The sequence below is a fragment of the Hibiscus syriacus genome, unplaced genomic scaffold, assembly GCF_006381635.1.
Source record: "Hibiscus syriacus cultivar Baekdansim isolate YM2019G1 unplaced genomic scaffold, ASM638163v2 tig00110893_pilon, whole genome shotgun sequence".
NCBI lineage: Eukaryota > Viridiplantae > Streptophyta > Magnoliopsida > Malvales > Malvaceae > Hibiscus > Hibiscus syriacus.
The window spans coordinates 4,054,242-4,126,330 of NW_024062901.1; the positions used below are offsets into that span (position 1 = coordinate 4,054,242).

Consider the following 72,089-nt stretch of genomic DNA (forward strand, 5'->3'; position numbering starts at 1 on the left):
AATGCTTATATACTTAAGAAGACTAGCTTTGAACAATTAAATAGGATTTGGACTGATAGATTATTGTTTGATGGTACAAGAGACTCTCTGGATCGTCGACAGCTCGACCCAGCTCTTCTAGATCAGTTAAACCACGTGTGCCAGTATTCACCCGTTCGAAAATTGTAGCAGAGCGTGGTGAAACCAGCAATCAGTAAATTCTATTTGAACCTATTGTCGAGGTGTGTTCCCTGCTTATTATTACTCGAAATACCCCAAATTGATAGTCAAACTCGAAAAAATGCTTATATACTTAAGAAGACTAGCTTTGAACAATTAAATAGGATTTGGACTGATATTATTATTGTTTGATGGTACAAGAGACTCTCTGGATGTCGACAGCTCGACCCAGCTCTTCTAGATCAGTTAAACCACGTGTGCCAGTATTCACCCGTTCGAAAATTGTAGCAGAGCGTGGTGAAACCAGCAATCAGTAAATTTGCTATTTGAACCTATTGTCGAGGTGTGTTCCCTGCTTATTATTGAACTGTTTATTGGTTTTTATTGTTTTATGGATGCACCAATTTAATGTGACAATTTATGGAATATGGCTGCTATCTAATTTTTGTTTTGAAATGGTATATGATTACCAGTTTTTGGATTGATGGAATTTATGTCACGGTGCAATTGAATTTTGGAATTGAAATACGATGGAATAGCTCTGATCAAGCTAACTGGGCCTAATGTGACTCTTGAGGGCCCCAAGATGTTTCATTAGGTCGGCTTTCCTTTGCTGTGTGCTTAGGGTAAGCTATATGGACTCATTGACTTGGGCTTAAGGATACAAGCTTCAGAGCCTATCCTTAAGTCGGCTTTCTTTTTGCTATGTGCATAAAGTAAGCTATATGGAAAAATTTTTGGCAACTACTGATGGTGTACCAGAAAAGGGTTTAAACTATGATTTTCAAAAGTTAAACTCTTTTATGAATTTGTGATTACTGGACTATGATTTGTACCTATTGTGATTTTATGGAAATGTTGGGACACTGAGCCTAGCTCACCTTTTGAAAATGTTTCCCCTTTCAGATATTGTTGGTTAGATACCTTGGTACGAGCACTTGGAGGATCAACATATCTCTTGAAGTAAATCAAATTGTAATGTTGTTATCTGGCAAGTTGACTTTATTTTGGTGACATGGACCTTATTTTAAAATATCGGATTTTATAATGATAACTCTTTTGCTAATACTGCTCGGTTTATTGTGATATTGAATTTGAAGATGTGTTTTAAATTAAATTATTATTGGTACTATTTACGAGTTGGATTTTGATAGTATAATTTGTTTATAATTTCATGTTATTATAATGTGATTTTATATTGATGGAATAACGGTTCGAAAAATGTCTTTAATAATTAATGTGATCCACTAGACTTAGTCGAAACGCATAGGCTGGGTCTAGGGGGTTACATTTATTGGTATCAGCTTTTAGTTTTAACCCTCGGACTGTGTATGAGTCCACATTGAAATACAGTTTTAAAATATTTTACAAAACGAGTTACTAAGGCCATGTCACAAAGTTATTAAGATTTTAACTATGTTCGAGACTCCAAGTGCTTATCTAACCTTAAGTTTATCTTCTGTAGTAATCTCGAGATCTACCAAAATGAGTGCTAGACGTGGTCGTCGAACTAGTCGTGGACGAGGTCGAGTAACTAGATTGCAGATCCGATTGATGAGATACGAGTAGATCCCCCACCTCCAATAGGTGATCATGCCTACGACACCAACGAATATGCCACCTACCGATGGTATTGGCATGACTACACCGTCATAGGAGCGACCGATATTGAGTCAGAGTCTACTGGAGTGGCATTGGATGAGAATTTTAGTAGACAGTTTCTGCAGTTAATACAGGGAGCAGTTAGAGCTACTGGTGTTGTATCTGAGGTTCCTATTTCATAGACGTTGATTTCCAATGGAGTTAGAACTTTTGGGGGACAGATTGGTGGAGCTCCTACTGAAGCTGAGGATTGGCTCCAGGATACAGAGAGACGCATGGATCAGTTGGGTTTGGACTCAACTAAGAGATATCTGGGTGCTGTAGCAATGTTAGATGGTAATGCCTACACTTGGTGGGAGTCAGTGACCAGTAGTGTTCCTACCGATCGTTTGACCTGGAATTTCTTTAAGGATCGCTTTCGGAGTCGTTTTCTGGGAGAGCGCTACTTAGCTCAGAGACGACAACAGTTTCAAGACCTGGTTCAGGGAGACATGACTGTTTCTGAATATGAGATCGAGTTCCTGAAATTGCTGAAGTATGGATTCAGTATGGTACCTACGGAGAGATCGATGTCGTAAATTTGCCCTTGGACTCAGATACGAGCTGCGTAGGCAGTTGTAACCCATAGGATGAGATATTTGATGGCTGGTGGGCAGAGCCAAAGATGCGGAAGAGGTGGAAGTTTTAGCTTCTGGTAGAGAGCGTGTTGATCAAGATCGATCTAAGAAATTTTCAGGCCCGATGGAGTCATCAGCACAGTCCGGAAAGAGGACTCGTACTTCAGCCCCTCAGAGAAGCAATACACGTTTCAGGCCTGCAGCATCCTCACCTTTAGCTGTCAGTCGAGGCGGTTCCTCGTCGTATATGGGCCCCTTTGTGAGTATTTGGTAAACAGCACTCAGGAGAGTGTCGTAAGAAGATGGGTCTTTGCTATCAGTGTGGATCTAGTGATCATTATCGGAGGGATTGTCCTCAGTTAGTTTCGTTTGAGCAGACCACTACCCAAACTCCTATGCGTTCGCAGACTACAGTACAGACCCCAATTAGAGATCGTAGTCAAGGAAAGACTCGAGGATCAGCGTAGGACACAGTAGAGCCCGACCTCATCAAAATAGAGGGCCAACAGCTTCTGAGGCTAGACAACCAGCTTTGGTTTATGCAACTAGACGTCGTGATGACAGAGATGAGCCTGAGGTTTATTGCAGGTACATTTACTATTTATTCTACCATACTTTGCATTATTGGACAATGGTTCCACTCACTCCTATGTATCGAGCTCAGTATCTCGAAACCTTCAGATTCCGATCGAGAACACTGAAATACTGTTACAGTTACAAGTCCAGTAGGACAAGCGGTATTAGTGAATAAAGTATTCCGGCGTTGTCCTCTCGAGGTTCAGGAGAAATTTTCTCGCTGATCTTATGGAGCTTCCTTTAGAGGAGTTCGATTTAATTCTTGGAATGGATTGGTTGAATAAACACAAGGTAAAGCTGGATTGCGAATACAAGCGGGCTACTCTGAAGACTTCAGATGGTCGGACTGTGTGTTAATTGGTGAACGGCGTGGTTATCTCTCCAATATAGTTTCAGCGATGGAAATTGATCGTTGATCCGGAAGGGATATGAGACCTTCATTGCTTGTATTTTGAACACCAAGGGTGCATTGTCCACGATCGAGGAGATTTGTACAGTTAGCGAGTTTCCTGATGTTTTTCCGGAGGAGTTGCCTGGGTTACCTCCTGATAGAGAGGTAGAGTTCGAGATTGAGACTTATCCGGGATCGTCACCTATTTCTATGGCACCTTATCGTATGGCTCCAAGGGAATTTAAAGAGTTGAAAGTCCAATTGCAAGAATTATTCGATCGAGGATTTATCCGACATAGTACTTCACCATGGGGAGCTCCAGTTCTGTTCGTGAAAAAGAAGGATGGGTCGCTAAGATTATGTATTGACTATCGGAAATTGAACAAGATGACGGTCAAGAATAAATACCCACTACCCATGATTGATGATTTATTTGATCAATTGCGATGAGCTATTGTATTCTCTAAGATTGATCTTCGTTCGGGGTATTATCAATTGAAAGTTAAAGGATCAGATATTGCAAAAACGACTATTCGCACTAGATATGGTCATTATGAATTCTCAGTGATGCCTTTTGGTTTGACGAACGCTCCTGCAGCTTTCATGGATTTGATGAATCGGGTGTTCCGACCATATTTGGATCAATTTGTGGTGGTCTTCATTGACGATATTCTGATCTATTCTCGTACTGAGGCAGAGCATGACGAGCATTTGAAGATCGTTCTGCGGACTTTGAGAGAGCATCGTCTATATGCCAAACTAAGCAAGTGTGAATTTTGGCTTCAAGAAGTGTCGTTCTGGGGCATATTATTTCTGCGCGAGGTGTTCAGGTCGATCCCAGCAAGATAGAGGCTATTATGAATGGAAACGACCTAAGAACGTATCTGAGATCCGCAGTTTCTTGGGCTTGGCTGGTTATTATCGACGTTTTGTTGAGGGCTTCTCGATCATTGCTTCTCCTTTGACAAAGTTGTTAAGGAAGAATGTGCCGTTTGACTGGGGCGAGGCACAACAGGGAGCTTTGAGAAATTAAAGGCGGTTTTGACTCAAGCACGGTGTTGATTCAACCAGAGTCCGGGAAGGATTTTACAGTGTATAGTGATGCTTCACACTCAGGACTTGGCTGTGTTTTAATGCAGGAAGGTAAAGTGGTGGCTTATGCATCCCGTCAGCTGCGACCTCATGAGTGTAATTATCCTACTCACGATTTGGAGTTAGGAGCAGTGATTTTTGCCTTGAAGATTTGGAGACACTATCTTTATGGAGAGAAGTGTATATTTTCACGGATCATAAGCTTAAAGTATCTCCTGACCCAGAAGGAGCTTAATTTGAGACAACGGCGATGGCTAGAGCTTCTGAAGGATTATGATTGTGTGATTGATTATCACCCTGGTAAAGCTAACATTGTAGCGGATGCTTTGAGTCGAAAGACGGTATCGGAGTTGAAATCTTTAATGGCCAGGATGAATTTATATGATGATGGCACTTTGTTAGCAGAATTGCAAGTTAAGCCAACATTGGTTGATGAGATCAAGGCTAAGCAGCCCTTGATAGCTCCTTGCTTCCCATCTTTGAGCAAGTAGAGCAGGGGACAAGCTCAGATTACGCCCTTGACCGGGATGAAGTTCTATGCTTCAAAGGTCGGTATTGTGTGCCTGATGATGCTGAGTTGAGACAGACTATCCTTACTGAGGCTCATAGTAGTCCATATGCTATGCACCCTGGTGGAGATAAGATGTATCGGAATTTGAGATAGAGGTATCATTGGATCGGCATGAAGAAGGACATCTCAAATTTTGTAGCGAGGTGTTTGACTTGTCAACAAGTTAAGGCAGAACATCCATCAGGTTTGTTACAGCAGAAACATCAACATTAAGCCTATTCCTGAATGGAAATGGGAGCGTATTACTATGGATTTGTTACTAGCTTGCCTATGACTCCTTCGAAAAAAAATTCAGTTTGGGTGATTGTTGACAGACTTACAAAGTCAGCTCACTTCATTCCTGTGCGAGTAAATTATACTTTGGACAAGCTGGCAAGATTGTATATTTCAGAGATTGTTAGATTGCATGGTGTTCCATTGTCTATTATTTCTGATCGAGATCCGAGATTTACTTCGAGATTTTGGAAGGCGCTACATACGGCTTTGGGAACAAGATTGGATTATAGCACATCATTTCACCCACAAACTGATGGTCAATCTGAGAGAGTGATTCAGATACTTGAGGATATGTTGCGGGGTTCCGTAATCGATTTTCATGGTAGCTGGGAGAAATTTTTGCCTTTGGCTGAATTTGCTTACAATAACAGTTATCAGACCAGCATTCGTATGGCACCCTATGAAGCACTCTATGGGCGTAAATGTCGCACTCCGATCTGTTGGACTGAGTTGCGTGATAGGAAAACGTTGGGACCTGAGTTAGTGCGAGAGACGGAGGACACAGTCAGATTTATACGTGACCGTTTGAAAGAGGCATTTGATAGGCAGAAGTCTTATGCAGATCAGAGAAGGAAAGATATACAATTTGAGGTTGGTGATCAGGTCTTCTTAAAAGTTTCACCGTGGAAGAAAGTATTGAGATTCGGGCGTAAGGGTAAATTGAGTCCACGATTTATTGGGCCGTATCGTATTCTGAAGAAAGTTGGACCTGTTGCTTATCAGCTTGAGTTGCCTTCCCACCTCAGTCGTATTCATGATGTTTTTCATGTGTCTATGTTAAGGCGATACCGTCCAGATCCATGTCACATTATTCAGGTTGAAGAAGTAGAGCTGAGACCGGATTTGTCATATGAGGAGGAGCCCATTCAGATTTTAGAAAGAGATGAAAGAGTTCTTCGGAATAGGCGAATTCCAATGGTCAAAGTTCAGTGGAGTAATCGAGGCCCCTCAGAAGCTACTTGGGAGACATTGGAGTCAATGGAGGCTCAGTTTCCTCAACTATTCTCATAAGGTAAATTTCGAGGACGAAATTTCTTGTAGAGGGGGAGAATTGTAACAACCCGGAATAAAATTTAGAGAAAAAAAATTAATTAAGTAATTTGGCAAAATTGAGGATTAAATCGGAAGTTTTCAAAATTGTAGGCCATTTTAGAAGTTAAAGGAAATTCAGGGACCAAGCCCTGCATTACTCCTTTTAGTGTCGGCAGAAAATTTAATATAAACGTATGAATGGTTTTTTCTGTTTTCAAAACAGAAAACAATTGTGAAATTCCTCCTCCCGCACTCTACTTCAAAGCCGATTCCGACGCCGTTCGTCGTCCAATCGTAAAATTGAAACCACCGTTGTGTTCATCATCAAGCGAGGAACAAACCCTTCAAATTAATTGAAGTGAAACGCTGCCAAACGTCGGGAATTTTCAGTCAAAGCATCGTCGTTTTTTTAGCTCTATCGTCGGGAAAAACTTAAATTCACCGCCGATCGTTGTTCCGTTTACGACACCTCCTGCACCATCGTGTTCCTTGTGTCGTTGCGAGTCCGCCGGTGTCAACCTTGTTCGCCGTAGACGGCGGCGCGTGAGGAGGTGGAGCAGTCAAAGGTTCGGCCGAGTTGAAATACGAGCTCTCCGCCGTTCAAAAATTTGAACCGATCGTTGTAAGTATCTCGAAATCGCTCAAAATAATTTTTAGAAATTTTTCCGGGAATTTTCCGACACCGTGGCACTGTTCACGCACCGCACGCGCCGCCGCAGGGAGAGTGAGCTGCTGGAAAACCGGTTTTGACCAGTTTTGAACCGGTTTGACCGGTTCGAACCGGTTTGACCGGTCTGAACCGGTTTGACCGGTCTGAACCGGGTTGACCCGACCCGACTGTTGACCCGACCCGACTGTTGACCCGACCCGACCGTTGACCGTTGACCGTGACCGTTGACCGTTGACTTTCTTTGACTAAAATTTAAAATGGCTTTGACCGACCCTTAAACGACCGTAAATCTTTTCCGAGTATACCTATCCTGATAGTTTTCGACGTGCCAAATCTATTTCCGCAGTCCGTTTCGCCAAATTCAAACCCGAAGATCTCCAAATCTACGGTCAAAGTGGTTGACTTTGACTTTGACCAAGAATCTGAATTTCCGAAAAGTCATACTTTATATTTTTCGACGTCCTGATTCCGTTTCCGCAATCCGTTTGGCCAAATTCAGACTCGAAATACCCCAAATTGATAGTCAAACTCGAAAAATGCTTATATACTTAAGAAGACTAGCTTTGAACAATTAAATAGGATTTGGGACTGATAGATTATTATTGTTTGATGGTACAAGAGACTCTCTGGATCGTTCGACAGCTCGACCCAGCTCTTCTAGATCAGTTAAACCACGTGTGCCAGTATTCACCCGTTCGAAAATTGTAGCAGAGCGTGGTGAAACCAGCAATCAGTAAATTTGCTATTTGAACCTATTGTCGAGGTGTGTTCCCTGCTTATTATTGAACTGTTTTATTGGTTTTAATATGTGGTACACCGAATTCATTGGCTATTGTTTTATGGATGCACCAATTTAATGTGACAATTTATGGAATATGGCTGCTATCTAATTTTTGTTTTGAAATGGTATATGATTACCATGTTTTTGGATTGATGGAATTTATGTCACGGTGCAATTGAATTTTGGAATTGAAATACGATGGAATAGCTCTGATCAAGCTAACTGGGCCTAATGTGACTCTTGAGGGCCCCAAGATGTTTCATTAGGTCGGCTTTCCTTTGCTGTGTGCTTAGGGTAAGCTATATGGACTCATTGACTTGGGCTTAAGGATACAAGCTTCAGAGCCTATCCTTAAGTCGGCTTTCTTTTTGCTATGTGCATAAAGTAAGCTATATGGAAAATAATTTTGGCAACTACTGATGGTGTACCAGAAAAGGGTTTAAACTATGATTTTCAAAAAGTTAAACTCTTTTATGAATTTGTGAGATTACTGGACTATGATTTGTACCTATTGTGATTTTATGGAAATGTTGGGACACACTGAGCCTAGCTCACCTTTTGAAAATGTTTTCCCCTTTCAGATATTGTTGGTTAGATACCTTGGTACGAGCACTTGGAGGATCAACATATCTCTTGAAGTAAATCAAATTGTAATGTTGTTATCTGGCAAGTTGACTTTATTTTGGTGACATGGACCTTATTTTAAAATATCGGATTTTATAATGATAACTCTTTTGCTAATACTGCTCGGTTTATTGTGATATTGAATTTGAAGATGTGTTTTAAATTAAATTATTATTTATTGGTACTATATTTACGAGTTGGATTTTGATAGTATAATTTGTTTATAATTTCATGTTATTTATAATGTGATTTTATATTGATGGAATAACGGTTTCGAAAAATGTCTTTAATAATCATAATGTGATCCACTAGACTTAGTCGAAACGCATAGGCTGGGTCTAGGGGGTTACATTTATTGGTATCAGAGCTTTTAGTTTTTAACCCTCGGACTGTGTATGAGTCCACATTGAAAATACAGTTTTAAAATATTTTACAAAACGAGTTACTAAGGCCATGTCACAAAGTTATTAAGATTTTAACTATGTTCGAGACTCCAAGTGCTTATCTAACCTTAAGTTTATCTTCTGTAGTAATCTCGAGATCTACCAAAATGAGTGCTAGACGTGGTCGTCGAACTAGTCGTGGACGAGGTCGAGTAACTAGATTTGCAGATCCGATTGATGAGATACGAGTAGATCCCCCACCTCCAATAGGTGATCATGCTCCTACGACACCAACGAATATGCCACCTACCGATGGTATTGGCATGACTACACCGATCATAGGAGCGACCGATATTGAGTCAGAGTCTACTGGAGTGGCATTGGATGAGAATTTTAGTAGACAGTTTCTGCAGTTAATACAGGGAGCAGTTAGAGCTACTGGTGTTGTATCTGAGGTTCCTATTTCATAGACGTTGATTTCCAATGGAGTTAGAACTTTTGGGGGACAGATTGGTGGAGCTCCTACTGAAGCTGAGGATTGGCTCCAGGATACAGAGAGACGCATGGATCAGTTGGGTTTGGACTCAACTAAGAGATATCTGGGTGCTGTAGCAATGTTAGATGGTAATGCCTACACTTGGTGGGAGTCAGTGACCAGTAGTGTTCCTACCGATCGTTTGACCTGGAATTTCTTTAAGGATCGCTTTCGGAGTCGTTTTCTGGGAGAGCGCTACTTAGCTCAGAGACGACAACAGTTTCAAGACCTGGTTCAGGGAGACATGACTGTTTCTGAATATGAGATCGAGTTCCTGAAATTGCTGAAGTATGGATTCAGTATGGTACCTACGGAGAGAGATCGATGTCGTAAATTTGCCCTTGGACTCAGATACGAGCTGCGTAGGCAAGTTGTAACCCATCAGGATGAGATATTTGATGTGCTGGTGGGCAGAGCCAAAGATGCGGAAGAGGTGGAAGTTTTAGCTTCTGGTAGAGAGCGTGTTGATCAAGATCGATCTAAGAAATTTTCAGGCCCGATGGAGTCATCAGCACAGTCCGGAAAGAGGACTCGTACTTCAGCCCCTCAGAGAAGCAATACACGTTTCAGGCCTGCAGCATCCTCACCTTTAGCTGTCAGTCGAGGCGGTTCCTCGTCGTATTATAATGGGCCCCTTTGTGAGTATTGTGGTAAACAGCACTCAGGAGAGTGTCGTAAGAAGATGGGTCTTTGCTATCAGTGTGGATCTAGTGATCATTATCGGAGGGATTGTCCTCAGTTAGTTTCGTTTGAGCAGACCACTACCCAAACTCCTATGCGTTCGCAGACTACAGTACAGACCCCAATTAGAGATCGTAGTCAAGGAAAGACTCGAGGATCAGCGTCCAGGACAGACAGTAGAGCCCGACCTCATCAAAATAGAGGGCCAACAGCTTCTGAGGCTAGACAACCAGCTTTGGTTTATGCAACTAGACGTCGTGATGACAGAGATGAGCCTGAGGTTATTGCAGGTACATTTACTATTTATTCTACCCCATACTTTGCATTATTGGACAATGGTTCCACTCACTCCTATGTATCGAGCTCAGTATCTCGAAACCTTCAGATTCCGATCGAGAACACTGAAAATACTGTTACAGTTACAAGTCCAGTAGGACAAGCGGTATTAGTGAATAAAGTATTCCGGCGTTGTCCTCTCGAGGTTCAGGGAGAAATTTTTCTCGCTGATCTTATGGAGCTTCCTTTAGAGGAGTTCGATTTAATTCTTGGAATGGATTGGTTGAATAAACACAAGGTAAAGCTGGATTGCGAATACAAGCGGGCTACTCTGAAGACTTCAGATGGTCGGACTGTTGTGTTAATTGGTGAACGGCGTGGTTATCTCTCCAATATAGTTTCAGCGATGGAAATTGATCGTATGATCCGGAAGGGATATGAGACCTTCATTGCTTGTATTTTGAACACCAAGGGTGCATTGTCCACGATCGAGGAGATTTGTACAGTTAGCGAGTTTCCTGATGTTTTTCCGGAGGAGTTGCCTGGGTTACCTCCTGATAGAGAGGTAGAGTTCGAGATTGAGACTTATCCGGGATCGTCACCTATTTCTATGGCACCTTATCGTATGGCTCCAAGGGAATTTAAAGAGTTGAAAGTCCAATTGCAAGAATTATTCGATCGAGGATTTATCCGACATAGTACTTCACCATGGGGAGCTCCAGTTCTGTTCGTGAAAAAGAAGGATGGGTCGCTAAGATTATGTATTGACTATCGGAAATTGAACAAGATGACGGTCAAGAATAAATACCCACTACCCATGATTGATGATTTATTTGATCAATTGCGATGAGCTATTGTATTCTCTAAGATTGATCTTCGTTCGGGGTATTATCAATTGAAAGTTAAAGGATCAGATATTGCAAAAACGACTATTCGCACTAGATATGGTCATTATGAATTCTCAGTGATGCCTTTTGGTTTGACGAACGCTCCTGCAGCTTTCATGGATTTGATGAATCGGGTGTTCCGACCATATTTGGATCAATTTGTGGTGGTCTTCATTGACGATATTCTGATCTATTCTCGTACTGAGGCAGAGCATGACGAGCATTTGAAGATCGTTCTGCGGACTTTGAGAGAGCATCGTCTATATGCCAAACTAAGCAAGTGTGAATTTTGGCTTCAAGAAGTGTCGTTTCTGGGGCATATTATTTCTGCGCGAGGTGTTCAGGTCGATCCCAGCAAGATAGAGGCTATTATGAATTGGAAACGACCTAAGAACGTATCTGAGATCCGCAGTTTCTTGGGCTTGGCTGGTTATTATCGACGTTTTGTTGAGGGCTTCTCGATCATTGCTTCTCCTTTGACAAAGTTGTTAAGGAAGAATGTGCCGTTTGACTGGGGCGAGGCACAACAGGAGAGCTTTGAGAAATTAAAGGCGGTTTTGACTCAAGCACCGGTGTTGATTCAACCAGAGTCCGGGAAGGATTTTACAGTGTATAGTGATGCTTCACACTCAGGACTTGGCTGTGTTTTAATGCAGGAAGGTAAAGTGGTGGCTTATGCATCCCGTCAGCTGCGACCTCATGAGTGTAATTATCCTACTCACGATTTGGAGTTAGGAGCAGTGATTTTTGCCTTGAAGATTTGGAGACACTATCTTTATGGAGAGAAGTGTTATATTTTCACGGATCATAAGAGCTTAAAGTATCTCCTGACCCAGAAGGAGCTTAATTTGAGACAACGGCGATGGCTAGAGCTTCTGAAGGATTATGATTGTGTGATTGATTATCACCCTGGTAAAGCTAACATTGTAGCGGATGCTTTGAGTCGAAAGACGGTATCGGAGTTGAAATCTTTAATGGCCAGGATGAATTTATATGATGATGGCACTTTGTTAGCAGAATTGCAAGTTAAGCCAACATTGGTTGATGAGATCAAGGCTAAGCAGCCCTTTGATAGCTCCTTGCTTCCCATCTTTGAGCAAGTAGAGCAGGGGACAAGCTCAGATTACGCCCTTGACCGGGATGAAGTTCTATGCTTCAAAGGTCGGTATTGTGTGCCTGATGATGCTGAGTTGAGACAGACTATCCTTACTGAGGCTCATAGTAGTCCATATGCTATGCACCCTGGTGGAGATAAGATGTATCGGAATTTGAGATAGAGGTATCATTGGATCGGCATGAAGAAGGACATCTCAAATTTTGTAGCGAGGTGTTTGACTTGTCAACAAGTTAAGGCAGAACATCAACATCCATCAGGTTTGTTACAGCCTATTAAGATTCCTGAATGGAAATGGGAGCGTATTACTATGGATTTTGTTACTAGCTTGCCTATGACTCCTTCGAAAAAAAAATTCAGTTTGGGTGATTGTTGACAGACTTACAAAGTCAGCTCACTTCATTCCTGTGCGAGTAAATTATACTTTGGACAAGCTGGCAAGATTGTATATTTCAGAGATTGTTAGATTGCATGGTGTTCCATTGTCTATTATTTCTGATCGAGATCCGAGATTTACTTCGAGATTTTGGAAGGCGCTACATACGGCTTTGGGAACAAGATTGGATTATAGCACATCATTTCACCCACAAACTGATGGTCAATCTGAGAGAGTGATTCAGATACTTGAGGATATGTTGCGGGGTTCCGTAATCGATTTTCATGGTAGCTGGGAGAAATTTTTGCCTTTGGCTGAATTTGCTTACAATAACAGTTATCAGACCAGCATTCGTATGGCACCCTATGAAGCACTCTATGGGCGTAAATGTCGCACTCCGATCTGTTGGACTGAGTTGCGTGATAGGAAAACGTTGGGACCTGAGTTAGTGCGAGAGACGGAGGACACAGTCAGATTTATACGTGACCGTTTGAAAGAGGCATTTGATAGGCAGAAGTCTTATGCAGATCAGAGAAGGAAAGATATACAATTTGAGGTTGGTGATCAGGTCTTCTTAAAAGTTTCACCGTGGAAGAAAGTATTGAGATTCGGGCGTAAGGGTAAATTGAGTCCACGATTTATTGGGCCGTATCGTATTCTGAAGAAAGTTGGACCTGTTGCTTATCAGCTTGAGTTGCCTTCCCACCTCAGTCGTATTCATGATGTTTTTCATGTGTCTATGTTAAGGCGATACCGTCCAGATCCATGTCACATTATTCAGGTTGAAGAAGTAGAGCTGAGACCGGATTTGTCATATGAGGAGGAGCCCATTCAGATTTTAGAAAGAGATGAAAGAGTTCTTCGGAATAGGCGAATTCCAATGGTCAAAGTTCAGTGGAGTAATCGAGGCCCCTCAGAAGCTACTTGGGAGACATTGGAGTCAATGGAGGCTCAGTTTCCTCAACTATTCTCATAAGGTAAATTTCGAGGACGAAATTTCTTGTAGAGGGGGAGAATTGTAACAACCCGGAATAAAATTTAGAGAAAAAAAAATTAATTAAGTAATTTGGCAAAATTTGAGGATTAAATCGGAAGTTTTCAAAATTGTAGGCCATTTTAGAAGTTAAAGGAAATTCAGGGACCAAGCCCTGCATTACTCCTTTTAGTGTCGGCAGAAAATTTAATATAAACGTATGAATGGTTTTCTGTTTTCAAAACAGAAAACAATTGTGAAATTCCTCCTCCCGCACTCTACTTCAAAGCCGATTCCGACGCCGTTCGTCGTCCAATCGTAAAATTGAAACCACCGTTGTGTTCATCATCAAGCGAGGAACAAACCCTTCAAATTAATTGAAGTGAAACGCTGCCAAACGTCGGGAATTTTCAGTCAAAGCATCGTCGTTTTTTTAGCTCTATCGTCGGGAAAAACTTAAATTCACCGCCGATCGTTGTTCCGTTTACGACACCTCCTGCACCATCGTGTTCCTTGTGTCGTTGCGAGTCCGCCGGTGTCAACCTTGTTCGCCGTAGACGGCGGCGCGTGAGGAGGTGGAGCAGTCAAAGGTTCGGCCGAGTTGAAATACGAGCTCTCCGCCGTTCAAAAATTTGAACCGATCGTTGTAAGTATCTCGAAATCGCTCAAAATAATTTTTAGAAATTTTTCCGGGAATTTTCCGACACCGTGGCACTGTTCACGCACCGCACGCGCCGCCGCAGGGAGAGTGAGCTGCTGGAAAACCGGTTTTGACCAGTTTTGAACCGGTTTGACCGGTTCGAACCGGTTTGACCGGTCTGAACCGGTTTGACCGTCTGAACCGGGTTGACCCGACCCGACTGTTGACCCGACCCGACTGTTGACCCGACCGACCGTTGACCGTTGACCGTGACCGTGACCGTTGACTTTCTTTGACTAAAACTTAAAATGGCTTTGACCGACCCTTAAACGACCGTAAATCTTTTCCGAGTATACCTATCCTGATAGTTTTCGACGTGCCAAATCTATTTCCGCAGTCCGTTTCGCCAAATTCAAACCCGAAGATCTCCAAATCTACGGTCAAAGTGGTTGACTTTGACTTTGACCAAGAATCTGAATTTCCGAAAAGTCATACTTTATATTTTTCGACGTTCTGATTCCGTTTCCGCAATCCGTTTGGCCAAATTCAGACTCGAAATACCCCAAATTGATAGTCAAACTCGAAAAATGCTTATATACTTAAGAAGACTAGCTTTGAACAATTAAATAGGATTTGGGACTGATAGATTATTATTGTTTGATGGTACAAGAGACTCTCTGGATCGTTCGACAGCTCGACCCAGCTCTTCTAGATCAGTTAAACCACGTGTGCCAGTATTCACCCGTTCGAAAATTGTAGCAGAGCGTGGTGAAACCAGCAATCAGTAAATTTGCTATTTGAACCTATTGTCGAGGTGTGTTCCCTGCTTATTATTGAACTGTTTTATTGGTTTTAATATGTGGTACACCGAATTCATTGGCTATTGTTTTATGGATGCACCAATTTAATGTGACAATTTATGGAATATGGCTGCTATCTAATTTTTGTTTTGAAATGGTATATGATTACCATGTTTTTGGATTGATGGAATTTATGTCACGGTGCAATTGAATTTTGGAATTGAAATACGATGGAATAGCTCTGATCAAGCTAACTGGGCCTAATGTGACTCTTGAGGGCCCCAAGATGTTTCATTAGGTCGGCTTTCCTTTGCTGTGTGCTTAGGGTAAGCTATATGGACTCATTGACTTGGGCTTAAGGATACAAGCTTCAGAGCCTATCCTTAAGTCGGCTTTCTTTTTGCTATGTGCATAAAGTAAGCTATATGGAAAATAATTTTGGCAACTACTGATGGTGTACCAGAAAAGGGTTTAAACTATGATTTTCAAAAAGTTAAACTCTTTTATGAATTTGTGAGATTACTGGACTATGATTTGTACCTATTGTGATTTTATGGAAATGTTGGGACACACTGAGCCTAGCTCACCTTTTGAAAATGTTTTCCCCTTTCAGATATTGTTGGTTAGATACCTTGGTACGAGCACTTGGAGGATCAACATATCTCTTGAAGTAAATCAAATTGTAATGTTGTTATCTGGCAAGTTGACTTTATTTTGGTGACATGGACCTTATTTTAAAATATCGGATTTTATAATGATAACTCTTTTGCTAATACTGCTCGGTTTATTGTGATATTGAATTTGAAGATGTGTTTTAAATTAAATTATTATTTATTGGTACTATATTTACGAGTTGGATTTTGATAGTATAATTTGTTTATAATTTCATGTTATTTATAATGTGATTTTATATTGATGGAATAACGGTTTCGAAAAATGTCTTTAATAATCATAATGTGATCCACTAGACTTAGTCGAAACGCATAGGCTGGGTCTAGGGGGTTACATAGTCATTCGAGAAGGGTTAGCGATATGTCGTGTAACGGAACCGAGAGCCGGCGGCATAAACCGATGGCCAAAAGTTGGTGGGCAGAGGACATGGCTGAGTTGGGGATAGACCTTTATTGGAGAACCATGATTGCTATTAAATCCTGTGGGAAAGTACCCTCTAATCTCATAGGGGAGGCATTGCAAATGTATGCATCTCGATGGCTGCCGAATGTGTCTCGGAAAGTTAAGGCTAACCGAGGACAAACAACGGATTCAGACTCGGACGACGACGCTTCTTCGAAGCACGGGCTGCTGTTGAAAACGATTGTGAGTTTACTCCCATCGGAGAAAGGCGCTGTCTCTTGCAGTTTTCTACTTAAGCTCTTGAAAGCTGCCAATGTTCTTAATGCTTCATCGAATTCGAAGATGGAATTGGCTAGAAGAGTGGCACTTCAGTTGGAGGAAGCAAGAGTCACTGATCTGTTAATACCCTCTCTATCGGACTCAAGCTATACCGGTTCCGGTTACGATGTAGATATTGTCCTCACCATTTTGGAACAATTCATGTTACAAGGACAGAGTCCTCCTACTAGCCCTCCTAGATCGAAGCTCCGTCTCGAAAGGAGAAGAAGGTCACGTTCGGCCGAGAATATCAGTTTCGAGTTTCAAGAAAGTAGGAGGTCTTCTTCAGCATCACACAGTTCCAAACTCAAAGTAGCCAAACTCATGGATGGCTATCTTCAAGAAATTGCTAGAGATAGTAACTTACCACTATCGAAATTCATCGCAATCGCCGAGACAATCCCCGATTTCTCACGGCTCGACCACGATGATCATTACCGAGCTATTGACATTTATCTAAAGGTAACCAACTATTACATAATAGTGTTCTTTCATGTTCTCTACACACAAGTTCTTATTATAGGTGTCTTTGGTATACACAGGCACACCCGGATCTAACCAAGAGCGAAAGGAAAAAGCTGTGCCGCGTCCTCGACTGCAAAAAACTCTCGGTCGAGGCCTGCATGCACGCCGCTCAAAACGAAAAACTGCCTCTAAGAGTAGTGATACAAGTTCTCTTCTTCGAGCAAACTCGAGTCGCCACGGCCGGGGCGGGAAAAGTGGCCGATCTCCCTACCAACATCAAGGTACTTTTAGCTGCCCATAACATTGATCCATCAAGGCCTCCAGAAACATTAAGCACTAGTACCAGCATTCGAGCCGACGATCAATGGAGCGTTTCGGGTCTCAAGTCCCCCAAGTCGAGAACTTCGACACTAAGGATGAAGCTCGCCGAAGGCGACGATTCGGACGAACTCGATACGAATACAGATGGAATGGGAAGACATTCTAAGCTCAAGGCCTTCTGTGCTTTGCCTACGGGGCCTAAAAAAATGTTCAGTAAGTTGTTGCCAAACAATAGAAGTGGCAGTGAAAAGAACTGAGTTATTTATATTAGGATGGTTAAAATTTGACTCGACTTGAAATCTTGTCCTGCATAACGGCAAATCTCCGAGAAATGATTCCCTCGGCTTTGTTATTTATATTAGGATGGATAAAATTTGACTCGATTCGAAAAATTAAATTTTTATTTGGTTTTAGATTATTTAAGTCGAGTTATATAAGTTGTTCGAGTCAAATTGAATTATCGATTCGATTTTCGAGTTTAAATCGAGTTGAAATTTAAAATTTTTGAATTACTCGAAAAAATTAAAAATTTGACTAAGTATTTTGATAATTTTACAATTTAGTCATTAATTTCATTATTCTTTCAATTTCTCCTTCATTTTATTTTTATTTTTTACTAAATTTGAACCACATGTTTCTAAGTTATCGTAGAATACATATACACTTTCAATTCCTCTATTTGATAACAAGTTTTTTATTTCAGTTTAATCCTTGAATTTTACATAATTTTCTCATTTATTCAATTCATTTTTTATTTTAAGACTATTTTTTATAAAAAAAAATTGAATCACATACTCATATACCATAATAGAATTCCTATGTAACTTCAATTCTTATGTTTTTCACTAAAAATGTACTCAGACCCTTCACTTTGCTTTTACTCAATTTGGTCTTTTTGACTAATTTTAATTTGAAATTAGTTGCATGCTGATTCAGATGTCCCTGCTGTCTCATCCTCAACAATAATAACACTTTCTTTTCTTCTTCCAATTAGCATTTCATCTACTGATTTCCAGTAATTTTTCATTGACCAGGCTTATCAAATTCTGCGGTGAATTTCAGTGCCATTTACTGCTAAATATGTTTAGTGTTTACTATAGCTGTTCGTGTATCAGTTTGATGAATCCTAGAATCAAGTTCATACATGTCACAAGCTTTGCGTGAACAGATCATTGACGAATGGAAAAACTCAGCAAGAAAACCCAGAAATTTGATACCATAGCCAAGTCTTGCCCAGCAACAAGCTAATCAATAAAACATATGATACAATATATATATATATACACACACACAAAGGCAATTATTAAGGTTTCATACATCTGAACTACTCGATCGATCATTCAGCAGTGGGAGAAACTTGCTTAGACGTGGAGTGAGAGTCGATGCTTTTGGTCCGCTTGAGGCTCGGTGCTCGATGAAGCCTGCATCGGAACGAACCGGGATGCTTGGTCGGAGAGCACAAGCAACTGGTCCTAGTCACACTCGGCTGTGCCGGTGCCGCATGAGCCTCCACGGTTTCATTCTCCGATGGAACCTCCACCTTCAGATCTGTCCTTGACATCTGCCCACCGTCCATTCTACCAGTCTTTCTCCTGCCAAGTTTCAGTGATTAGCATCAACATGAAAATTACACACTATTTGTATAAAGTGAAGATGGAACTTGGAAGAGTTCTTGAATGATCTTTGAAACAGATGATGATGATGGGGTAGGTAGCTTTGAATTGGAGAAAAAAGAGGATAATTGACAAAAGAGATAGCAATTGGATATGGCTACAAGTGTCTTTCCACTGCTGTGATCATCAGATTTCTATTCAAATCCATTTACCCTCCACCAACATTTATATATTCTTTTAATGCTTCAAGTAATGTTATCCTAATTTCATTTAGTATTAACATTAAATAATTGGGTAAATTTTGTACTTTAGTACCTATACTATCAATTTTGATTCGTTTTAGTATCTAAACTTTCAAAAAAAAATAAAAAAACATACCTAACTTGTAATTTTTGTTTCATTTTAATACCTCACCGTTAAAAACTTAATGGACTGGCTGACGGGGCATAGCTCCGACGGACAGACAACCAATTTGAACGGTGGACCATGAGAGAATGACAAGTTGACCAACATAGTCTAGTTTCATGCCCATTAGACGGTTGACGATGGAGATTGGAGGATGAAAAAATCGAAGAGTTTTTCATCTATTTGAGGAGATTGAGACATTTTTCGGTGAAACAAAGGTCGAAATCACGTTCAGGGGACAGAAAAGGTGCGAGCCAAAAAGTGTGGGCTTCATGGGTCGACGGATGCGACGATCGATGACCGTAAATGCGATGGCCGACGAGCCCGTCCGTTAAGGTTTTAACAGCATATGGTGAAATGAAACAAAAACTAAACGTTATGTATGATTTTGGGAAAAATTAAAAATTTAGATATTAAACACATAATTTATCCTAAATAATTATTAGAATAAATCTAATCTTAAAAATTTATAAAAAGATATTATTATCTGATTTATTGATGATATATATTGAATTATACAGACTGTCAATATATTATATATTGATATTTAATTTATTATATTATAATTAAATATTAATAAAATCTAGATTGAGGACAATAATATTTATATTTTATTAAAAAAATCATGAGATTAGATTATGACCCCTCCCAATAATCTTATGGTGGGGGTCCCTTTGTTTTAGTGGCATACATTCTCGTGAATGTTGATTAGGTCGGGTCAACAGTCGAGTCATAAGAAAATTTTATATCCAGAATTAAATAGTTTTTATAGTTTTCACCATTTACGATAACGTGTAACAGACTTTCGAATCTATTTAATCGAATCTTTAGTAAATGCATGTCATTTTTGTCTTAAAAACGATTTTTCTTAAAATTATTTTTAAAAGACATTTTTAGGTATTCGACCTACCTAACCCAAAGATCGATGGCGACTTCTTTTCAATTTAATTCAAATTAAGACTAATTTTTTTAAAATAAAAGTCATAATTATTTTTTTCAAGAAAATGATTATGAGAATTGTGTCTCAACACCGATGGTGCCTTTCCTGCTCGACAAACCTTAGATCAACAAGTGGTCTCATTCGAAATTCAAGTGGCAATTGCTTGGCGGCCTTCTGCAGATTCCTTGGTCATACTACGGTCCTGGAAGCGGAGCTTTGGGGCGTCCTCGAAGGTCTCCAAGTTGTTTGGCAAAACGACTTTGAAAAGATTATTGTTCAAATCGGTAGTAGTGAAGCTCTCCAACTACTTCCCCCTTCCACCGACAGCCCCTTTGCCTTGGTCCGCTCCATTGTCTCTCCCTATTCTAAGCCTTGGTGCATAGAGTTCCAAAATATCCTTCACGAAGCGAATGTTGCATCTGATTACATCGCTAAGATGCCTGCTCCCACGGATGGCTCCTGCTTTATTTTTTATTCTTTTCCAACTAATTTATTAGCTATTTTTCATAAAGATACTAACGGTCCTCCTTATTCCCGTATGAAACATTAACGTATTGGATTTAGTCCTTTTTCTATTAAAGAAAACACTTTTAAGGCTAAGTAATATATAAATAATATATATTATATTTAAATATTTAATAATTTCAGCCAATTTGATTAATCAATCGATTTTGAATCAAACTAACATATAATCAAAGTTTTGAAAAAAATCATTAATCGTTAACCAATTGAACCTAAAATTAATTGATTGATCTAATAAAAAATATCAGTTCGATCGATTAAATCAATTTAACCAAAGTTTGAACACTCCTACCAGGTACTGCTTGCATATTAGTCAGCTAGTCTACAAGCCCACAAAGGTAATTTGGAATTGCTTCACGATACCTCATCCCAGTATTTTACCAATAGTTTTTCATTTTACTATTATGAAGAAAATATTTATACTTTATACATTAATATAATTTGGATATATATAAAAGTATATTTATATATAATAAATATCACATTTCTGATTTTAGCGTATATATACTAGAAATATGATAATATACCATTACACTTAATTTTGTTGGTAGCCTCTATTCATATCATAAGTTCATAGCTATTATGATTATATAAGCCTACAAGGTAAGTAGGGAGACACATTCCACTCTTTTTAATAGTATGAAGCGATTATAATATAATGTATGTTCAGAATTTTTTTAATCTGCGACAATAAGAGATTGACTCTGCAAATGCATCTACTTGAAAAGAGTAACAAACCCCATATATGGACCATAAAACGGATATATATATATGTAAATATTTTAATTTTAAACAAACTTAGAATGGTTGAATAAGTGAATAATATTATAAACAATGTCTAAAGGAGCTCAAGAAATGTTCATAAATTCTGAATCGTGAGAAGAATTTATCATCGAAATTTCATGGCTTATATCATTATAATTGTATAAGCATGGTGTTGATGGGTCAACTATGGTGCGCTTATCAGTACATTCTACATCTAACTGACACTACCCTTTCTTTCTTGAATCTTTACTATAATTCCATCTCAAAACTCACGTCTTCATAGTACAGTTTTGCTTAATAAAAAATTAAAACTCGGATCGGTTCACATACCGTTCAAACCGCCAGCAGGTTGGTGGCTGAGGTAGCATAAAGAAAACCACTTAGTGATGCCTTTGTTTTGTTGGTAATCCTCTCCTGGTTCCAAGAGGCAATGAATTCTCGTTGGATGATTATACACATTGGTTAGTCGTGGAAAGCTGCTCCGATATCTGATGCGATATCGGTCGAGATAAAAATCGAAGGATACTTGAACTGAGATTAATTACGATACACCGATTTACATGACAATCATATTACAGCATTGGTTTGTCTTTTTGTCAACCGAGCATATAGACCGTCTTTCTGAAGAAGCTCATTATGACTGCCCATCTGCAAGTTTGGATGACAATTATGTCTATGAACAACAATTCTCGACGCAAGCATAATGCTTTCCAACAGAAAATGCACATTAGATACGGAAGAAAATAATGTTAAGTGTTCAAGAAAAGAGCCAACCTCGACAATTTGACCACGATCCATCACCACGATTCTGTCAGCAGCTTGAATCGTAGAAAGTCTGCAGATCGAGCATGAGAAGATTTTTATACTCACTGCTGAGCCTTGAAAAAAAAAAGATAGCACCTGAAAGCTTACCGGTGTGCAATTACTACGACGGTTCTTCTGGATGACAAATCACTTCTGACGGAACGAAGAACGCCCTGGATAAAGTGGCATGTTAAACACTGAGGGTCAGAAACAAGTGGCTCTCCAAGTTCCACGCTCAACCTCCTAATGAGAAAAGGTAATATAAACATTGGTGTTGGTATTAATAACAATGGCTACCTTAACATTGTGTTCACTCTCTGCATCCAGTGCACTGGTTGCTTCATCAAGGATGAGAATTCTAGGGTCTCTAAGAATGGCTCGAGCAATGGCGATTCTCTGCTTTTGTCCCCCACTGAGCAGGTCATCATCGACAAGTGTGTTATACCCATCGGGAAGTAATGTGATGAAGTCATGGGCATATGCCTGCTTGGCAGCCCATTCAACATCCTCTTGCTTTATGTTTCTGGTACATCCGTATTTAATGTTTGAACTGATGTCCATGCGGAAAAGTTTTGGTTCCTGTACAGAATGAATATATTAATGACGAAAGATCCACCAAAATTTAATGAAATTCAAAGCTCGAACTGAATGGAGTACCTGTCCCACATATCCTATTTTCCCCCTCAACCACTTGATGTCCAGTTCGTTGAGAGGGACACCATCAATTAAAATCTGCAAAAAGAAGTACAAATCTAACATAAGATTCAAATTACAGGTATGGGCAACAAAATTGCTGAGATGTAAGCAGAGCATACAAAATTAATAGCTACAGAACACTATGCTGTTAGACTCCCCAAAAGGAAAGTGTTCAATTACCCCACTAAAGATCAAATTTTTAAGAAGCATATATCAAACACCAACTGCTCAAAGATAATCGAATAGAATGATCAGAACATTTCTACCTGACCATTTGTTGGTTCATAGAGACGAAGCAAAAGATTCACCATCGTGCTTTTCCCACTACCACTGAGACCAACCTATTCAAGAAAAAGCCATATCAAATTATTCACCTAATCAGCGAGGAAGTAATGGAAGTTTGCAAGTGCCAAGAAAAACTCACTAGTGCAACAACTTCACCAGGATGAACCGATAAATTTATATGCTGCAGGACAGGTACCTGTTGAAATTATCTGCACTATTAGTTGTTTCCATGTAGATATAGTAACACTTTTACAAAGATAGAGAGATCCATGCACCAAAAATTTAAGTATAGGGTCTTGGGATATTAGGAGACAACAATTAGATTAAAAGTCTCAATTATCAGGCAATCCATATAAGGGATGTACCAAGATAAAATTTACAGCAGAAAGAAAAAAGCTGCAGAGCTGTAAAAGCCTTACTAGGAAAAGTTGCTATTTTCAATTTTCACATTTTCCACTTTTATATGGTTTCTCAACTGGGTTCTCAAGAAGAAGAAGAAAAAGAGAGAAGGCTGTCTAAAACTTCTATGGAGAATAGTCCGGGAGACAAAAGCCAAAAAGTAGCATTCCTTGTTTGTAAAGCATCTTAAGAAAGAGCTTTAATTATTGTAATCTAGGAAGGAAGGGAAAAATTCTTCCACATTGAAGCTTTCTAAGAAAGAATGCAACTGAAAGCCTGAAACAGTACATCATCTCCTTTTAAATTGTTCTTAAACAAGAGAATGTGGCCCTTAGGTGTTGGTTGTTTTGTGGGTTTCAGTTTGACAGGATTCCGTGACTTGGAAGTGGTGTGCAATTATGTAAGAGGGGAAAAAATGTAACAAACAGAAATTTCTCTATATTTATATTTATTTTGTGGAATCAAAGGAGCAAAAGGGGGAACTTGAAGGAGAATAGTTTTTCTCTTAAAAGGAAAAAAACTAGAAGAAGAAAGTTCCACCACCATTTGTACTGCACTAAAATAATAGAAATGCCAATACTATCAAACGAAAGGTGTTCCTTTAAGTACTTGTGGCACTAAGGACAACATACCATTGATCTTGAAGGGTATTGAAAAGATACATTTACAAATTCTATACACCCCAGCAGCTTTTGCAGTGTCATTCCTATAATTGAGAAAAATTCAAAGTAATACAAGTTAAATGAATGATAATATCAGCCATTGAAGATAATTTCTGACAAAAGTAATATTTAATGAATGAGTAAAACGATGTTTCTCACACCCTAGACTAAGATTATCTATTATTTTGATAGAGAGAAAGAATGATGTAGAACAATAATAACTGCTCTTTCTAGAAACATATCTGTCGCCCACTAAAAAGTAACATGCTTCGGAATCATTTCAAACCTTCTATCTAAAACTTGTGTGAATCAAAATGTATTTAAAGTATCATATGCCAAAATAATGAACATATGTTACTACTATGTAGCAACAACACATCCCTTAATCTCTGATCCAAGTAAGATATATCAAGGGAAATAATATATTCAACCACGTAACTACATGCTTTACTGTCTATCAAAGCAAATAAAATGCTTGCCTTTGGATGTGAATTGATCACTAGGCATAAGATCCATCAATTGGAAGACCTTTTCACTTGCTCCAACAGATTGCATCAATGATGATACATTATCCCCAACCCACCATGTTGAATAGATTAGCCATTCACTGTATAGTACAAACTTTGTAAGTTTCTCTGCTGTTATATGACCTGCAAGAATATACATCCCTCCAACCAGCACGGCAATAACCTATATAGAAAGGAGGAAAAAAAGAGGAGAATTCAATAATCAAAGGAGTAGATACTATTTTATTTCATTTACAAAATTATACTTCCTTGTTAGCAAGGACAGAGCCATGGGTTGCAAACCTGAGTTGCATGGTATAGAGTGTTGAAGGTTAGATTCCAAATTCCATTGGCAGCACTTTGTCGCAAGCTTATCTCAGCCAGTTTGTCCAGAAAACGATTGTACCTGTTAATCATAAACATATCAAATCTTTGTCGTTATCTATCAAAGGAAAAGATCAACAAGCAATAACATTCAGACTAAAAAAATAGTAGAATAGTTAACCTTTTCATTTCTTGCTTCTCTGTTCCATAAACACGAACAGTTCTCATTAAGGATAATGTCTCTTGAGCCACCTATGAAATAAATAGTGAGAAACCTTTCAACCTATTGTTAGAAACAGAAAAGAAATGCAGGATGAAAACTACATAGAAAGTTTATATCAAATACCTCATTGGCAGAAGCACCAAATTCTTGGACCATTTTTGCAGTCTTCTTCTGGTATCTACACAAGGACAAAATATTTTTTTCTCAAAAAATTATTACACTTAGACAATGGTCAAACCACCCATATACTCCGCAAATCAATAATAAGATAATGTGTCAGGCTCAATTTCAGTTATTACAAGTCAAAATCCTCAGTTTGAATCAAAGCATCATTTTTCTCAAAATCCAAACACATTTTCTGTTACCTGTTCTTCCTCCAACCCTCTAAATCCTACCATGTAAAGTTGCAGTACTAACTAACACTAATAGCATTTGGATATATCCTCAATCCGGCTATTATCTTTAGTTACCTTCAGATGCATCCATTTAATCACACTTACCTCCTCTTATATTTAAGTAAATTAACTTCAATGTAAAGAAGAAAAAAATGAGGATACTTCAAAAATCTTACAGGCCATAAACCGTCATAACTGCTGCCAAACTACAGCATATCACCAATGTACATAATCCAAGTGGCCAAGACAAAATCAGCAAGTAGATCAAGGCACCTGTCCCCTAAAAGAAGAATGAAATGCTAATCAGATTCCCATTATTCCAGAAAGCACAAAAACATTAATTATTTGATTAGTAACAAACCTGAAGAGCATTTCGCAAAATCAGATTAAGATCATTCCCAATCACACGTGACACTTGTTGACAATCTGAACCAAGCCTACTTGTCAAATCACCAACTGTTTCACCATCAAAAAAGGATATATCCTGTAGAAAATATGACGTTAAGGTTTGCTGACAGAACAAACTAGATGTATAATTACAACCAACATGCCTAACTGCAAGAAAAAATCTAAAGGAATTTGAGTTTTTAAATATTCAGAACCTGAAGAAGAAGAGCAGAATACAGTGTTTCTCTCATTCGCTTAACCTGTGGATATTACAGGAAGAAGTCAGGCCTAAAGTCATGTTCCTTGAAAAAAATGGAAATAAAATTTTGAACAGTGGTTCTCAGGAAGCACCCCCAAAACGCAGGGCCCTATGTGAAAACCAGAGAAGGCATTGGATGTTAAATAGTCAAATGATCATAAGAAAGTACTCACCAGGATCATATTTGCAATGCCAAAGAAGCATCCTCGCAGACCACTGAAATTCAAGTGAACACAGCAAAGCATAAGCCACTGTTACTTCTTCCTTCGTGAAAGCTCAAATTCCAATAAAAATATTTAAAACTTTTGCGTTCACCAGAAAGCAGCATGCAAGTGCTTAAATTTCTACATGTTGGTTTGGCCATATGCAATGGTGAATCCTTTTTAAGTATTAACACATGCAAACAATTAAGGGATAAAAACCATAGACTGATAGAAGCATGATTTCAGATTCTTTTAGTAGCGACCACACAAAAACGAAAATCCCATAATTAGTATTGCAACTTTATATAGAAGGGAGATCTGACCATACTAGATTTTGACCTGCATATTCCTGCGGTAACACACATCACAATCAGAAGGCGTACATTCATATGGAACGTTGCTATTTCACGAGTCTGTGCCGAAAATATGGATGCCGTCAAGTAATGTGGTATAGATATTTCCGAAAGCTGAACCAATATATGCATCAATCAGTTTACATGATTAGAAAGCAAAAAACTAAAAAAAAAAAAAATCACCGGAAACCACAGTTATTAATTCCATTAAACAAATTAAGAACTAATAACTTATAAAAAAAACATTACACTATACTTACAGCAGCCACAATCAGGGTAGAAAAAGCAGCGAAAATAACCAAACGATCATTAGCAATCAATTGCCACATTCGAGCAAGCGCCCGCCAAACCGTCACCGGTTTAGCCACGAAATTAACCTCCACTTCATCGGAGAAGCTCCACCAGCTCCCTCCTGGCAACACAGATCGGAGAAAATCGATCCATTTCCGGATTCTCTCTCGCAACTCCACACTCTGTACCGTACGCTCTTCCTTAAAGTGTTCTAGATTCGTCTCTAGAGGGAATCCGTTAACTGAAGACGACGATTTCAAAGGAGGTAACCGATGGCTTATCCTCCTGGAACAAATTGAGACGTCACCTCTCCTCGAAAATCGGAGAGCCCGGCGGTTAACGAAATGGATCCGTCGCTCGTAATGAGACGAAGCACGACGGCAAGGGTTTAACCTCGCGTTGCAGCAGAGGAGAAGAGCCATTGGACGGAGTAATGGAGGGAGTTTGTTTGGGGATAAAGCTAAGTGTTTTTCAAAATCTTTAGCTTCTGGCCCATGTTTTGCTGCGAAGAAACGGCTGCGATTTTAAGGCACGGGGGATGCGAATGGCGAGTGAGGGAGACTTCCTTGATTAGTAGACACAAATTCACGCGCGTGAATTCATGTGTAGAAGTGCGCGCGTTGTCGGGTCATTTAATTTTCTTCTTTTCCCCCTACATATTTCCTGTTTTATTTCGAAAAGTTTTCTGTGTTTCGAATGGTTTCCTCGTGTTGACATCCACACCGTTAGATCCGTCCCGATAAAACTACAGCGTTGAGTGGAGATTATTGTTATTTCCGATGACGTGTTTGAACCGATCAAGCTTTTAGATACGACACTCGTCTAATAATTATTGTGGTTTAATTCCTAATTTAACTCTTCGGATTTTAAAAAATTAAGAAATTTATCCTTCATTTTTTAAATTGGAATGTGGCTTTAAGTCAATGTTTTAAATACAAATAGTTATATAATGGGTAAGTTTTGATATATCTCTTGAAATAAGTAGTTGGTTATTGAATGATATAAAGTTACGTATTGGAATTCAATAGTGGTCAAGAGCAGGTATCTTTGTTAGTCGATCAACCACCATTTTAAATTCTCGTAAAATCTAAGTAAATTTTTTAAATCAAGTTTGATTTTAAATAATCGATATGACTAACTTCATTACTTTCGTATAACCCGACTGTACTTGGAGCTATTTAAAGTCGTGTGTCTATGTCACTTGAAGATTAATGTAGAGACTCCACTACTCGGTTTGAAGAAATGTGACAATATCAAAAGCTTTCAAGAATTCGACGCTCCAATCATTATCGCGCGAAATACAACTTCAAAACCGAAATCAATGATAAATGACACTGGGATATCGATATTTAAACAAATCCAACATTGAAAGGAGAAGTTTGTAAAATGAAGATACCAGACAAATTATTAGGATAAAGTTTACATATGATAAACTAAAGATTGTAACTTCACTCTTAATATTTTAGATATTAAGATTATTATGATGTGAAGTTTATCATTAAATAAGATATTCATAATATTAAAAAAGTTGAATATGTAACCATGGGCGGAATTAAGGGGAGGGTAAGGAGACACTTGGCCCCGTTAATTATATTTTTAATTATAATTTAATATAAAAATATTTATTTTTTATAAATAAAAAATTATTAGATCTCTTTAATTAAAAAGTATATTTATAAAAAATAAAAAATATTTTAATTTTTGCTATAATAAATTTCTAATTCTGTCCTGTATGTAGTATTATTTTATGAAGAAATTAATGGTCCAACCATTTATATGAATAAAATTGAATATATATATATATAACAAATAAAAAAAAATCAGTAGTTTAAAGTCATTGGGTAATTTAGTCATCGAGACCAAAAAATCAACTTTCTAAAAATATCTACACGTTCACGGCGGCTTTGTTAACTGGGACGCCGAACGCCATATATTTTCCTCTCTTCTCTATCTCTTTCTATCGGACTCCGGCCATGGCTGTGGTTATCGGAAACTTAGCTTTGTTACTGGACGTGACCTCAGCGAGGACCGTTATAACAACCGACCGAAAATCCCGTCCCTCGGCGATCGACGTCGTTTTGAACTTACAGAAGAGAGATCCTCATTTCTCCCACGCTTCTCTATCCAGCAAGAGCCAACACGACTGCTTGGACGGGGAGATTCGGTCACACCGAGCGGTGGTTCGTGGAAAAGCGAAGGCGGTGGATTTCGACGCTGCGTCCAGCGACGACGAAGGGAACGGAAACGGCAACGGATTTGAGGAGGAAGAGGAGTACGATTGGGAGAATGAAATGAGAAAGAGAGTTAAGGAAATTGAGGAGATGAGGGAGCTGGAGAAGAAAGCCGAGGAGTTGCAGAGTAAAGCGCAAGCAGAGGAAAGTGAAGGCGAAGATAGAGAAGAAACCGAGGAGGAGAAGAAGCTGAGAGTGAAAAAAGAGCTCGAAAAGGTCTTTCGCGCCCTTCTTCGTTCATCCATCGCTACATAAAATGAATTAATTCGCAATAGAAATTCAAATTCAAACTTCGATTCTAATCAGATTTAGATCGCTGCGTGAGAACAGGTGGCTCAGGAACAGGCGGAGAGGAGAGCGACGGCGCAATTGATGTTCGAATTGGGCCAAAAGGCTTACGGAAGAGGCATGTACGGACGCGCCATTGAGTTTCTCGAAGCCGCTTTGACCATCATCCCCAGGCTGACACTATTTGGCGGTGAGGTTGGTTGATAGCAACGCCGTCAAAGTCAAGGCCACTTGAAATTTGAGCAGCGTTTAGCAGAATTGTCAAAAGACTAACAACAAATTTGTTTTTCCTTCTCCTTTGTGGTATCAGATTCAGATATGGCTGGCAATGGCTTATGAGGCGAACAACCGCCACGCAGACTGCATTGCTCTGTACCAGCAATTGGAGAAGAAGCATCCTAGTGTGAGCATTCGACGGCAAGCTGCCGAGCTCCGGTACATTTTGCAAGCACCCAAACTGAAGATTTCACAAGAAGAGATGGTTACTATACCGCTGATTGGTTCTAGCTACGACAGGTATGTATGCTTTTTGTCCTTTTGAATATGGCATAAAATAATGTAGCAATTGACATTAAATGACTTGCTTTTATGTTGATTAACCACATTTCCTTTCAGCTCCATTTTTGCATCTAGTTGTTTGTTACCCTTTTTGAGAGTAAGCAAAGATACATTTTCTTCCTCAATCTCACATGTTTAGCTGGGAATGGCATCTGATGATATTCATCAGTTCTGAGAATATTATAGGAATATTATATGAGTTCAAAGTAGGGGAATCAAGATTAAATATTAAACAATAAGAGAGGTTGAGTCATATGATCTTTCTCATACGACCATCATCATGGTTGTCCATCATGCCTACCCTATTCATCGAAACACTTAACACGAAATCAAATAATCAAAGGATCACTATAATATCATTTATCACATAATCATTCCCTTTTTAATTTTTCGAACGATAAAAAAAAATCAACTTTACCGTTAAGTCTAAGGGTTCATAACTAGCTTACTAATTTTCTTGTACGGGATTGCTGCTAATTATGTTAAATTATTCATTCTTGAACCTTGTTAATTTTTCTCTCTGCCCACATTCAATAACCAGCTTCTGCCTAGTATTGTACTGTTATTTTCCATCTCTGAATATTTACATGCAGGTTTCAAATAGCGGAATAAAAACGTTATAGCGGCCGCTATTTTGCGGTAGCGCCGCCGTCTGAAATTGATATTGTCCGAAATAGCGGTATGAACGCGGAATCACACCAATAGCGGCCGATAGCGGTCGCAACTTAACGAGTAGCGGCCGATCGCGGTGATAACGGCTCGTTATTCCCTTTATTTTCCGTTACACCAAATCAGTTGAATACAACAAAAAACGGGGTGATTCGAAAACAAAAAAAAAACAAAAAAAAAAAATATAGTAGAACTCACCTTCATCGCAGGTAGCCGGAAAGCTTGAAGGTCACCAAAATCCAAATTACCGTGAGGTAATTTCTTAGATATAGGGCTTGTTGTTTGGTTTTAGGAAAAATGGGTTTTAGATTCAAGTTTGGGGGAACAAAACGAGTCTTCTGAGACTCTTGGACCATCCCTGACACCGTGGTTGGCCGTCGCCGGTGTCCATGATCGATGGACTACACGGTCGAGGGGACTCTAAAATTTTACTTGGCTTTGAGCAAAATAAAGAAATGATTTGGTTATAAACAACCATACGTGCGACGTCGTTTTTAAAGGTGAGGTTTCATGAATTCGACACATGGGTAAATCGCTCGATGAGACCCTTTTCATTTGTAAATTTTTCTTTAAGTCATCAAATGAAAATTTCATCTTTTCGATTCAAGGTTATAATTTTGTTTCAATTTTAGTTTAGTCCCCTGCTTGAGACTTTTATGTATTTTAATGTGGTCTCCAATTTTTATGCGTGTTGCAATTTAGTCACGTTTAGAGACTTTGTTGATCTTCTGATATGAATCTTTTATTTTACACATTTTCATTTTAGTAAGTTATAATATGCTATTTTCGTAAATGAATCATAGTGGGTAATTTATTTTTATCCATTTTGATTTTTTTAGAGTTTTTTTATGCCGATAGTCTTATTTCTTTATATAATAACTCTTTAAAATTATAACTATAATTGTTATATTTTAGGATAAATTGTGTGAATTTAAAAAAAAATCACGGCCGCGACACCTACAGTGACCGCGATCGTATCCGTTATGTCCGCAACCAAGATAAACGCGACGCGACCTAAATCGCGACCGTTAATGCTATTCAAATCCCTGTTTACATGTTCACCATTTTCAACTTTGGTAGGTAATAATTAGAGCTAATTACATGCATTATTTGAAAAACATTCAGCTATGCAGCAACATGGACAGATAAGAACAAGGACAAGGATCAAAAGGCAATCGGATCGACGGCCAACCAACTTCCGTGGTCCAAAGACTTTCTGGATGATTTTCTGGTGTGGCGACCTCCGGTCGGACTGGAGAATAATAGAGCGTTTTGGATCGCTTTGACAGTATGGTTTGGCTTGGTGGGAGCTGCCGTTTTCCTACAGAAATGAGTCCTGTCGTAAACAGAAACAGACTCCTCCATGATTGGCATTGTTGGACCATGTTACATATAAATATGTTCATTTAATTATTTATAACGACTTGTTAATGTGATATTAATGATGTATTTATGAATCAAGATTACATGATGTATGTGGTGGATGTTGAATTGAAAGAAACTTGATTACCAGTTTACCACCAAAGGGTGAATGGTTGATGGACGATTTCTTGGGTAAAGAGTGCACTCTTCTTCATTAGACAGATCATACAAAACAATGGAAACTGGGTTGTGCAAGGCTTAAACACGCAGGATTGTTACGTAAATTTGTCCAACAAATTTCAATTTCATAATCGAGTTGTAGAATAATAAAATTAAGAAAAAGTATGGTCTCTTCGACTATAAAATATTATTTTATTAAGTCATTTGACTATTAAAAGTCATAAAATGACCATTCAAATATAAGAAGTTACTTTGTTGAGTCTATCGACTATGACAAATTACAAAATGATAATTCGACTATTCATTATGTTATAAACTCATAATTTTCTGTTAAAAAATTAACAATCGTCTAAATTGGACGTTAACATGTTGATTGAGATATGATAATCGTTTGAGATTATAAGATCATATTTTATCATATCTTAATCAACAAGTTAACATATAATTCAAACTTCCATCAAACTTTTAATGGAACAAAACAAGTTTAAAACATAATAAATAATCGAATAATCATTTGGTAATTTTTAATATTCAATTGACTCAAAACATCAATTCTCTATAATCAAAGTATCATTTTATACCTTCTAATAATTAAAAAAAATTAACAAAATAATATTTTATAATTAATATTTTGTGTGTGTGTATTTTACCTTAAAATATCACGTTGACATTGAAACCGTTATTAGAGAAAACAGCCGCAAATTATGAATATAAAGCCGACCAAGACAAATATCGCACGACCCAAATACAATACTTTTTTAAGTTACAAATATATAATTTCTTTCTATTTCTATTTTCTTTTATCATTAACAAGTTTTTAAACGATAAATACAATTTATTGTGAGTTTTACATCGTTGGGAGTTTTGATGCAGTGGTTGTGGTTGGGTACTCTATATTTACTCCCTAAAATATTGGTGATACATGTTACCATCTGATTAAATAAAAAAATTATTTAATTAAATAAATTAAAATTAATAAAAAATATCCTCTAATCATACATGGACATGTGTCACTAACGACACATGTCATAATCTTGTGTTGACATATGTCGAATCCTGATTGAATAATTAATTTATTAAATTAAATTTAAACTAGGATCAAATTGAAAGAATATATAAATATTAAAGATTAAATATATAATTATGTTAAATTTTTTAATTACCACGTCAATATTTCCATCAACTGTTAACAGTTAGGGGTTTAATTGACAACAATTAAATTATTAGGTGGTTTGATTGATAAAAGTAAAATGACTAAAAACTTAGATGGTTAATATATAGTTTACCTAAAATGTAATGATTAAATTTATTAACTATTTTGGATCATAAAATGATATGTTGTATAAATTTTAAGAACAAAAACTATTATTATATCCAATCACATCCCATTATTTAACTACAAAGTGATTTGTTTGTAATAATTTTTTGATTGAGTGACAATTGACATGTTTGTAACTTAAAAAGGTAACTTGTTTGTTATCAACTCCATAATTTATTTAATTTAGGGTAAATTATATAAATAGTTTTATGATTATAGAATATTGTTTTATTAAGTCTTTCGGTTATTAAAAGTTATAAGATTGTCTCTAGATTAAGGAAGTTGTTTGTTGAGTTCTTTGACTATTAAAAGTTACAAATTGGTTACTCGATTATTCATTATGTTTCAATTTAGTCCTTTTTTCGTTAAAAAATTAACGATCATCTAAGCCCGATGTTAAAATGCTAATCGAGATATGATATTCGTTTGAGGTTGTGAGATCATATTTTATAATTTTTAAGTCGGTAGGTTAACGTACAACTCAGACAATCGTCAAAATTTTAACGAAAAAGGATGAGTTTGAAACATAATGAATAGTTGTATGATTATTTTATAACTTTTAATTGTTAAAAAACTTAATAAAATAACTCTCTATAGAGAATTATATTATAATTTTTAATAATCAGACGATTTAATTAAAAATATCATATAATCAGAAGACCATTTATGTACTTTATTTGTAATATAATAATTTAAAAAACGTATAATAAGCTACTTTAATTAAAAGTATTTTTCTGGACAAACTCATCCCTCAATCTCATCGTCTCCATTTGGATAAAAGTAGTGCAGAAAACAAGTTAAAGGTGGAGCCAGAGGTATGCAATCTCTTAAATCCATGGAAGCTACTTTAATTACCATTTCAACTCCTTGTTCGTATTTATTTTGTCGCTACCGTCTTCTCCGTGTAGCTATTCCCATTCGTTAGCATTCGTTTACTGCATTTGTAGTGTCAAAATTTCAATTTATATAAATTGGGGTTTTCTTCCTTATATATACGTTTCTCAACATCTATGATACTTTTCCATGGATTTCATTTAGTAAGTAATAGATTAGTCTTCATATGTTCATAATTATGCTTCAGTTTTCAGTGAAATAGGTCAAATTTGGATATGATGCTTGCATTTGCAAAGAAAATGAGAATGGGTTTGATTAAGCTCTTGATTGTTTGGCATGAAGGTAACCACTTTGGCCAAGAAACTGTAGCTGCCTCCCAGAATACACTCATGTAAAGTAGCCAAATTGTTTTTAGATAAAGCTTAGAATGGCTCTTAATCTCGCAGCAAAGATTTGTGTCCCTAATGCCAACTCAATGAAGAGACCTGAAAATAGATGTAAGCAACAATGTTCAACTACTCTTTTACCTGCACTTCTAGTGTTCTTGTTTCTTTTTGTATCTTTTTACGGTCCATGTTCGAGGTTCGTGATTACCCCTCCCGACGATGTAGATCAATGGTTTGAATCTAGGTTCTCTTTGGGAGTGCAATGTGCAGTGTTGGTGTATTCAAATAATTGATTTTTTATATTTATGTTTCTGATTTGCCTTTATTAAGCTTTGGTCGCACCAATGTTTGGTGGTGTTAAGTGAAAGGCACTTGATGTCCCTTATGCAAAGTGAGTTTAAGACGGCTTCTTCGTCTAGGGCGGTTACCGGATTTACAAATTTGTTGCTCATCGATTTTGATTATTTGTTGACTGTTTTCTTTCTGCAACACAGCAGGTAAATTGCAGTTCAGGTGTTGCATTGTTGCATTGTGTTCATCGAGTCGTCGTCACATAATAGCTCATACCGCTGCTTCATTGTCGGCTGTTGTGACCTTCCACTGTGTTTTAACTCAAACATTACCGGTACGGGCTGAATCAGATGACCGAAAGGAAGAGGGTGATGAAGGACTTGTAGGGGCTTTCAAGTCATTGTTGGATCCTAACGAGAAAACAAAGTCCGGAAAAGTGTTGCCAAAGGCCTATGTAAAGTCGGTTAGAGAAGTAGTGAAGACGCTCCGTGAATCGCTACAGGAGGATCCCAAGGATGTCGCTAAATTTAGACGAACAGCGGATTCCGCAAAAGAGTCTATCCGAGACTATTTGAGTAATTGGAGGGGACAAGAGAAGGTGGCTCGCGAGGAATCGTATATCGAGCTCGAAAAGGCGATCAGGTCTTTGGCCAGTTTCTACTCCAAGGCAGGTCCCTCTGCTCCATTACTGGAAGAGATTAAGAACGAAATATTGAATGATTTGAACACAGCTGAAGAATGTTTGTAGCATATACCGTGAGGCATAACAATGACATATTATTATCTAGCTTGTGTACATTTGGTTAAAGATGAATAAAACTCGGTTTGAATTGAATTTTTTTCTTTGACTTTTGATTTATTCAGGTGAAGTTTGGTGCATGATATAAGTGCTTCGCAATTGGTGTGAGTGTACACATCATAAGTTATAGTATAGAAAATATATCGTCTCTACAGGGATTGGTGTAACTCTATATTCTAACTTCTCGCACTATGAAAAGGAATAAATTGGCAATAGTAGGAGTATGAATAAACAAATAAAAAAAAAACAAGAAAATAAAAGGACTGAGATTGAATAAGAGAACAGGTTGGGTTATCGTGATTAGTGGTGTGACAATTGTCTGGAAAGTCTGAGTAGATGATTACCGAGACAATTTGATTGCCTTGACAACTGAAAATAATTCAATTGCCGTAGCAAGTGGGTTTCTACCTTTAAAGCTAGGCAGAGTGTTCTTCAATGCCTTATTGTTATTTCTAACTTCAAAGAATTGGTTAATTGTGCATGCCCTGATGATACATCCTTGTGTTAACCATGGGTGGACAACAACCAATCTTGCACTCCTTTTAGCTGTTGAAATTCGAATCTTATCTCTAAGATGGAGTAGCCTTCACCAACGTTCGTTCAAATGAAGACCATGCTCATTCGTTTCTTGAAGCTAACTCTCCCGAAATTAGATAAATGGATAAACTCTCGAGATCCTCTCTCAATTCACTCGAAATCAATTAAAGAACCAAAAATGAACAAGCTTTGAATTAAAAAGACAATCAAGAACTTAAACAAATCCAAGAGTTTTCACAACCACAAAAACCAACAATCCTAGCAAAATAGATTTAGTTCATGGATGGTTTTAGAAAGAACATAATGAAAAAAAATTATAAACATAAATTGAAAACAAAGAAAATAAAGAAACGTAAAAAACCTAGCAATAATCTCTTACCCTCCCCAGCGTGCCTCTCCTTTGCGTCTTGGTTCCCTATTTATAGGAGATGAGTTGGCCCAATTAATTCTTGTTGAAGAAGAATTTTAGTTGGAAAAAAGATTAATTAATTCTCTTTTATATTTATATTTATCTTTAAACAAGACTTCTTCTCCTCTTTAACTTCTGCTTGGAAATCCAAACTTCTAGGTTTTATCCCTTGTTTTGTGGAGTTTGACTTAGATGGGATGAATTTATCCGGCCAGCTTTATCATGCACAAATTAACACATACCAGAAGTATATTTTTAACAAAATCAATCACAATGCAATATCAAACTTAACGATGAAGGAAACTATGAAATTATGCATGAATGACTAATAATGTAACTAGACCAAACCTAAATCTAACAAAAATCAAAGTCACTATTGTCAGTCCCTGGCAACGACGCCAAAAACTTGATGTGTGAAATAAGTGCTTCGCCATTGGTGCAAGTGTACAAGTCGCAAGTTATAGTATCTAAAATATCGTATCTACAGGGATTGGTGTAACTCTATATTCTAACTTCTCGCACTATAAAAAGGAATAAATTGACAATAGTAATAGTATGAATAAACAAATAAAATAAATAAGCAAGTATATAAAAGTAGATTAAGATTGAAAAAGAGAACATGTCATGTTATCGTGATTAATGGTGTGACAACTGTCTGGAAAGTCTGGGTAGTTAATTACCGTGGCAACTCTATTGCCTTGACAACTGAAAATAATTCAATTACCGTAGCAATTGGGTTTCTTCCTTTAAAGTTCGGTAGAGTGTTCTTCAATGCCTTCTTGTTATTCATAATTTCAAAGGACTGATCAATTGTGCATGCCTTGGTGATACATACATGCGATAACCATAGGTGGACAACAACCGACCTTACACTCCTTTTAACCGTTGAAATCTGAATCTTATCCCTAGGATGGATTAACCTTCATGCATTTCTTAAATCTAACTCTCCCGATATTAGATAAATGGATAAACGGTTTGAACCACGAGTTTGACCCTTCATGCGTTAACCGTTCTTCTCCTCTTAATTAATTCTCGTTCCTTGTGCTATCCACGAGTTTGAACCATTGGCTCGAAGGGTCACACGTGTTGTCGTTATTTATACATTTGCAACTTCTTGTGATGATAGTGTTGTCTGACGCTACATCGAGACAAAAAAAATTCCATCCCTGAATTTAGCCGAGACATCTTGGAATTTGATATCATTTCCCATTTCGAATTCGAACCGGTGCAGAAAATGTTGAGTTTCGCTGATGTCCTGGATTCGCCAGCTTGTAAACATAGATGTGTTCTCCTTGCTAGTAAAGTCTTATGGGGGAATAATTCCAAGCGTAGGAGCCGGCGCAGGGACCTAACCGCAACCGGTGGGCGAGTGATTTCCTTGTGACACAAAGCCCCGTTAAGGGATGGAAGATAACTTTGTGCGGTTTGGCTTCTGACAAACCTTGACCTGCATATGTCATTGCAGAATAACAAAAGATTTGCATCAGATTTTTGGTTGACATAAACGATCTCGAATAAAAAGAAACTAATACACGTCGATTTACCTCGGGAATGAGCTTGGAGTGCTGAAATTATTTGTACGAAGCTCGAATTTATGGGTGCACACCAGTTATAATCCAAGGCTCCGTAGTGCTCGTTTAACCCGACAACTCCTTCTCTCACATAATAGCTCCCGGTCGGTGTCCACATGGCCCAATCCAGGTCAAGCTCAGCTGCCACACCCATGAAGCAGTTCAAGTACCTATTGCCATTGACACTGGTTCCTGTTTGGTCGATCCCGAACTCACTAATGAACAACGGGTTTCAACCAAATACCCAAATGTGTTCAGCATGTATGACGCCACTTTGCCACAAACTTCGTTTGGGTTTCCGGTCACCCATGTTTGCATTCCATCGGAGGATCCATACCAATGCTCCTCGAATACTAATTTTTCACTGAACGTTAGTTTACCGGTTGAGTCTTGATGAATGACAAGTCTCTGTCGAAATCAAATCCAGAAAGTATGACGAAAGCATTCGGGTTTGCCGAGTGCACTGCTTCGGATCCCTTTTGCATGTACTTATACCAATCGTTTACATTCTGTCTCGAGCCTCTCAACTCATTCCTCAAGCTCATGCCGACCACTTTGATGACACCATTGAATAAGGTGGCCATCCGAGTCAGCCCGGTGGTCCATTGATCCCTGTTGAAGTACTTGTCACCAAAGAAACCATGATCGTCTAAATTATTGCAGCACCAACCGGGTTTGCTGATGTGATTGTCGAGTATGACCATCAAATTGTTTTTCCCTAAGCTTGATATCACTGCCTGAAATATAAATACCAATCAATAAATCAATGAGGAGTTGAAAAATCTGTGATACCTGGAAAGCTTCGATGAGGGAAACATCAATGATCGAAGGGTTGTTGGCTTGAATTTCAGCTATGGATTCAAGGAAGCCGAGTCGTCGAAAGGATTGTCTAACCGTGAGGGATGCTAAGGAGTCATTGGTGACCAGATAGACCGGCCAAGTGTACCTGACGCAGTTGAAGCCCATTGACACAATCTGTTTGGCGATCGTATCCATAGGCTGCTTGCTGAGCCCTACGGTAACCATCAGTTCTGAGTGAAACGATCAGTTAACGCACCCAGCTTCACACGTCGTCCTCCCTCATCAACAATCCAACATGAATTCGTTGACAGGGGCAGGGGCATGACGATGGGAAAGAACATGAAGAGGAGGAGAATAGACGAGGAAACAAAACTCGCCATGCTGCTTTTGTTTTGACTTGAAGGAGAAGGAGAATAGAAGTTGAAGGAGAAGTTACTTGGGTGAATTGTTTATATAGTGGAACACGTGTATAATTCATTGTCCATAACAAAAGTAGAGACCGATTCTAAATACACTTGTTAATTATTTATTATTTGTAATTAGCCCTACTCTTGCTTGTTCATTACATTTTTAACTCTTAGGTCATAAATATACCGGTAAGGAGGACAGAAGATGGGCTATTTCAGTTTACATTTTTCTTTACCAGCTTTAGTATATAGTATAGGCTAGGGTCGTCGAGATGAGGGTATTACGCTCCCACTCTTGCAATGATATGATATTGCTTGTCGCGGTTTTTCCGTTTGCAATCGAAAATGCTATGCGGAAACGGGGAAAACAACACGAAATAGTAGTAGCTTTACAGCTTGGTTGATAAAAGCATGATTTTTTAAATTAACCCTCTCTCTCTGCAATGCAGCCATGCGGCTTCTTTAACTGCTCACCGGCCATCGATGTTTCCTTAGAGTGCAACTGATCTGGAGCTCAAGGACGACATTGCAACAAGCTTTGAGTTGATCACTGCAGTCTGCAAAATGCTCGTCTAACATCAAATAACCAAGCCATTGGCTTCACAATATTAAATAAGCACGAATTTTTGTGTCCGTTTGCTCTCTATGAAGTACTGCCCTTGAAACTTTGTAATACATTTAAACTCTTGTTTAATCATAGTACGATATTGAATTCTGAAAAACTGGATCGATTAATAACATTTAAACTACTATTACACTAGCAACTGAAACAGGCGACCTGATGAACAAGCATGGTTGAGGCAAAAACGTGATGAACAAGCATGGTTGAGGCAAAAACGTAATGGCGGTAGCCTAGAGTAGCCAAACCTTTCTATAAAAGGTAAGTTTAGAGTCCAAATCCTCCTACGCAAGTACTGAAACAAGCAAGGTCACTGGATTATACGAGAAAGTTTGGTAAACAGTCGGGGTGGATATGAAGTAAAAGCACGCCAATTGTCGGCAAGAAGGTCACGAGAACGTCCCGATAGTTGCCCAAGGATTACATTCTTGACACGAGTTGCAGCCGTTTCACCTGAACGTATAGCAAGTTCAAGGTACACTACAGCTTTCATCATTTCCCCTTCCTGTGCATTAATCATCGCAACTCGCATCAGTTTGGATAGCATAAACACAACAGTATTGCCACACAATTATGCCATTGAGAAGGAATATATTATTGATAACAAGCACACAGACAAAAAAACGGCAGACTTGAAACAGAATCGTGCTTCCACTAACATATCAAGTTTTGTGCATATAGATATCTCAGACATGCATCTATTAATGTTCATATATTTAAACAAAGAAAGAAGAATTCGACATACTGAAGCTAGAGTGAGTCCATGCTCGAATTGAGCTTTGCCATGGCCACGATCAGCTGCTCTCTTCATCCATTTCCTCGCTTGCCGACGATTATGTGATAAACCTTCACCAAATGTAAAACAAATCGAAGCATTATACATAGCACGCACATATCCACCTTCAGCTGCCTCTAGATACCATCTAGCCTGAGCAAACAATAACAAAACAAGTAAACCAAATCATCGAAGTTTTTCCTCAAATGGAAACGCTCACTAATTATGAACATAATTAAAAGTTGCTAAGCAAAGAAATCCCATACTGCTTCTTCAAGATTTCGTTCCACCCCAAGACCCTGATCCAGGCAAAGGGCCAACTGGTACTGAGCTCGAACATGGCCCTGATTGAAGCTTGATGCAACCATTTTATAGCTTCCTTATGATCTTGAGGATCACCTGGATATCGTTCAATAGAATTCAAATTGTATTTATAAGCTAATCTTACAGAAAAAACTCACTAATACCTTATGATCGGAACCTATGTGATTACCAAACAGAGGTTTCTTATATTTATAAGCTAATCTTACAGAAAAACTCACTAAATACCTTGTAAGTATAAGGTTCCGAGATTGCACTGGCCGGCAGTGTCACCGAATGCGGCAGCTCTTTGATTAAAAGCAATTGCTTCTTTCTTTTGACCCTTTTCCCAGTAAATAAGCCCCGCATCGACCATAGCGAGCGTGGAGCCCAGCTCAGCGCCTTTCAAGAAAGAGTCTAGAGCTTTCTCCAAATTGCGTCGGGCACCGCATCGACCGTGCTTGAGCCGCTTCCCGTGACGCAGCAGCACCGTCGCTTCCCTCAAGGGCCGAAGCGCGTCCCTCCAGGACCTGCACACCAGAGACGCCGCTAGGACATTCGGGAAATTGAACGGCGCCGCGATTCTAGTTAATATGTCGAAAGGGAGAGCCGAAAAATCTCGATCGCCGGCCTGGGAAGACGGCGACGACGACGGTTTTAGACCAAATTTTGTACTGCGTGGACGATTAGTCCTTCCTTGTCTTCCGTCGGGTTTGGATGACGTAAAAGCATTGAACCGGGACGCGTCGGATCGGTCCGGCCATGTTCTTGGGTTCATGTCGCCGGTTATATTTTACTTACCTCAAAGAGAGAGTCAATGGGAGCATTTATTTATTTTCTCAAAATAGAATATGTAATTGAAAAAAAATCTGGTAGGAAATGCACGTAGCATGATGTGACCTGGCTCAAGTAAATTATACACCGACACGTGGAAGATTTTCTCAACAATGGTCACTCAAATTTCTCCAAGTTTCCCTTTTCACCATTAAAGTTAAATCATTTATGTTAATGTCACTAAAGTTAAATATACACATTTTAATTTATATAAAAATAAAATATATTTTTAAATTTAATATATGAATTTAACTATTTAAGTTAAAATATAACACTAACTAAATAATCTCAGTAGTTAAAAACCTATCATTATTTCTTAATGTATTGAATTCGAGCATACAATATATAAGAGTATGAACTTTTATCTTATGCAATAAGACATCTTCTCCTAAATTATGTCTAAATAATTTTTGTTTTCAAACTGAAACTTTAATTATAATTTTTGTTTTAATATATTGAATTGTCCATCCAGCTCAGTTGGTAGAGCGTAAGGCTCTTAACCTTGTGGTCGTGGGATCAAGTCCCAAGATAGACAGTTCATAATTCTGACCGGCGAAAGTCTTTCACGGAAGCTGCTCTTAACCACCCGTTGGGGGCAGCCTACTACCTTACCTCCCCCTCACCCCATTATATATGTGAATAGAGGTGTTAAGCGAAATCACACCGATAGCGGCCGATTACGGCCGCAACTTAACGGGTAACGGCCGATCACGGGTAACGGTCGATCACGGTGATAGCGGTCTGCTATTTCTGTTATTTATCGTTACACCAAATCAACTGAAACCCACATATTTTTGGGTTTTAGAGGGAAGAGTAGAGCTTGGAAGAAAGAAAAAAAAAATAAAATGACCATACTCATACCTGTTTTTTGGACAACAAAGAGGAGAAAACATACGAACAGGATGTTCCAATTGATGATTTTTCAACAAAGAAATAACAGGAGAAGCTTTCAACAACACATCTACTAGAAAAAAATGAAGCTTTTTGATGAAAATCACAAACGAAAAATAAACATGGGAGAAATTTTCTGATTTTGTTGTGTTTCTCTGCCTCTCTTATCTCACGCAGAGATAAAAGAAGAAGAAGAGGCTTGGGATTTAAAAAAATTATTTATGTTTTAGATTTAAATATTTTTTTACTTTTAATTTTTTTGGGTTTGGACCAAAAGAAATCCAATAAATTAATAAGATTTGGGTTAGATAAAATAACCTCAGTGACCGAAAATGTCTTATAATATACGATTTTAACCAACTTTTTTGGGATTTACGAAAATGACCAACAAATTCGCAACGCGATCTCAAATTTCGCAACCCAGTTTCCAAAGTCGCAACGCGAATCTGTAAATCGCAACACAGAAGTCAAATTCTCATCGCGAAAGTCAAATTCGCAAAGCGCGTTTTTTTCGCAACAAATTTTCGCAACACTGTTTACCTATATCGGTAATTAGCATTACGAATTTGTAAATCACATTGTGATAGTACTGTTTACCTATATCGGTAATTCGCATGCGAAAATTTGTTGCGAAAATTTGTTGCGAAAATAAATGCGCTTTGCGAATTTGAAATTCAGGGTTGCGAATTTGACTTTTGTGTTGCGATTTACAAATTCGCGTTACGATTTACAGATTCGCGTTGCGATTTACAGATTCGCATTGCGAATTTGACTATCGCGTTGCGAATTTGACTATCGCGTTGCGAATTTGACTATCGCGTTGCGAATTTGACTTCTGTGTTGCGAATTTGACTTCTGTGTTGTGATTTACAAATTCACGTTGCGAATTTAGAAACTGGGTTGCGAAATTGCAATTCGCGTTGCGAAATTGCAATTCGCGTTGCGAATTTGGAATTCGCGTTGCGAATTTATTGGTTATTTTCGCAAATCCAAAAAAGAATTGTTAAAATCGTATATTATAAAGTATTTTCGGTCACTGAGGTTATTTTTCTCTTTGGGTTATATGTTATGGGTTTTTTTGTTGGGTTTATTTTAGTGTGAGTTTTAAATTTTAATATGTTATTTTTGGTAAGTGAATAATAATAGATAATTTTATAGGTTAATTTTTTAAATGATTATGATTTATTTTAAGAGATTGAATGTTGAAATTAAATTTTATATACTTAAATTATTTTTATTATTTATTAATTTATGCAATAAACTTACTTTTCTTCACTGTTAGTAAATGTTTATTATATTTTGTATTATATTATTGATAATAGAAGTAATGAATTGTTTTATATTTATAAATTCTAATTTTAATTTTATGTTCTTGTATAAATATTTTTAAGAAATTTATAAATAAATAATAATAATTAATGATGGTAAAAATTATGCTAATGTATTAATAAAAGTTTTTAGAAGTTCATAAGTGTTAGAAAACACTCTAAATATCATTAAAATTGATTTTTTATAATTATAATTAAAATTTATTATATTTTGTAATAAGTTGTGCGAATTAAAAAAATTCACGTCTGCGATATCCGTAGTGACCACGATAGCATCCGTTACGTTCGCGACCGAAAACACGATTTGAATCCATGTGGAGTAGTTTAATTTAGCTAGCTTTTCCGGCATGGCATGTAAAGACGGTTTCCAACGGCGGCGGAGTAAAGAAGCGATCTCCGTCACTTGCATAGTTACACTTGGAACAAGGCTTCGGCTTCCTCAGTGCAGGCGGACACGTTAACATGGCCGGAATTCTACCTTCTTCCCCCGTCGGTGTCGTTGAACACGATGCCTCCTCTCCTTTTTCATCGCTTTCTGGTTCATCTTTCTCTTTTGGATTTCTTGTGTTTATAGCCTTCAATGGAGGTCGTACACAAATCCCAGCAGCAACCCATTTTTCGCCTTCAGATTCTAACCCCACGTTCACTCGAGGCCTTTCTGAAACACTAATGTCGTTGAATCAAAACCCTAAACACCCAAAGGGGGAAGAAAGAAACAATGGACAAGAATCAAAAGAGGTTTTGGTTAGCACAAAGAAGGGGAAGTGGAGTTGTTCAAGGAACATGAGTGAAAGAGGAATGTTTTTGCAGGTAAACGCAAAGTGCTTTAAATAAACAAAATACAAAAACTAATACAATTCAACTTCAAATCATATCCAGCACCGAGTAATTAGAAAAGGCAACAAGGAATTGGGAGAAGGCAATGTTGAATGTTGTGTTGGTACAAAAGAGTGAAAGAGATGCAAATAGAACCCGAGGCATTTCACGTGTTGGTTCACAATGATGACGTGGTATTTCACATGTTGACGTGATGGTTCATTATGCTGACATGACAGTCCATAATGATTGATAACGTGACGGATAATATGACAAATGAGATAGATTGATAACTCAAACATGACAAATAGATTGTCAAGTCAGCATCGTAGATTGCCACATCAACACCGTAACGGTCAATGACAGAAAATGTTGGTCAAAGAACCATATTGAATTTATTTTATGAGTCAGAGGAACACATTGACTTTTTCCAAAAGTACATTACCTTTAAAGTTTTTTTTGCCTTTATTAATTAAATTTTATTTTAAAAAATTTCGAGTCAGATTTATAAAATCTTTTCAAATTAAATTAAAATTATTGATAATACTGTGATACAAATTCATTTTGATTTAAACAAATTTTCTAATCATATAAAATATGCATATATATTATTTTTATATGTATAAGTAAGATTTGTAATATAATTTAATAAATCAAAGACTAACTAAAATTATAGATATACATAACATTATGTTTTTAAATAAGATGTTCTGAGGATAGTATTGATGAGAGTATAAAGAAGTAAAAGAACTGACCGAAATAAAGAATTTAAAAAAATGTTGCAATTAAAGAATCAATTTGAATAAATTACAATATTGAGGAATTAAATTGAAAAAAGAAAAAAATTATTGTTAAAAATAAAAATTAAGTTACATAAGTATTCTATATGCGATAGAAGAGCATGCGTTTCAAATTCAATAAAAAAATGAACTTAAAGCAAGGGAGAAACGAAAGAAATAAGAAAATCATACAAAATTGAGATATTAAACTATAAGAAGAAATGTACTTTCAAAAGAAATTGAAACTATATAGGCATTATACAATACATTTGAAGTGTGTGATTAAAATTTGGTAAAAATCATTCCTTTAATCACTGAAGTAATTCGGTTCGCTCGATGATTAACTAATACTATCATTATTAGTTAGGGAGAGAGGTTGATTCGGTAAAGTTTGGACTATGCCTGAAAACATACTTTCTGCAACGCTCAAATATGCTGTCATATATCAAATCAAATTGAACTCCTGCTCTTTCCCTATTCACTATGAACAATATGTGATCTGCCTCTGCAATCATCTTGTAATACCTGCAACAATCATGCCTTATGCATTTAGGAGTGTTCATCATGTGGGGGGGGGGGGGGGAAATATAGATTTGGTCAAGTTATGATGCTACCATATGCCTGGCTGTAAAGGTAGGCAATCGGAATCATCGATGACCAAACGGCTCGGGTGTTCGACCGGCAGACGAGGGTGAGTCATCGATATCGTGTTCAGAGCTCCATCGTTGTCCTGCCAATCCTCATCCCTGCAAAATACTCACGGGAAACTCCATCACAAACTCCATAATGCATGCATATGAACAAGTTAATGTAGTTTGGACCGAACCTATAGCCCTTGTAAGGGGGAGGGACATCAGGGGGATGTCGCCATTGGCTCATCTGAAGTACTCGAAAGAGAGCAACGGTGTATACCGAGAATGCTGGACGGGACCGTAACGCCGAGGATCTTCCTGGTACGCTTGGTGGCGTAGCTGAAATAGAACGTGTCGGGGAAAGTTTGAAGACGGCTGTTCATTTTGATCGATCCTTGGATCGTGAGATCGGGAAGGATCCATCTCCGGTGGTGAACGGCCCTGCATTGCCCAAGAGGCAATCAACTAGACCCCAAAGTCCCAGTTTTTTCCTCGACATGTTGAAATGATCGAACCCGAAATTGTAGTAAGCCTTTAGCCAGGGGATATCTAACCAATCATAGATTATAACTCCTATGCGACATAGCTGAAGCAGACTCACGGGTTTCATCGATTTCCCATCGTCCGGCCTGCAAAAAAAGATCGAAAATCAATCGGAAAAAAAAGCAGTTTTCAACTAGCCGAAGATGAAGACGTAGAGGGATCATACTGCATGCCGTCGAAATAAGTCCTGGTAGTGCCATTGAAGGCCCCGGATAAGGATGTTATACTTAAAACCCAGTGCTCGGAAGTATTCTACCCTTCGAATTTCTGGTGACAACAAAATCATACAATGAGGATTGAGGAAGATGAAGTTCATACACGATTGATCTTTCATATGAAAGGGAGATTTAGTAACCTTATCGGCAAGCATCTGTTGCAAGACACGAACGACCTGAGCACCGGCCGAATGGCCGACGAAGTGAATTGGGTGATCTTCATCCCATTCTGGATAATGCCCTGCATCGAAATAGGAAACAAATGCATAATGATCGAATTCGGGTCAAAGTCTAACGATAATACAAATCCGGGAAATTTCTGGCTTGCCTTGTTCATAAACTCGTCCAAACTGGGAATGGCCATAAGCTTTACTGTGTTCTTCACCATAATCAACACGTCCTCCTTTCAAATATAGAACAATTCACGTGCCCTGTAAAACCAACAAATCCCCATATGAAAAAGAAACACGAAGAAGAATAAATGGCAAGAATTCATGATATAAAGAAAGTGCCAACCTATCGTATATGCTGGTAAGAGATCCCAAATCAGGCACAAGAACCTCTCATCTTTCTTCTCTGCTCCAGCAAAATATGAAAAACTTCCTAGTTTCTGCAAAAGAACAGATCAAAAATCCCAGCTTAAAACTAAAATCCCAGATCAAGAACATCAAAAAAATTAAAAAAACGTACTCCTTTGCCAAATCCAAAAATGCCATGAACCAATACAATAGGAGACAGATGATCGGCATTGGTTCTATTCTGATCTTCTCTTTGGACCACTAAATTAGCATTAGGCTTGAAGAAAAGTTCACTAAATTCTGCGAAAGATCCCCAGCAACGGCTGTGCTAATATATACAACCCGTACAGCATGTGCACCAATGAACTGATAATCAGCTCGGCTAATTGCAAAGCATAAATCCACCATTATGATCATCTTCTAAAACCTCAAAAAGAAGAGCCTTCTCCTCCTCTTCCTCCTTGAAAATCCCAAAAGAACAAAGGAAAAGAAAAAGAAGGCTTCTCTGAACAGAAAAAAAGAGAAATGAACAAAAGGGCTAAAACCCTTCAATGATATATACAAAGTTTTCGTTTTGTGTTTGGTTAATTTCTGTTGTTATGGGCCATTCGTGGTGATTTTCAGTTTCAAACTTTGAGAAAAAATTGTCCCTTTTTTCATCCTCGATTCCAAATATACAAGAGTGGCCAATGGGAAATGTCCTGCTGGCAAAGCCTCCATCTCCACCGCCACCACCACCCAATCAAATTGTGCACGTTATTTGGAGTAATGGGTCCCCACTAAATTATGGGAAAGATAAAGATAGAATATTAAATTCCCAATCCATTTAAAGAAAACCCGAAATCTCTCGCTTGCTATTTTGTTGATAAATTTAGAAACCCGATACATTTTCGATGCTGAAAACGACGTTCGTTTGAGGGTGGTTCTGCGGTGCGGCGCCTAAAAAACGGTTAATATACGGCGTGATCGGTTAAATAAGTGAACGGTTAAAATTTAGATCGGTTATGTTATATTATTTAACCGGAAATATTATAAAGTACAATAACATACTAGGTAGCGCTTATATAATGTAATAGGTAGCGCTATATTTACCTATTTTATAAGTAAACCGGTATTTTATACCGATAGCATTGCAAATTTACCTATACATTATATTATATTGAAAGTGTCCATACTTTATAAAAAGGATCGATACTTTAACAGTGTTTCATGTTTTTCCACCTACAATATTAATTTAATAATTTCATTTGCACAAAAAAATTTGATTGTTTTGATATTTTATAAAATAATATTTAGAATTTTTAATTTAATAATAATATATATCGTAACGTAAAAAATAAATCATTAGACGCCTATAATTACTAATTAATCTTAAAACTCACTCAAAGATAACCTTAATTAATGTTTTCCACAGTGAAAAAGTATGGACACTTTTATAAAAAGGATAGACACTTTACATATAACCACTACCTATTACATTATATAAACGATACCTATTACATTATATAAGGGCTACCTATTACATCATAGTTTACTTATTATATTGAAAGTGTCCATACTTTTTATAAAAAGGATCGATACTTTTTTTAAAACTTATGTAATTTATGTTTCAATTTTTTAACAGTGTTACATGTTTTCCACCTACAATATTAATTTAATAATTTAATTTGCACAAAAAATTATTTGATTGTTTTTATATTTTATAAAATATATTTAGAATTTTAATTTAATAATAATATATATCGTAACGTAAGAAATAAATCATTAGACGCCTATAATTACTAAATTAATATCTTAAAACTCACTCAAAGGATAACCTTAAGAACACTTGAAGAAGCAAGAGAACAACTATCCAAGCAATCAAAAACGAGAAAATCCCAACATGATAACACTGACATATCATATCAATGTTCAAACTCAAGTTGTAGATTTTGATTTCCTTTTGCTTGGCATCATATGAGATTTTGATTTTGATTTCCTTTTGCTTGGCATCATATGAGATTTGGATTTTGATTTCCTTTTGCTGGCACCATATGAGCTTTGGATTTTGATGAGCATCGGAAGTATTTCAGACTTATGATTTGGGTGGTACTCAACTTGATTTTAGTTGCTATTTGTTACATTCTTGTATACCACCCAGATCATACGCCCGAAACGTTTCTGACGCTTTAAAGTTGACCAAAAAATAAATGGTCGGATTTCCCTCGCGTTTATACGTTGAAAAAAAAACAATGGAAATTAGGAATAATCAATGATAACATGCATATTGGCTTGGGCTAATATTTATAGTGGAGCCGAAATATATGAAATTCAAACTCAATTGAAATTTAAATTCAAACTCCAATTACTATGAAATGAATTTGAAATGCAGTGTTAAATTGAACATGAAAATTGCATAATTGATTCATATTGTTCAAGTAACATGCTTAGAACCATCAAGCTAAAAGACAATATTGAGGAGTTCAAAGCTGAGTTGTGAGTTGATGGAGTTGTCACACTTGTCACATGGTTGGAATAAAGTACTCACATGCGAGATAGATTGTTTTGTTATACATAACCATCTCAACGAAATTAATCCAAATAATGTACCATAACAATGTTCAATTAATGTACCCACAACAATGTTTAATTGATTTGTTGTTTAATTTTCAATTTGAATATTTGATTTAATAATTTCATTTGCACAAAAAATTATTTGATTGTTTTGATATTTTATAAAATAATATTTAGAATTTTTAATTTAATAATATATATCGTAACGTAAAAAATAAATCATTATACGCCTATAATACTAAATTAATATCTTAAAACTCACTCAAAAGATAACCTTAAATTATGTTTTCCATAGTGAAAAAAGTATAGACACTTTTATAAAAAGGATAGACACTTTACAATATAACCACTACCTATTACATTATATAAACGATACCTATTACATTATAAAGGGCTACCTATTACATCATGTTTACCTATATATGAAAGTGTCCATACTTTTTATAAAAGGATCGATACTTTTTTAAAACTTATGTAATTTGTTTCAATTTTTTTAACAGTGTTTCATGTTTTCCACCTACAATATTGATTTAATAATTTCATTTGCACAAAAAATTATTGATTGTTTTTATATTTTATAAATATTATTTAGAATTTTTAATTTAATAATAATATATCGTAACGTAAAAAATAAATCATTAGACGCCTATAATTACTAAATTAATATCTTAAAACTCACTCAAAGATAACCTAAATTAACGTTTTCCACAGTGAAAAAAGTATGGACACTTTATAAAAAGGATAGACACTTTACAATATAACCACCTATTACATTATATAACGATACCTATTACATTATATAAGGGCTAACCTATTACATCATATGTTTACCTATTATATTGAAAGTGTCCATACTTTTTATAAAAAGGATCGATACTTTTTTTAAAACTTATGTAATTTATGTTTCAATTTTTTTAACAGTGTTTTATGTTTTCCACCTACAATATTGATTTAATAATTTCATTTGCACAAAAAATTATTTGATTGTTTTATATTTTTAAAATATTATTTAGAATTTTTAATTTAATAATATATACCGTAACGTAAAAATAAATCATTAGACGCCTATAATTACTAAATTAATATCTTAAAACTCACTCAAAAGATAACCTTAAATTAATGTTTTCCACAGTGAAAAAAAGTATGGACACTTTTATAAAAAGGATAGACACTTTACAATATAACCCTACCTATTACATTATATAACGATACCTATTACATTATAAGGGTACCTATTACATCATGTTTACCTATTATTGAAAGTGTCCATACTTTTTATAAAAATGATCGATACTTTTTTTAAAACTTATGTATTTATGTTTCAATTTTTTAACAGTGTTTCATGTTTCCCTACAATATTAATTTAATAATTAATTGCACAAAAATTATTTGATTGTTTTTATATTTTATAAAATAATATTTAGAATTTTTAATTATAATAATATATATCGTAACGTAAGAAATAATCATTAGACGCCTATAATTACTAAATTAATATCTTAAAACTCACTCAAAGGATAACCTTAAATTAATGTTTTCCACAGTGAAAAAAGTAGGACACTTTATAAAAGGATAGACACTTTACAATATAACCACTACCTATTACATTATATAAACGATACCTATTCATTATATAAGGGCTACCTATTACATCATATGTTTACCTATTATATTATATACTTGTAGTTATTGTACATACCTAAATATGTACTGCGAATTTAATGTTGTACCCACCCTTTAACTACCACTACCAATGCCACATCCTATTGAAAGCAGCACGACAGAAACATGTTCAAAATGAACCTTCGTTTACATATCCATCAACTCCTGGAGCACTGAACTTGCACAACAAAATTTTTGCCATGGATAATACTGATGTAGACAATGTTAAGCCAACCGAGGAATGCCATGAAGTACATAATGTTGATGAATCTGACAGATTGGTTGGTCAGCTCTTCTGTTCACGTGATCAAGCTTGGCACTTTTACAAGGGATTCGCACGGGAACATGGGTTTAGTGCACGTAAGGGAACAACACGGCTTGACGTGGAAGGGAATGTGAAGACACAAGAATTTTGTTGTTCCAAAGAAGGGTTTCGAGTATCAAAAGTCAATACTGTTGATCGTCAACGTGCTCATACGCCAGTCACAAGAACAGGATGTAAGGCTAGAGTCGTAGTTACAGCAACAAATACAAACGATCAGTGGGTTATAAGTCTGATCAGAAACTAATCATGCATTGTGCACATCTGCTATGACACCATTTATGCGTTCTAATCGAGCTGTAAGTAAGGCTGATATCGATGAGGCAACAACATTGAAAGAGGTCGGTGTTGGCATGTCACAAGTAATGAACTATTTAACGCAGCAGGCAGGGGCTATCATAATGTTGGATTTACACATAAAGACCTCTACAATGCACTTCAAAGAGGTAAAGCAAAGGAAATCGTCGATGGGGATGTGAATGCGCTTATTGCCTACTTTGATTATAAGAAACATGATGATCCCGGGTTTTTTATGACATACTCGTAGACGAATCGGGGCATTGTATAATCTTATTTGGTCGGATTCTACATCGAGATCGGATTACACATGCTTCGGTGATGTAATTGCGTTCGACACAACGTACAAAGATAATTTGTATGGTCGACCAATTATGCCTATTGTTGGTGTCAATCATCACCATAACACAATTGTGTTTGCCACTGCCATAATCGCTGACGAAACGTCTCAATCTTTCGAGTGGGTGCTACAGAATTTTTAGAAGCCATGATGAATAAATCACCTATTTCTGTTGTAACCGATGGGGATAGGGCAATGCAGAGGGCTATCAATCTGTTATCCCTTATGCTAAGCACAGATTATGTTCTTGGCATCTTTCTCGCAATGCACAAGCTAACATTGGTGACCCAAAGTTTACAGCAGCATTCTCAAATGCATGGCTCCTGGTGGACAACCAAGGAATTTGATATCAATGGCGTTCGATTGTTTCAGAATTCAACGTCCAAAAGCATCAATGGGTGATTGAGAAGGGAAATACACGACACTTATGGGCACAAGCATATCTAACCGGTCATTTCTTTGCCAATATTCGCTCAACACAAAGGTGCGAGTCTATGAATGCTTCACTAGCTATTGCACTGAAACACAAGAAGACATATTTAGATGTTGTTCGTACAATTGAAGATGGAATTAGTAGAATGCGTATGAACGAGTTGAAAGCGGATTACTTAAGTTCCCATACGAAGCCCTTCCAGATCACAAAACTGGTCGACCTTGAAAGCCATGCCGCTGCGATTTTTACCCGCGAATCTTTTCGTGTGTTCCAAGATGAACTTATACGGGAGACATTGTACCGGATTGAGGCAGAGATTAAGTCCTTATCAGATGAATGTCAACATTATATTTGTCAAAGTACGCAGAAAAAAATAGGAAATTTGAAATTAGTTTTGATTCTCGTACGAAAACTCTAATTTGCTCATGCAAAAAATTCGAGACCGTGGACTTCCGTGTCGCCATCAACTTCACATTTGAAGCAATTGGACTACACATATTTGCCCGGGAGTTTGATTCAAAGTAGGTGGACTAATGATGCGAAGGCTTCTGCACCCAGCTATGTTGATTGAATGTGTCTCCAGAAGTGATGCAAATGGCAAGGTTCGCTGCTCTACGTTCAACGTCAAGTAGGTTATGCTACATTGCATCAAAGACAGACGAGTCTTTCAAAACCGCAGAGATGAGATGAAAAAACTAATAGAAGAATTAGAAAACTCGTTTGGTTTGAATCATTCAGTCAACCAGAGCATTGTAGTAAACAATGTTCGTGACCCTCAACGAAAACAACGCAAGCGAAAAGAAGTGCCGAAGAACAAGGTCGAGAAGAAAATTAGGCGATGTGGGTACTGCAACGGTGAGGGGCATAACAAACTAACATGTCCTCAAGTCAAGCTTAGTTTGAGGACAAGCACACAGCCTACATCAACTGATTTTTCGAAGACGGAATGGAATGACAACGATCTCCATATAATATATCGTAAGTATCAACATCACTCCTATTGTATGTACATATAATATTTGAATGAAGGAAGAAAAACCGCGTTACTTCAAATTACCGACACTTTTTTGTTTTTAAATCGACATTTTATTCCAATCTGGACATAAAGTACCGACACAACATTATAAAGTGTCGATATAGGTTGTAGACCTATTCGCTCATAAAACCATAATTTATACCGGTTATATTACAAAATTATCTATTACATTATAATTATGGGTTCCGATGTGTAAAATGTCGACACTTTTTTAAATCGTATCGACACATTTTTCTTCCAATATGGACCTATTTTTATAATATGTTGAAAGTGTCCATACTTTTTATAAAAATGATCGATACTTTTTTTTAAAGATATGTAATTTAGTTTCAATATTTTTTAAGTATGTTTCATGTTTTCCACCTACAATATTAATTTAATAATTTCATTTGCACAAAAAATTATTTGAGTGTTTTTATATTTTATAAAATAATATTAAGAATTTTTAATTTAATAATATATATACCGTAACGTAAAAAATTAATCATTAGACGCCTATAATTACTAAATTATATCTTAAAACTCACTCAAAATAACCTTAAATTAATGTTTTCCACAGTGAAAAAGTATCGACACTTTTATAAAAAGGTATCGACACATTTTATACCGGTTATATTACAAAATTATCTATTACATTATAAATCTGGGTTCCGATGTGTAAATGTCGACACTTTTTTAAATGGTATCGACCTTTTTCTTCCAATCTGAACATAAGTACCGACACAATATTAGAAAGTGTCGATAAAGGTTGTAGACCTATTCGCTCATAAAACCGGTATTTTTATACCGGTTATATTACAAATTATCTATTACATTATAAATCTGGGTTCCGATGTGTAAATGTCGACACTTTTTTAAATGGTATCGACACATTTTTCTTCCAATCTGGACATAAAGTACCGACACAATATTAGAAGTGTCGATATAGGTTGTAGACCTATTCGCTCATAAAACCGGTATATTTATACCGGTTATTACAAAATTATCTATTACATTATAAATCTGGGTTCCGATGTTTTTTCAATCGACACTTTTTAAATGGTATCGACACATTTTTCTTTCATTCTGGACATAAAGTACAGACACAATATTAAAAGTGTGAAAACTTTGTTGTGGATATCGAAAACAATGCTATAGTCATGTGTTTCGATACATTTGCAACTAGATGTAAAATATATTAGTATGATATTTCAACAATCCTCAAATGTATGTACACATAGAGCGAATATGGAATAATTAATGAAAATATACACACAATATAATCACACCAAATTATAAATACACAAGAATGTTCAAATATGTACCGACAAACAAAATTAATCCGATGAAAAAGGGTTGTTTCTAACGAAGTCCGAAACATTAGAGGCCTTCAACAAATTTTCCAAATACTCTCGTATGTTTCCGCCTTTTTCTGAGGACATACATAAATAATTTCAATTATCAAACTAATGAGGTGCAATTTTACTAACAATAAATTAAATTCGCATAAGCATGAATAAATTTGTGTCATACCTAGAGCTTTGTCGTTCGAATGGGAAGCAGCGTCAAAGGTATGTGGACATATAATTGTATTTCTATATAAACACATAAGTTGTTAAAATAATCAATGTCTGAACACCTGTTCAACTGGAAAAACATATTGCATAAATGCAACTTACCGGATTATAAATCATTTTTTCCGCTGAATCATCGACCAAAAGTGTATTTAGCTCGTTAAAATCTGGACACGCGTTCCAACATCATTGAGATCTTTACAGTAGGTAACAGAATCGTATGTTTTGCATTTTTTTTGATCCTGTTCACAAACAGTCGAACATAAATATGTAGGAATCATAGACAACGAAAAGTCAGCAAACTGTAATGACATTCATCTTACCCACACGAATAGAAAATGCTCGGAAAATACAGGTAGTTTCTCAAGTACACGGTCGACGTTATGCCTGAGATTGTAATCAAGTTTGAATGTTAACATTCAAATGTATATTACGATTTTGACTACAGTAATTCAATTGCCTCAAACATGTTCTAACCTCATCTTTGAAGACCAAAGGGCAACACAAAATTGTCGACACAAAATTGCATAAACAAATAATCCTCTTTGAGGACAACATCTACACATGAAGAAAATGAGATTAAAGTTCTACGCTTATATGTTAAATAATGGATACAAAAGAATAGAATTAAAACCTGCCGGCAGTCTTGGGATGTAGGCAAGGACACCATTGAGATCAAAAATTAAAAGTTTTCTTGAAGGCGGCGTTGCAGACACGATATACTTGTTTGGATCATCATCTCATCATCATCATCATTATCGTCATCATCTTCATCGCCAGCTTCATCGTCATCATCATCATCATCGTCAGCTTCATCTTCTGCGACCGCTTGGTTGTCCACATCTGTTAAAAGAAAATAAAATAAAGTTCAGAACGTGTAAATGTTAAGAAACATAGATAATGAATTACCTAACTCGTTTGATGTCGTTGACGTAATTCGTTACGCAACATGGAGACTTCACGTGCAATGATGAAATATCGGATCGCATTCCACTCACAAGGGAATCAATATGCTCCCGAAAATTGACCATGTATTCCATCACGGTCTTAATTGTGACATCCTCTGCAACTGGAGCTTCTTCCATCATTGCGTCTCCACTTGGTTGCTCTTCTTCATGGCCAACGGGGTCCATTTCCTCCCTCTCTTGATCTAATCCGACCTCCTTGACACGCTTCCAACGAGTTTTTCAACAAAATCATATCCCGCTTTTTTTAATAATACCATGTCAATCTTGCGGGTTAATCGAACAGGGGCGTCATGCGAAAAAATCAACTCCTTCTTCTTCAACAGATGGGTGATGACATCCATATGGTAGTGTAGTTGAAATTGTTGCTCCCTTTGTGACCATATATACAATTGTATTAAATATGAGTTTGCAATGTTTGGAGCCGTTTTGGATTTATACTTTGCTATCCACCAATAATCGCTGTCTCGAAGCGTGAATGTTTTCCCCCACTAGGCCGGATATACCATGTGAGCATTTTGTGAAACACTCTCGACTCTACATCGAGGTGAATTGGGCTATTTCTAGTAACCCGTTTAATTGTAGACCAATCTACACACTTTTCATCGAATCCCCTGTATTCGCTACACCTAAACCTCCGCAATCGTTTCTGGAGATATATATATCCTTCCCATGACATGTGTATTAATTCCTATTATATTAGTCTTATTAGGCTCGTGCTGTAAGGAAGCATTGTGTAGAAGACTCTACTAGGTTGGGATAATATCTTGGTTCTACACCAAGGAATTCAAGCCAACCCCAAGATGTAAATGTGGATTAAAACTAAATGCATATTTATCATCAAACAAGAAACCCAGGTCAATGACACGTTCGGGACGAATCTTCCTTACTTTAAAACTCGTATGCCATCTTTGTTTCTCCATGTCGGATCTAAGTTCAGAGTTTCGAAGGACCTGATTTCCTCAGAAGATCGTTTGTTACAGAAGGAGGTGGTGAGAAGAACTGGGTTGAGAAGAGCTTTGAGAAAGACCTCGCTTCTGACGCTGACGTTTGGAGCCATTTTGGTTGGATGCTACCCTATTACAATGGAACACAAACACATTCAGGAAAAACTCCAATATAGAAATCAATCAAACCATAGAATATCGATAAATTTACCTGAATCTGATCGTCACTTATGATAACGGTAGAAGAAAGAGGAAGATCTGTGCTTGCATTTATGTTAGGGTTTTCTCGATTAAGAGTACTATATATCGTAAACGGTGGAAAACACTTGATATTTAAATTAGTATCGACACAAACTATATTAGTGTCGACACATTATTTAGACATATTCTCTCATAAAACCGGTATAATTGTACCGGTTAGATTGAAAAATTACATATACATTATACTTTTGGGTTGGATGATTTTGGGATCGACACTTTTTATATATGGATCGAACTTATGGGTGCACCTTGTTTCCATTCATTCTGGGAAAAAAGTATCGACACAAACTATATTAGTGTCGACACATTATTTAGACATATTCTCTCATAAAACGGTATAATTGTACGGTTAGATTGAAAAATTACATATTACATTATACTTTTGGGTTCGATGATTTTGGGGATCGACACTTTTTATATGGATCGACACTTTGGGTGCACCTGTTTCCATTCATTCTGGGAAAAAAGTATCGACACAACTATATTAGTGTCGACACATTATTTAGACATATTCTCTCATAAAACCGGTATAATTGTACCAGTTAGAGTGAAAAATTACATATTACATTATACTTTGGGTTCGATGATTTTGGGATCGACACTTTTATATATGGATCGACACTTTAGGGTGCACCTTGTTTCCATTCATTCTGGGAAAAAAGTATCGACACAAACATATAGTGTTGACACATTATTTAGACATATTCTCTCATAAAACCGGTATAATTGTACCGGTTAGATTGAAAAATTACATATTACATTATACTTTTGGGTTCGATGATTTTGGGATCGACACTTTTATATATGGATCGACACTTTATGGGTGCACCTTGTTTCCATCATTCTGGGAAAAAAGTATCGACACAAACTATATTAGTGTCGACACATTATTTAGACATATTCTCTCATAAAACCGGTATAATTGTACGGTTAGATTGAAAAATTACATATTACATTATACTTTTGGGTTCGATGATTTTGGGATCGACACTTTTTATATGGATCGACACTTTATGGGGCACCTTGTCCATTCATTCTGGAAAAAAGTATCGACACAAACTATATTAGTGTCGACACATTATTAGACATATTCTCTCATAAAACCGGTATAATTGTACCGGTTAGATTGAAAAATTACATATTATTATACTTTTGGGTTCGATGATTTGGGATCGACACTTTTATATATGGATCGACACTTTAGGGTGTACCTTGTTTCCATTCATTCTGGGAAAAAGTATCGACACAAACTATATTGTGTCGACACATTATTAGATATATTCTCTCATAAAACCGGTATATTGTACCGTTAGATTGAAAAATTACATATTACATTATACTTTGGGTTCGATGATTTTGGATCGACACTTTTATATATGGATCGACACTTTATGGGTGCACCTTGTTTCCATTCATCTGGGGAAAAAATATCGACACAAACTATATTAGTGTCGACATTATTAGACATATTCTCTCATAAAACCGTATAATTGTACCGGTTAGATTGAAAATTACATATTACATTATACTTTTGGGTTCGATAATTGGGATTGACACTTTTTATATATGGATCGACACTTTATGGGTGCACCCTGTTGGCCATATTGTAAATTTGCCTTTTACTTCCAAGTATCGACATGACCCTTAATGTGTATAAGAAACATGTAAAACATACTGCTAACTTTTCTCATCTCATTCATAATTATATTCACATACAAAAATATAAATCGTATACAAAATATAAATCTTACAAATTAAGTCGACATTTACATCATTGCATTCTTTTGTTATTCTTATGTAATATGCAGCTTTTGTTATCTCCTGTCTTCGTTCATTTTGATTGTGGCTTACGAGATCGTTTAATACTCGCGATCGTCATAATTATATTCACATACAAAATATAAATCGTATACAAAATTATAAATCTTATACAAAATTAAGTCGACATTTACATCATTGCATTCTTTTGTTATTCTTATGTAATATTGCAGCTTTTGTTATCTCCTGTCTTCGTTCATTTTGATTGTGGCTTACGAGATCGTTTAATACTCGCGATCGATCCCAGTCTCCAACAACCTATATTCAAATTGTCAGAACGTTAAGTATTGTCAACTACAACATTCAATCTACGACTTTTAACAATTTTACCACAAACAATTTTTCTATCCACTTACAAAATCACCAGTTGCCCCTGTAGACCGATCGATTCCATCCACATCATCACATACATGCCGCAATCATATCGTTACAAAATTTGAAAACCACACATGTCAATTATGATGAATACTGCATAAATTAAGCTTTCTATTTGTGATAACATCTCATACCCATTCAATTGCTTATTCTTCTTATGCTCCACAAATTTGAAATTTTTCAAGGGATACTTTCCTAGAGATCCACATGACTCAACCCAAATGCGTTTCTTATTATAAGAATCTAATATTTTAATCTGCATTAAAATAGAAGAAGTTATGCACCAAAAAATTATGCATTATAATTTACATAATGTCCTTTCATACAGACATACATACCAATCTCTTAGCATCCTTCACTCTCTGTTTAGCTGCTTCAGTTGTAAACATATCATATATTGTTACAACATGATCTACCATATCCAACACCAACAGATACCAATGTGAATTATGGTAGTTTATTGTGATCATTATCTGCAACAAATTTCACACCCAATTTGACAAAATTCAACATTCTATATCCGAAAACATCATTTGCAATTGGTATGGTGTCTTACCTTCTCACAGTCGGTGAATTTCACATAGTTATCCAATGACACCCCAGAAGGTAGAAATATTCTCAACACTTTCTTTGTTGTTGGCTTCCAACGCCTGTTGCTGTAATTACGCAACAAACATTATTAATTTACCGTCTATAACACTACTTTTCAATATTTATTAATTTAACTCACCACTAAGAGGTATGGAAGGTAGCCAATCCTCCGGTGTGACTTTTGAGAATCGTAGCATATGGTCCAGGCGAGCAAATCGATAACCTAACAAAATTAATTACACAATCAGAACATATTCAATAAGTTTTATTTATTTTCTACTTTCTACTTACCACACCGCCATTCCGTAGGCTTCAACGTTGCAACGTCGTATACAGTAGCGAATTGATTTCCCATTGATATTACAGAATATCTGTATGAATCATTAGGATTAATATCTTGTCATGAAATATTTAAATATCACTCACAAAACAATATATTTCACTTACCCCGATTCTAACTCGCTATTCCATAAATAATCACAAATTGCAGCTTCGATGTCATCAATTCCGGTTGGAATATCCGCTTTTTCAACCTACAATTTTGCATACAAATTTTTGTCACAACAACATAATAAAAATCAATTAAGTATTCTTTTATTAAACTTACCTCCTGCTTCTTCTTCTGGGGTGCAGGACATTCCGAATCCAAAACTGTTGCTATAACACTCTCCGGTGTATACATGACATCGACTTCCTTCCTCCTCATTTCTTCCATCTCTCTTCTTCCTCCTCCCCCTTTTCTTCTTCATATCTTTTCAGTTCATCGTACTTTTTTTCTACATAGCTCTTCATATCTTTTATTTCACCCTTCAATTGAGCTCCTTCATCCGAGTATTTATCAACCACCCCCTTCACCCCCGTAAGTTCACTCCTCAAATCAACAACCTCCTTCACCACTCCCTCAAATTTTTCTCCCGTCACCATCTTAATCACCCCTTAACACCCCAACTTCTTTCACCACTTCAACCCCTCAACACCTCTACTTCTTTCACCACTCAATCTATTTTTCCTTCCACTACCCCCTTATTCCTCTCGAGTGTATCTTCGACTCTCTCGAGTTTCTCTACGACTTGATCAAGTTTCTCTTCGACTCTTGATTGTCTTTGCATGATTTCAAATTGGATTTTTTTGATATCAGCCAATTCAGACATCAAAATGTCGAAGTTACTCTGTTTTGCTTCACCGTCGTCCCACTCACCTTCATCCCCCAATACAACCATCCCTCCTTTCTTCTCCTCTGCCTCCACTGCCTCATCTACATCCTTGCCAATAACCTTCAAAAATTAAATTACAATATTAAGACATTGATTATATTCTTAATATTATTTAATTACATTTATTACCATTTCTTGCTTCTTCTCTCTATCCAACTTCAACTTCACCATCACTCTAACCACCTCTTCCTTCCCCCATGCACGGATGCGTGCCACTCCGGTTCTTTCATAAGCCGGCACTGCCTCACAGCCCGACCAAAAATCGAACAGTGCAACCATTATAAAAATTTATATTTTTATATAAAACACAAAAAGTGATTCAACTCATTTACCTCTAAGATTGCTATGCACCCTTTGAGGTATCTCTGGCTGCCCTTTTTAAAGGTGATTATTGATTCAATCAATCTCGAATGGATATATTCAGCCCAATTGAATTCACCCTTCAAGCCTTCATCGCAAATGAGCTTCATATATTCCTTGTCGTTGACGTATCACCCGTTGGACAAAGAATATCCCGACAAGGTACAATAGAACTCGGGCCTTCAGCTCATCCCCCAAGTAAGATCCACTTTTGATATCCTCTTCAACTTCATATATGTCACCTTATGATTCAAACCATATTTGGAGGCAAGTGCTTTCCAGTTCTTACTCCTACAGACTTCTATAACACTTTTGCCTTTGTTTTGTACCCCCAATACGGCTGCAGCAGTCGATACCCCCAGAGGGAATAATCACCATACTTAGCCATACATTGACTGACGTCAAATTGTGCCATCAACGATCGACACAATTCCCTCCGAATAGGTCGATCCCTTACTCCGATCAACGATCCAAAACCTATTTCTCCAGCACATTCAACTGACCCTTCTCCTTAAGGTGTTTAATTAATAAATTCACCCTTTTAATGTTGCACCTTGTCGACACTTCCTACATTTTTTAACAATATATAATGTTATAGTTCTTATATATTTTGTATCAACGTATTTACAAGTTTAATGAATACCTTATTTTCATGTGCTTTCCTCCGTTCTTTGTATTCTTTACTATCATTCCTTGACTGTGTGATGTAAGGTTCCTTTTCAGCATCACTCATTGAATTCCATTGGACCTCACATCTTTTTCACCTAATATTAAACATAAACGTTTCTTAATCAATACATTAACACTAAATACTAATACTACTCAATGTCAATTTCATTTTACATACCGAACCGCTCTGTGTGCCATCTCCCTTCATTCTTTTGCATTCGGCCATACTGTTAACATTTAAAATTTGTAATCAATTTAAAGTTTATCGATACTTTAATCCAATTACCATTTCAACAATAATAACAAAAAGACATTGATACTTACTAGAAGTACATATATCCACCCTTTGGTTGCTTTCGAGTCTCGGCCTCAATTTCAAAGTCATCTGCTCCACCAACAATTTTCCAACCCATGACTCCATTTTTCCTTCATATATCAGTTTACGCAAATCAAATTATTTTGTTACATACACTTTTCAATATACAAATATAGATAACTACTCTTGTGGTAAAACGGTTTTCTTCAAAAGAATTTGAATGGCCACACCAAAATGTGTCGGCACATTTATACAACCTATAATATCATTTTCTACCTATAATATTAATAAAGTATCGACATTTATTTTTCCTTGAATATCTATTTCTACCTGCAATCGGTCCCAAATGCTTCCTTACTCCAAACCCCAAACAACACATAAAAAACCCTATCGCGATTACTGTAATAATAAAAAATTAGGGTTTCGACAACATACTTTTCGATTCGACTGCAGCAACAAACAAACAAACTTCGCTTTAGAAACGCCTTCTGAAATGCAGCAACAATTACTCTTCGATTTCAAAAACTCGTCCGTTCTATCTTTTTTCAGAGGATATTTAGCTATGGCCTTTATATTTCATCGGATATGTTATTTATTTAATCGATACAAATACAAAAGTGTCGATACTTTTATGTCAGGTTCGATACTTTCGAAAGGATAATTACCTATTTCTTTGAAAGTGTCGATAATTATTACACGTACTTACGAAAGTGTCGACACTTTCAATATATCCGGTATCATTTTACCGGTTTTATCATTTGTTACCGGTTTTATCATATTTTTACCTGTTATATCGGTTTTATCATATTTTACCTGTTATATCGTTGTGGATCGATATTTTTTTAAAGTATCGACACATTATAGGCGCTATAACTGCTTCTCTTTTAAATTCACAAAGTGTCGATCCTTATATAACGTATTGACACTTTTAAATTTACCGGTTTTATCATTTTGTTACCGGTTTTATCATATTTTTACCTGGTATATCGTTTTGGATCGATATATTTTTTAAAAGTATCGACACTTTTAGGATTTAAAACTGCTTTTAAAGTTATGTAATTTATGTTTCAATTTATTTAATAGTGTTTCATGTTTTCCACCTACAATATTAATTTAATAATTTAATTTACACAAAATTATATTTGATTGTTTTGATATTTTATAAAATATTATTTAGAATTTAAATTTAACAATATTAACCAAATATAATAATAATATTTTTCAACAGTGAAATAAGTATGGACACTTTTATAAAAATGATATACTTTTTGAAAGTTATGTAATTTAGTTTCAATTTTTTTAATAGTGTTTCATGTTTTCCACCTACAATATTAATTTAATAATTCATTTACACAAAAAATTATTTGATTGTTTTGATATTTTATAAAAATTATTTAGATTTTAAATTTAACAATATTAACTAAAGATAATAAATATATTTTCACAGTGAAATAAGTATGGACACTTTATAAAATGGATAGATAATTTACAATATAACAGGTAAAAATATGACAAAACCAGATTCATTATGACAAAACCGGTAAAATTACTTGATATGTTAAACGTATGGACACTTTTATAAAAAGGATAGATACTTACCGATAACCAAAGTTTACCGGTTACCAAATTTTTTAATAGTTTTTCATATTTTCTACCTAAAACATTATTAGTTGTCAACATAATAGGTACCGCTAAACCGAATTTATTAAATACATTTTAATGTATCCGGTAATGCTGTATATTAGCCGTATATTAACCCGCCTTTCCTGAGACAATCCCTTCGTTTGAAGTTCAATTAACCAACGAGAAACCTACAATTAAAAAAAGGTAAAGTATACAAATGACCATTAAACTGTACTAAATAATCTTTTTGGATACTAAACTTTTGACAATTACAAAATGATCATTATACTTATCAAAATGTTTACAACATTATAATCAAAATTTTATCAAATTAGTATAAAATGATCATTAAACTTATCAAATTATTAAAAAATGATTCTTAAATTTATCTTTATTTTTATAACGTGCAATGATTATTTTATAATAGTTTGATAAGTTTAATAATTATTAGTGAAGTAATAGTTTTATTTAGAAAATGAGTCATTTTGACTAAAATTGAAAAATTCGAGGGTTAACATATTTTAAAAAAGTATATGGATCAATGTGATTATTCTACTAAACACTGAGGGTAAATTTTGGCAATATGCCTAAATAATTCTTTCTTAGACTTTTGTCTTTATTACTTTTTAGCATAATATAAAAATTTGTGATTAACGTTTGATAAAATAGTATTTTAGTTTTTTATTAAATCATTTTAACTCTTATAAATTCATTTTTTAATAAAAAATACCCTTTTGATGGAAATAATTAATTGACAAACAATAAATATTTATTATTTATTTCACATCTTAATTGCTAATGTAACATATTATATATCACTAGGGATGACAACGGGTCGGGTTAGCGCGGGTCTTTGGTCAACTCGATCTGACCCTAAAATATACTTCCTCCACCCGAACTTAATCCGACCCGAAAATTTTATATCTTACATTTAATCCGACCGACCCATTTTTGTAGTGTATAAATCCGACCATACCTGACCCTGTACCAATTAAGGAATTAATTAAAAATAATAAAATTTTTAAGAAAATTAAATTATTATCCTTGGGTAGAGTTGGAGTTTTTTCACCCCACCCGAATCCGACCCGACCGACTTCACCCCTTAAAAAATTCAACCCAACCCTTATTTTTTTTTAAAAATCCAACCCAATCGGGTCAGATCAGATCGGAACCCATCAGATGCAAGTGAAACCGCCATCCCTATATATCACTACTTTTGTTAATATGATATATATCACATCATTAATTAAGCACATGTAGAAATGTCACATGAGCGACAAATATTGACAATTCAATCAATTAACAATTTCTATCCAAAAAGGGTCATTTTGATTAAAATGAAATGTTAAGGACTCAAGTGTTCCAATAATATAGAATATGAACCAAAGTGACTATTATGTCAAATGTTATGGGTGAATTTTTACTTCAATCCTTCATTCTTTTAAATATACATTTTGGTATGTGAATTTGAATCCAGGAAGTACGTTAGTACTTTTTTTTTGGTCGAATTATGTACTTGAACTTGAATTCTAAATTTAAACTTAATTTCATAGATTGAATCAAAAAAAGTTACGTGAGTACCAATTTGAACAAAAAAACGAAGTTCGTATACAAATCTGAATAAATAAGTCGAGTTTGGGTACTTAATTAAACAAAAAACAAGTTTTAATTTCAAACTGAACCTTAAAACTAAATTTATGTATTTAATTTAACTAAAGAAATCTTTAGATACTAACTTACTTAAAGTCAAATTAACGTCCTAAAAAACATATTTACCCAATTATTTTTATGGAATAGTCTTTTATGGTATTGTTCACCACTGCACCATCTTATAATAATAAAATAATATATTATTACCATTATTAATTATTTAAAATAATAATTAAAAAACGATCATGCCCCACCTCCAGCTATCCTCTATAATAAATGATTAATTCATTTATTATAAACATTCTCTTAAGAGATAAATAATTAATCATAAGATATATTTTATTTTTATCAATTAAGTTTGAATTTCGATTTTATAATTATGAATACAATATTTAAATTTGAAATAATTAAACATAAATGTTAACGATTGTAATATAATGAAATAAAAACAAAATATTATTTTAAAAATTATTTAGGCATACGTGGCGGGTTTTTGCTTTAGGTGTCAAAGAAATTTAATTTACTGGCAAAAGGTATTTGACATTTATAATAAGGTACATTGAACAAAGAGATGACAACTAGTATGTGAATTTTTAGATATCCATTATTATCTTATTTCAACTTGTGAAATTTTCTATTAAAAAACTTGTGATTTTTTTTTACTAATAACAATCCATTTAAAATTCTCAAGCCTAAATATGTGACAATAGTGTAGATTAAGATTTTATTTCAGTTTAGTACCTCATTCAAAATTTAATTTTAAGTTTTGAAAAAAAAATTAGGTACTAAAACGGGCCAAAACTAATAGTTTAGGTATTAAACGCGTTAAGTTTTTAATGACGAGGTACTAAAATGAAATAAAAACTAAACGTTATGTATGATTTTAAAAAAATTAAAAAATTAGGTAGTAAAACGGATCAAAATTGATAGTTTATGTACTAAATATGTAGTTTACCCATTAATATTAAGTAAATCATAAATTGAATAAAGTCCAATAAATCTTAAAATTTCTCGTGTTTTATATAATTTGTTAATTATTATGATAAATATTTATATCATATGTTACATATTTTTTTTATTTACATTATATTTAATTATTACTTTGAATTTTTAATTTATTTGTTCTTCGATTTTATTTCTGTGTCATACGTAGTTAGAAGTTACAAGCCCAAAACTCCACAAACCCCACTCCTTATTCCGGTCCATGAAGTTGAAGTTGAAGCTAAAGTTATATTTTTCCCAACCCAAAATTATAATTAATTTTAAGGGAAAGTATATAAATGGTCCATCGACTATAAGATGATATTTTGTTAAATCTCCGACTATTAAAAGTTACAAAATGATCCTTCAACTATAGAGTGTTGCTTTATTGAGTCCCTCGACTATTAAAAGTTACAAAATGGTCATCTGATTATTCATTATGTTCCAAACTTATCTTTTTCGTTAAAAATTTGATGATAGTCTAGGCTGAACGTTAACGTGTTGACTGTGATATGATAAAATTCAATCCAAGAATCTCAAGCGACATTCATATCACAGTCATCATATTAACATCCAGCTCAGACGATGGTGTATTTTTTAACAGAAAATGACGAGTTTGTGACACAATGAATAGTCAAGTGACCATTTTATAACTTTTGAAAGTTGAGGGACTCAACAAAGTAATACTCTATAGTCGGATGCTCATTTTGTAACTTTTAATAATAAAAAAATTTAATAAAATAATACCTTGTAATCGGACCATTTAATTTAATTATCTTATTTTTTTTTTTGAATTATTCTCATGCCTAAAACAAACGCATTTCCCCTTTGTTTGTAGCCAAGTTGAGCCCATGTGGTCCAATTTGCTTGTCTTGGGTGACAAAGATGGTGACGGTTGATGGGTATACCAATACACTAATATAGCATTGCGTGAAGGGTGGTTTGATTTATTCTATTTGAACCAAACAGAAACATTTTAATACGAAAAGTAATATATATTCGGTACACCGTAATAATTCAATGAAGATATATCATCAAAACTTCTTAAATATAAATTGGTTTAATTATAAATAAGTGTCCAAATTATGTCTTTTTCTCAAATAGGTGTCCAAAACTTTTTTTGAATTATTCAGGTGCCTAACGTTACAAACGTTACCATTTTAGGTGCTCGGGACGTAACGGCCGTTAATAAATTTCATTAAGTGACATATAATACTGTGGTAATTTTGAAATTTAAAAAATTTAAAAATTATTATATTTATAAAAAACATATTTTTTATAAAATTACAAAAAAAACTCCAAATCTCTAAAAATCTCAAATCACTAAACTGAACCCTAGGGCCGATCCAATGAGTTTTAATGCTCTGGGCGAGATAATAAATTTTATGCCCCTATACTGTACCATATAATAGACAATATTTTTTTTAAAACAAATGTAATAGAAATTGTAGTCAAACAATATTAATACTACTACAAACCAAAACCTACAATGCTACAAATATAACCTAAAATGATGCCTTCATGCATTTTTTGAAGCAAAACCCTCTATATTTTACGATAATCAAGACTTTGTAAAATTGACTTTCGATGCTTAGAATTGTTAATCTGTTCAATCTATCTTGAGTCATCGTGCTTCGAAGATAGGATTTCAAGAGCTTCAATTTTGAAAAACTTCTTTCCGCGGAAACAACCGTAACCGGTACCGTCAACAAATTTTATATGTTATCAACACATTAGAGAACATATCCATTCTTCTTGCAAACTCCATTATTTGAATAGATGTCCCTGGACTTTACCTTTGTATGCTTCATCCGACAACATTTTCTATAAAATTTGTAACTCCATAAATAAATCTTTCCATCAATATCAATTCTTCATCATTTGTCAAATGGACTCGAGATTTAAACAACATTTTTTAGTTCGTCATCAAGTAATGAAATTAACTTTGAACCATCAACAAAAAACCAAATATAGACTCGAAATTGCATTTGTTCAAATCTACTTTTCAATTGAACAAGAGCCATATCTACAGGAATTAATTGTTGATGGGTACCATCCACATCATGGTAGGGAGCAAGCTACTGCAAGGAAGGAGATTCGAGACATTCCGTTACGGCTAAATCAAGAAGTACCTGCCAGTAAGCTTGACTATTGGAATGGAGGATGATGTTGCCCTTGAAAACAACAAGATTAAACAGTTCCTCGCATGGGAAAAGATGGAAAGAGCTGATGATGGCCCAAACTACAAGACGGTAGGCAGAATGGTACACCTAGAAGAGATAATCAGATGTTCTACCCGAGAGAAAGCCAGAGCAAAATCCTAGTTATGCAGATCCTAGTCAAAGAGTCGTGATAAAGATCATCCGCTGCTAATACTATGGTCACCAGTACAGTTTCCAAACTCAACGAGAAAACTCAAGAGGAAAATGAACTCAAGTGGAAGTCCCACTTTAATGGTGGCATCCCCCTCCTATGTTAAACCCAGTACCAAACTGAAGGATCGCAAACATGATGATGCTGATGTAGGATCATCACTTGCTGCTTCTGATGACAGGGCATATGCGGTTAATAGTGCTGATAAGTATCATATCTGATGCCCTCAAACATGTTGCCCTAGGCTAAGGCTCATCAGGGACATATATTGGGCCGGACATGCCTAACCCTAACCTCCTTTGCCGGCCACAGTCGCCATCGTTACCTTGCCATCTCCCTGGCCGACTGTCATCTCTCTTGTCGTCGTGTACGTTGTTGGATCACCCCGTGTATCGCGAATTCAGGGGTTTGGTTCATCGGAGACACAATTTTGGGTCGATTTTACGGTTTCCTTCGAAAAGAGACCGCGACGTTGTTATGACCCGGGCATCTAACGCTAGACACCTGATGATCAAAAAAGTTTAGACACCTATTTAAGAAAAACCTATAATTTGGACATTTATTTTATAATTAAGCCATATAAATTCATCATTTTACAATCCCGTGTCATTTTTTAGTTTATTAATTTATCGAATATAATTTTAGGAAAAATGATAACTTTTGCCCTTGTAGTAAACCAAATGTATCATTTTCGTCCCTACTGTATTTTCGTATCAATTTAGCCCTCGAAGTTACTTAATTGCATAATTCTATATCTTATCCCTAACTTAAAACCCTAAATTATAAACCTTAAACCATAGCCCCATAACATCTAAACCATTAACCGAAAACTCTAAACCCGACTTAGGTTTTTAATTTAGGGTTTTTAAGTTAAAGGTAGGTTATAAATTGCAATTAAACAATTTTGAGGATTAATAATGCAAAATGCGATAAATACGAAAATGATAAATTGAGTCTACTAAGGATAAAGGTGACCATAAACCTAAATTTATAATAAACGGTCATGGTCAATCTAGGTAATGGTTTGGTAAGTTGATCGAAAGAAGAATCCCATAGCCATAGCTGCTACTGGATTCATCAACAAAATCTGCAACCGAACAACTTTGCCAAATTCAGCTTTAACAATGCATTCCTCTCTTCCTCTCTCCTTCTTCATACTCTCATCATTTCCCTTGTATTTTGCTTGTAGAGTTTTGGTTCCAATGAATGCTGGTTTATTGTATAGGACCACTAGCTCTCTCTTTTTCATTAATTTAGATCATGATTCCCATGATCAAGGACAAAGTAGGATCAAATATGAAATGAACAAATACTTAATTGTAAAATAATAAAGACTTATTATAATTAATCTAAAATTGGAAGGGGACAACATTCTATTTTACTTAAATTTAAACTGATAAGGACCTAAATGATATTAAACAAAAAATTTAGGAGAGGCAAGTGCCGCACCTACTTCTATAGTTCTGTCCCTGTCAGAAATGGATAATGAATGGGTGATCGTATCTTCTAAAAATTTTAAATTTTTATATAATTTAGATACATTTTTGTATTCTCTTTTGATTATCTAATTTGTTTGTAATTACATACATCAAC

The 72,089-nt window shown here is 36.1% G+C and overlaps 5 protein-coding genes and 3 pseudogenes across 7 annotated transcripts; 4 read left to right on the forward strand and 4 right to left on the reverse strand.

Annotated features, from left to right (window-relative positions):
* Nucleotides 1-16,067: 16,067 nt before the first annotated feature.
* Nucleotides 16,068-17,506, forward strand: LOC120145195 (BTB/POZ domain-containing protein At1g67900-like). Its single transcript, XM_039159087.1, has 2 exons — nucleotides 16,068-16,910; nucleotides 16,991-17,506. The coding sequence occupies exons 1-2, from the start codon at nucleotides 16,089-16,091 to the stop codon at nucleotides 17,489-17,491; spliced, it is 1,323 nt and encodes a 440-aa protein (XP_039015018.1). The 5' UTR covers nucleotides 16,068-16,088; the 3' UTR covers nucleotides 17,492-17,506.
* A 2,750-nt stretch (nucleotides 17,507-20,256) lies between these two features.
* On the forward strand, nucleotides 20,257-20,742 carry LOC120145436. Its single transcript, XM_039159260.1, has one exon. The coding sequence runs from the start codon at nucleotides 20,257-20,259 to the stop codon at nucleotides 20,740-20,742; it is 486 nt and encodes a 161-aa protein (XP_039015191.1).
* Nucleotides 20,743-21,641: 899 nt separating this feature from the next.
* Nucleotides 21,642-27,731, reverse strand: LOC120145281 (ABC transporter B family member 26, chloroplastic-like). Of its 2 annotated transcripts, XM_039159161.1 has the most exons (18): nucleotides 27,236-27,731; nucleotides 26,962-27,089; nucleotides 26,593-26,635; nucleotides 26,376-26,420; nucleotides 26,135-26,257; nucleotides 25,950-26,053; nucleotides 25,502-25,556; nucleotides 25,337-25,407; nucleotides 25,135-25,237; nucleotides 24,805-25,015; nucleotides 24,296-24,369; nucleotides 23,404-23,460; nucleotides 23,246-23,320; nucleotides 22,941-23,015; nucleotides 22,581-22,862; nucleotides 22,392-22,456; nucleotides 22,254-22,314; nucleotides 21,642-22,127 (listed from the first exon to the last, which is right to left on the reverse strand). In XM_039159161.1, exons 1-18 carry the CDS (start codon nucleotides 27,686-27,688, stop codon nucleotides 22,047-22,049), a joined length of 2,106 nt encoding a protein of 701 aa, XP_039015092.1. In that variant the 5' UTR covers nucleotides 27,689-27,731; the 3' UTR covers nucleotides 21,642-22,046. The 2 variants fall into 2 exon arrangements, with proteins under 2 accessions (XP_039015092.1, XP_039015093.1); XM_039159162.1 differs by lacking the exon at nucleotides 27,236-27,731 and having other exon boundaries at nucleotides 21,643-22,127; nucleotides 26,951-27,071.
* A 1,508-nt stretch (nucleotides 27,732-29,239) lies between these two features.
* On the forward strand, nucleotides 29,240-32,480 carry LOC120145282. Its single transcript, XM_039159163.1, has 4 exons — nucleotides 29,240-29,713; nucleotides 29,828-29,980; nucleotides 30,096-30,301; nucleotides 32,138-32,480. Exons 1-4 carry the CDS (start codon nucleotides 29,240-29,242, stop codon nucleotides 32,343-32,345), a joined length of 1,041 nt encoding a protein of 346 aa, XP_039015094.1. The 3' UTR covers nucleotides 32,346-32,480.
* Nucleotides 32,481-34,616: 2,136 nt separating this feature from the next.
* LOC120145283 (photosystem II D1 precursor processing protein PSB27-H2, chloroplastic-like) lies at nucleotides 34,617-36,152 on the forward strand. Of its 2 annotated transcripts, none has more exons than XM_039159164.1 (3): nucleotides 34,617-34,687; nucleotides 35,049-35,203; nucleotides 35,587-36,152. In XM_039159164.1, exons 2-3 carry the CDS (start codon nucleotides 35,134-35,136, stop codon nucleotides 36,129-36,131), a joined length of 615 nt encoding a protein of 204 aa, XP_039015095.1. In that variant the 5' UTR covers nucleotides 34,617-34,687; nucleotides 35,049-35,133; the 3' UTR covers nucleotides 36,132-36,152. The 2 variants fall into 2 exon arrangements, with proteins under 2 accessions (XP_039015095.1, XP_039015096.1); XM_039159165.1 differs by having other exon boundaries at nucleotides 35,590-36,152.
* Nucleotides 36,153-38,423: 2,271 nt separating this feature from the next.
* Nucleotides 38,424-39,880, reverse strand: LOC120145437 (annotated as a pseudogene).
* A 686-nt stretch (nucleotides 39,881-40,566) lies between these two features.
* On the reverse strand, nucleotides 40,567-42,439 carry LOC120145267 (annotated as a pseudogene).
* Nucleotides 42,440-46,559: 4,120 nt separating this feature from the next.
* Nucleotides 46,560-48,558, reverse strand: LOC120145317 (annotated as a pseudogene).
* Between the last annotated feature and the right edge of the window lie 23,531 nt (nucleotides 48,559-72,089).

Excerpts from the sequence above, each read along its gene's own strand:
- LOC120145195 (XM_039159087.1), top strand. The coding sequence starts at position 16,089 with ATGTCGTGTAACGGAACCGAGAGCCGGCGGCATAAACCGATGGCCAAA. Across the intron at positions 16,911-16,990 it reads CTATTGACATTTATCTAAAG|GCACACCCGGATCTAACCAA; the intron begins GTAACCAACTAT and ends TGGTATACACAG.
- LOC120145436 (XM_039159260.1), top strand. The coding sequence starts at position 20,257 with ATGATTATGAGAATTGTGTCTCAACACCGATGGTGCCTTTCCTGCTCG.
- LOC120145281 (XM_039159161.1), bottom strand. The coding sequence starts at position 27,688 with ATGGCTCTTCTCCTCTGCTGCAACGCGAGGTTAAACCCTTGCCGTCGT. Across the intron at positions 25,408-25,501 it reads TTGGTGCTTCTGCCAATGAG|GTGGCTCAAGAGACATTATC; the intron begins GTATTTGATATA and ends TTTATTTCATAG. Across the intron at positions 22,128-22,253 it reads ATCGTGGTCAAATTGTCGAG|ATGGGCAGTCATAATGAGCT; the intron begins GTTGGCTCTTTT and ends CCAAACTTGCAG.
- LOC120145282 (XM_039159163.1), top strand. The coding sequence starts at position 29,240 with ATGGCTGTGGTTATCGGAAACTTAGCTTTGTTACTGGACGTGACCTCA. Across the intron at positions 29,981-30,095 it reads TGACACTATTTGGCGGTGAG|ATTCAGATATGGCTGGCAAT; the intron begins GTTGGTTGATAG and ends TTGTGGTATCAG. Across the intron at positions 30,302-32,137 it reads ATTGGTTCTAGCTACGACAG|CTATGCAGCAACATGGACAG; the intron begins GTATGTATGCTT and ends AAAAACATTCAG.
- LOC120145283 (XM_039159164.1), top strand. The coding sequence starts at position 35,134 with ATGGCTCTTAATCTCGCAGCAAAGATTTGTGTCCCTAATGCCAACTCA. Across the intron at positions 35,204-35,586 it reads GAAGAGACCTGAAAATAGAT|CAGGTAAATTGCAGTTCAGG; the intron begins GTAAGCAACAAT and ends TCTGCAACACAG.